The 72,089-nt window shown below is 45.4% G+C and overlaps 1 long non-coding RNA gene and 5 pseudogenes across 2 annotated transcripts; 4 read left to right on the top strand and 2 right to left on the bottom strand.

The window, feature by feature from the left end:
• Positions 1-19,242: 19,242 nt before the first annotated feature.
• Positions 19,243-21,732, top strand: LOC110744120 (annotated as a pseudogene).
• A 2,340-nt stretch (positions 21,733-24,072) lies between these two features.
• Positions 24,073-25,202, bottom strand: LOC116269457 (annotated as a pseudogene). Its single transcript, XR_004176986.1, has one exon. The product of XR_004176986.1 is annotated as an ADP/ATP translocase 2 pseudogene (transcript).
• Positions 25,203-33,314: 8,112 nt separating this feature from the next.
• LOC108580514 lies at positions 33,315-34,311 on the bottom strand (annotated as a pseudogene).
• A 5,989-nt stretch (positions 34,312-40,300) lies between these two features.
• LOC110740466 lies at positions 40,301-62,234 on the top strand (annotated as a pseudogene).
• Positions 62,235-62,920: 686 nt separating this feature from the next.
• Positions 62,921-66,977, top strand: LOC116269389 (annotated as a pseudogene).
• A 1,891-nt stretch (positions 66,978-68,868) lies between these two features.
• LOC103887502 lies at positions 68,869-70,457 on the top strand. Its single transcript, XR_651628.4, has 2 exons — positions 68,869-69,142; positions 70,318-70,457. It is a non-coding gene; the product is annotated as an uncharacterized LOC103887502 (long non-coding RNA).
• The last annotated feature ends 1,632 nt before the right edge of the window (positions 70,458-72,089 follow it).

Raw genomic sequence — 72,089 nt, 5'->3', positions numbered from 1 at the left:
TGTGGCTCTGCCTCTTTTCAGCTGGCACGCCAGGATTTTGGAGGAGGAGGTGGGAGCCGCTCTGTACCCAGTGTTCTACAGAACATGCTGGGTGGCATTTTCCCATAAGATGGTTCCATTCAATCCTCTCAGCCTCGTTGGTTGTTGAACTTACGCTGTGAGCAGGTGAGGCAGGAGTGCAGGGGTGGTGGCTCATTTCAAGTGCACAGCTAGGTGGCAGGGAGGTTGAATGGAGGTCTGTCCTCTCAAAGTCTGTGCTTTGCTTGTGCTCACTGGCTCTGATGTCTGTCACCTCTTCCTTATCCTGGGTGCTTTGGCACTTGCGGTGGACTGGGCTGTCTCCCTATATTGCCAAGGCAGGTTTGTGAATGCTTTTTCAAGGGTGGGATTATCCCAGGGGAGTCTAGGGCATGCAGGGTCTGGACATACGCTACCAGGCTCTAGCTGGGTCTGCTTTCTGACCAGAATGGACTGCACTGGGCATAGGGTGAGGATTTTTTCGGTCAGCTTCCCAGAGAACTCAGACCCGCACCTGTCAATAAGGCTGGAGGCTCCGTCAGCCAGCCTCACTCACCTGTGATTTTCTGTACCTTCCTTCTGTCTTTCTTTTTCTTTCTTGGGAATGAGGAGTCCCTCTCTGTAATGGCTGTCAGTGCAGTGGCTGGATCTCAGTTCACGTCACGAGCTCATGGGTTCATCTCTCTCCTGCCTCAGCCTCAGTGCTTCGTTCTCAGAAGCGCCAGCCTCAGCTAGTTTTTTGTATTTTTGGTAGGGCGGGACTGCAGGTTAGCCACTCAATCTCCTGACCTCGTGATCCAAGCCCATCTGATCCCAAAGTGCTGAGATTACAGGCAGGCATGCTCCGCCTCTTTCTCTCACCATAACCTTCAGCACCTCTCCTCTCCCTCTCCCTCTCCCTCTCCTTCCTTCCTTCCTTCCTGGAAAATGTCTGGGAAGAAGCTCTTCGTGACCAACGGTGGGGAGGTTGGCACTCCAGGCTGAAGATCTGTGAGCCAGGATGCAGTGGCTGCCTAGGGTAGGAGACCAGGTAAATAGGATGACCAAAGACAATTGTATTTCTGAGGGATCACAGATGGGGTATTACAAAGGCCAATGATTCATATGCGTGATGGGCGGAGACAGGCCTCTGCAGCATGGAAGAAGGATGAGTCCACCCACGACCAATACATAGCTAGCTCAGAGGGACTGTGGGTTATCCTAGGGACGGGCTCTGGAATGACATCTCGTGCATGTCCTGCTTCCTGGCCATCTGTGAGTTTCCCACCTGAAAAGGCACGTTCCTCAGCCTCCTCCTTGGCTCCCAGCTGAAATCTCTGCTGTCCCCTCCAGGTAATATGTTAATCCCTGCTCTCAAGGTGACAATTATTAGGAGATAGAGGTTGCGGGGTAGTAGGCCGTGAGGCGAAGGATTTCAAGCGTGGGATTAGTGCTTAATTTTGAAGGGCTTCAGTGCTAGTTAGCCCCTGCTTTGGGGTGTGAGGTTGCCTATAGACAGAGACCCTCCACAAGACATCACATCTGTTGGTGTTTTGCTCTTGGACTTTCCAACCTCAGATCTGTGAAGTACATATCTATTGTTTATAAACGCTGGTTTTCCAGTATTTTACTGTGGCAGCCTGAGGGATTAAGGCAGCACAGAACCAAAAACTACACAATAATATAAAATCTCACCAACAGTACGGTAACATGGTCATTGAAATTTTATAATAATATTTATATCCACAATTCAAACTGTTTTTACCCATTTTCTATTCGTTATTTTGTTTGTTTTGACTTTCTGCTTTCAGTTTTGAGGGTTCATTATACATACTAGATACGAGTCCTTCATTGGTGTGAATGTGAAAATATTTTCTCTTTCAGTCTGTAGCTTGTATATTCGCTCTTGACGGGGATGCTTTCACTGAGCAAAATTTTCCATTTTGGTGAAGTCCAGTTTATCAATCTTCTTTTAATATATTGTGTTTTGGTACATCAGAGTATATATGGACTTTTGCCTAGTCCAAGTTATAAACATTTCTGTTTTTTAATTTTATAGTTTATATTTAAATTTCGATATATGTTTTTGTTAATTTTTGTATAAGATGTGAACCTTGGATTGACGTCCCCCTCTCTCCTTGTCTTCCTCCCTCTGTTTCTCCCTCTATCCCTCCTTCACCTCTTTCTTTCTCTCTTTCTTTCCTTTCTTCCCTCCTTCCTTCCTTCCTTCCTTCCTTCCTTCCTTCCTTCCTTCCTTCTTCCTTCCTTCCTTCCTTCCTTCCTTCCTCCCTCCCTCCCTCCCTCCTCTCCCTCCTCCCTCTCTCTCTCTTTCTTTCTTTCTTTCTTTCTTTCTTTCTTTCTTTCTTTCTTTCTTTCTTTTCTTTTCTTTCTTTCTTTTCTTTCTTCCTTTCTTCTTTCCTTCCTTTTTCTTTCTTTTTGTTTCTCTTCCTTTTTTTGGCAGAGTCTCACTCTGTTGCCCACACCCAGGTTGGAGTGCAGTGATGCAGTCTTAGCTCATTGCAACCTCTGCCTCCTGGGTTGAAGTCATTCTCATGCCTCAGCCTCCCAAGTAGCTGGGATTACAGGCACGCACCACCATGCCCGGCTAATTTTTGTATTTTGTAGTAGAGACAGGGTTTTCTTGGCCAGGCTAGCCTCAAACTTCTCTCCTCAAGTGATTTACCCACCTTGGCTTCCCAAAGTGCTAACATTACAGGCACTAGCCACCACACCGGGCCCCCTTCCTTCTTTCCTCCCTTCCTCCTTCCCTCCCTCCCTCCCTCCCTTCCTTCCCTCCCTCCCTCCCTTCCTTCCTTTCTTTTTATTCCTATGGATGTCCAATCACTTTAGCACCATTTGTTGAAAAGGTTGTCTTCCCTCCATTGCGTTGCTTTTGCTGTTTTGTTAAAAATGTTGGACATATTTTTGTGGGTCTGTTTCTGGGTTCTCCATTCTGTCATAGTGATATAAGTGTCCATCTTGCAGCCAATATCACACAGTCTTTTTTTTTCCCATCTCTCTAATAAAAGATTACTGGAACCGTCTCTCAGTGAGGTGGAGAACTTGATTTCAGGGAAACTGGTGTTCTATTCAGAGTACAAGGAAATATGTTACAGTTCTTAGCACCCTTCCTTTGTTTAATCTATACTCCTCAATCTTTGTCCAGTGTACCTTCACACAGGGGATATGGAGGTTGAGGAGAGTTTGTTTTTTTCACTGAACATGGGACAGTTTTTGGTCTTTTTGTATTCTTTTGTATAATTTTGATACATTTTTGTGGTTGTATGATATCTGTAATGTATTTTTATTTGGTTTTTAACATTATTTTAATTGACAAAAATTGTATGTAGTTATCTTGTTTGACATGTTGTTTTGAAATATATCTACATTGTGGAATGGCTAAACAGAGTTAACTGCTACAGGTATTACCCACATACCCATCAGTCTTTTCTGGTGAGCATACTTACAATCTAGTCTCTTAGCAATTTTCAGGAATACAATACATTCTTATTCTTGTAGTCACCATGTTGTACAATACAACACACTCTGGATTGCTGTAGCTCTATAATAAATCTTAAAACTGGGTGGATTAATTCTCCTTACTTTATTAATCATTTTGAAGATTGCTTTAGTTATTGTAGTTCTCTTGCCTTTCCATATACTTTTTAGAATAATCTTGTCAATACCTACAATCATGTTTGGATTTTGATAGCAATTGTATTGAACTTGTATAACAACTTGAGGAAATTAACATATTTACTGTGTTTGTTTACAATCCATGAATACATTATGTCTCTCCATTTATTTCAGTCTTTGATTTCCTGCATCAGCACTTCCTAGTTTTCAGCATACATGCCCCTGTTTTGTTGTTACGCCTAGATACTTCATTTTTAAAGTGATTGTAAATGGTATCTTATTTTTATTTTGTTGTTCATGTGTTCATCACTACTAAATAGAAATACAAGTCATATTATTTTATTTGTTATTTATTTATTTATTTTTAAAAGACTTTACTTTTTAAAACAAGTACAGGTTCATGACAAAATTAAGTGAGAAGTGCAGAGATTTCCCATATATCCTCTGCCCTACATGTGCATAACCTCCCTCATTATGAACATCCCCCACCAGATTAGTACATTTGGTACAACTGATGGACTTGCATGAACACATCATTATCACTCAGCTTCCATAGTTTACATTAGTGTTCACTCTTGGTGTTGTACATTTCTATGTGTTTGACCATCATATAATGACCAGTGTCCACCATTATAGTATCACATGGAAGAGTTTCACTGCACTAAAAATCTTCTGTGCTCTGCCTCTTCCCCGCTCACTCTCCTGTAATGCCTGGCAATCACAGATCTTTTTTATTATCTTCACAGTTTTGCCTTTTCCTGACTGTCACAGTTGGAATCATACAGTGTGTAGTCTGTTCAGATTGGCTTCCTTCACTTGATAATAGGCATTTAAGTTTTCCTCCATTTATTTTTATGGCTGAATAGCTGATATCTCCTTAGCACTGAATAACCTCCTCTTGTCTGGATGTACTATGGTTTATTTATCCATATACCTACTGAAGGACATCTTGGTTGCTTCCAAGTTTTGGGAAGTATGAATAAAGCTGCTATAAAAATTTGTGTGCAGGTTTTTAGGTGGGCATAAGCTTTCAGCTCCTTTGGATAAATACCAAGGAGTGTGATTGCTGGATCATATGTCAGGAATGTGTTTAGTTTTATGAGAAACTACCAAATCATCTTCCAAAGTGGCTGTGCCACATTACATTCCCATGATCAATGAATGAGTTTCTGTTGCTCTACATCCTTGGCAGCATTTGGTATTGTCAATGTTCCAAATTTTGGCAATTCTAATAAGTATGTAGGGGTATCTCATTATTTCAGTTTGCGTTTTCTTGATGACATATGATATGGAGCATCTTTTCATATGCTTATATACCATCTGTATATCATCTTTGGTAAGTTGTCTGTCAAGGACTTTGGTCCATATTTTAATCAAGTCATGTTCTTATTGTTGAGTTGTAAGAGTTATTTGTATACAACATTTCTTTGTCAGATATGTATTTTGCAAATATATTTTCTCCAAGTCTCGGTTTTGTTTTCTCATTCTCTTGAAATATATTTTGCAAAGCAGACATGTTTTCATTGTAATAAAGTCCAGCTTATCTATTCTTTCTTTCACAGATCATGCCTCAGGGTTGCTTCTTAAAAGTGACTGCCAAATCCAAGGTCATTTAGATCTTCTCTGTTATCTTCTAGGAGTTTTCCAGTTTTGTGTTTTACATTTAGGTCTATGATTCATTTTGAGTTCATTTTTGTGAAAGGTGTAAGTTCTGTGTCTAGACTGACTCTTTCTTTTTGGCATGTAGATGTGCAGTTGTTGTAGCAATATTTGTTGAAAAGACTATTGTTCTTTCTTCTGTTGCCTTTGCTTCTTTCTCAAAGGTCAGTTTACTATATTAATGCAGTTCTATTTCTAGGCTCTTTATCCTATTCTATTGATCTTTTTGTCACCAATACACTATCTCGATTACTGTACCTGTGTAGCAAGTGTTGAAGTCAGGTAGTGTCAGTCCTCCAACTTTACTCTTCTTCAATATTGTGTTGGCTATTCTGTGTCTTTTGCCTCTCCACATACACTTTAGAATCAGCTTATCGACACCTAAAAAATAATTTTCTGTAATTTAACTTGAAATTTTATTAAATCTATAAGTCAATCTGGAAATAATCGGCATCTTAACAATATTAAGTCTTTCTAGAACACGGAATAGCTCTCCATTTATTGAGTTCTTCTTTGATTCCTTTTATCAGAGTTTTGTGGTTTTCCTTATGTAGGTCTTATACATATTTTGTTAGATGTATGCCTTAGTATTTTATTTTGGAGGTAGTAATGTAAATGGTATTGTGTTTTTAATTTCAAATTTTACTTGTTCATTGCTGGCATATAGAAAAGTGATTGATTTTTTTGCATTAAATTTGTATCCTGTAACCCTGCCATAACTGTTCAGTAATTCTAGGTTGTCTTAGATTTTTTACACAACTCGTTATGTTATGTGTGAACAAAGACATTGTTTTTTCTTCCATCCCAATGTATATACCTCTTATTTCCATTTTTTGTCTTATTGCATTAGCTAAGACTTTCAGTAACATGTTGAAAGCTACTTGTAAGTAGGGACAAACTTGCCTTTTTCATAATCTTAGTGGTAAAACTTTGGGTTTCTCACTATTAACTATTAGCTGAAGGTTTTTTAATAGACTTTTTTATTAGTAGTAAACCCTATTCATAGTTTACTGAGAGTTTTGGGTTTTGTCAAATACTTGCTCTGTATCTACTGATATGATCATGTGATTTTCCTTCTTTCACATGTTGATGTGATGGGTTGCATTAATTGATTTTCCAATTTTGAAACAGCCTTACAGGCCTGAGACCAATATTAATGGAAGGTGGCTATATCGGTGGGAAACACTGAGCCTTCTGACCTCAAGCCTTTCTTGTTGCTTTCATCCTGTCTGGCCCCTGGAGGCTGTGTGCTACTGGATAAACAAGTATGCCACTCTGATGCTCTTTCCCTTATATAGAATTCTTAAGATTTACTCACTGTCTTTTGTTTTCAACAAAAGTAAAAGATTTGAACAAAAGTTTGATTATGATATATCTAGGTGTGGATTTCTTTGAGTTTATCCTACTTGAAATTTGTTGAGTTTCTTGGATGTATAGATTAATGACTGATTACAGTTTAAAATATGGACAAGGGTTGGTGAGAGTATACAGCAACTGGAAATGTCAAATACTGCTGATAGAAGTAGAAATTGTTGGAGTTTGAAAAATGGTTTGACAGAATATACTTTATTTTATTTTATTTTTTCTTTTTTTTAAATTATACTTTAAGTTCTAGAGTACACGTGCACAACATGCAGGTTTGTTACATATGTATACATGTGCCGTGTTGGTTTGCTGCACCGATTAACTCATCATTTACATTAGGTATTTCTCCTAATGCTATCCCTCCCCCATCAACCCACCCCACGACAGGCCCTAGTGTGTGATGTTCCCCGCCCTGTGTCCATGTGTTCTCATTGTTCAGTTCCCACCTATGAGTGAGAACAGGCGGTGTTCGGTTTTCTGTCCTTGCAATAGTTTGCTCAGAATGATGGTTTCCAGCTTCATCCATGTCACTACAAAGGACATGAACTCATCCTTATTTATGGCTGCATAGTATTCCATGGTGTATATGTGCCACATTTTCTTAATGTAGTCTATCATTGGTGGACATTTGGGTTGGTTCCAAGTCTTCGCTATTGTGAATAGCGCCGCAATAAACATACGTGTGCACAAGTCTTTATAGTAGCATGATTTATAATCTTTTGGGTATACACCCAGTAATGGGATTGCTGGATCAAATGGTATTTCTAGTTCTAGATCCCTGAGGAATCGCCACACTGTCTTCCACAATGGTTGAACTAGTTTACACTCCCACCAACAGTGTAAAAGCATTCCTATTTCTCCACATCCTCTCCAGTACCTATTGTTTCCTGACTTTTTAATGATCGCCATTCAAACTGGTGTGAGATGGTATCTCATTGTGGTTTTGATTTTCATTTCTCTGATGACCACTGATGATAGGCATTTTTTATGTGTCTGTTGGCTGCATAAATGTCTTCTTTTGAAAAGTGTCTGTTCGTATCCTTTGCCCACTTTTTGATGGGGTTGTTTGATTTTTTTTTTCTTGTAAACTTGTTTAAGTTCTTTGTTGATTCTGGATACTAGCCCTTTGTCAGATGGGTAGATTGCAAAAATTTTATCCCATTCTGGAGGTTGCCTGTTCGCTCTGATGATAGTTTCTTTTGCCATGCAGAAGCTTTTTAGTTTAATTAGATCCCATTTGTCTATTTTGGTTTTTGTTGCCATTGCTTTTGGTGTTTTAGTCATGAAGTCTTTGTCCATGCCTATGTCCTGAATGGTATTGCCTAGGATTTCTTCTAGGGTTGTTATAGTGTTAAATCTTACATTAAGTCTTTAATCCATCTTGAGTTAATTTTTGTATATGGTGTAAGGAAGGGATCCAGTTTCAGCTTTCTACATATGGCTAGCCAGTTTTCCCAGCACCATGTATTAAATAGGGAATCCTTTCTCCATTGCTTGTTTTTGTCAGGTTTGTCAAAGATCAGATGGTTGTAGATGTGTGTGTTATTTCTGAGGTCGTTGTTCTGCTCCATTGGTCTATATCCCTGTTTTGGTACCAGTACCATGCTGTTTTGGTTACTGTAGCCTTCTTGTGTAGTTTGAAGTCAGGTAGCCTGATGCCTCCAGCTTTGTTCTTTTTGCTTAGGATTGTCTTGGCAATGCAGGCTCTTTTTTGATTCCATATGAACTTAAAGTAGTTTTCTCCAATTCCGTGAAGAAAGTCATTGGTAACTTGATGGGGATGGCATTGAATCTATAAATTACCTTGGGTAGTATGGACATTTTCACAATATAAATTCTTCCTATCCATGAGCATGGAATATTCTTCCATTTGTTTGTGTCCTCTTTTATTTCATTGAGTAGTGGTTTGTAGTTCTCCTTGAAAAGGTCCTTCACATCCCTTGTTAGTTGGATTTCTAGGTATTTTATTCTCTTTGTAGTAATTGTGAATGGGAATTCACTCATGATTTGGCTCTCTGTTTGTCTGTTATTGATGTCTAAGAATGGTTATGATTTTTGCACATCGATTTTGTATCCCGAGACTTCGCTGAAGGTGCTTAGCAGCTTAAGGAGATTTTGGGCTGAGACGATGGGGTTTTCTAAATATACAATCATGTCATGTGCAAACAGGGACGATTTGACTTCCTCTTTTCCTAATTGAATACCCTTTATTTCTTTCTCTTGCCTGATTGCCCTGGCCAGAACTTCCAACACTATGTTGAATAGGAGTGGTGAGAGAGGGCATCCCTGTCTTGTGCCAGTTTTCAAAGGGAATGCTTCCAGTTTTTGCCCATTCAGTATGATATTGGCTGTGGGTTTGTCATAAACAGCTCTTATTATTTTGAGACACATTCCATCAATACCTAGTTTATTGAGAGTTTTTAACTTGAAGGCTGTTGAATTTTATCAAAGGCCTTTTTTGCATCTATTGAGACAATCATGTGGTTTTTGTCATTAGTTCTGTTTATGTGATGGATTATGTTTATTGATTTGTGTATGTTAAGCCAGTCTTGCATCCCAGGGATGAAGTCGATTTGATCATGATGGATAAGCTTTTTTATGTGCTGCTGGATTTGGTTTGCCAGTATTTTAATGAGGATTTTCACATTGGTGTTCATCACGGATATTGGTCTAAAATTCTCTTTTTTTTTTTGTTGTGTCTCACCACCAGGCTTTGGTATCAGGATGATGCTGGCCTCATAAAATGAGTTAGGGAGGATTCCCTCTTTTTCTATTGATTGGATAGTTTCAGAAGGAACGGTACCAGCTCCTCTTTGTACTTCTGGTAGAATTCGGCTGTGAATCTGTCTGGTCTTGGGCTTTTTTTGGTTGGTAGGCTATTAATTATTGCCTCAATTTCAGAACTTGTTACTGGTCTATTCAGGGATTCAACTTCTTCCTGGTTTAGTCTTGGAAAGGGTGTGTGTGTCCAGGAATTTATCCATTTCTTCTAGATTTTCTAGCTTATTTGCGTAGAGGTGTTTATAGTATTTTCAGATGGTAGTTTGTATTTCTGTGGGATCGGTGGTGATATCTCCTTTATCATTTTTTTATTGCATCTATTTGATTCTTCTCTCTTTTCTTCTTTATTAGTCTTGCTAGTGGTCTATCTATTTTGTTGATCTTTTCAAAAAACAGCTCCTGGATTCATTGATTTTTTTGAAGGGTTTTTGTGTCTCTATCTCCTTCAGTTCTGCTCTGATCTTAGTTTCTTGCCTTCTACTTTAGCTTTTGAATTTGTTTGCTTTGCTTCTCCAGTTCTTTTAATTGTGATGTTAAGTGTCAATTTAGATCTTTCCTGCTTTCTATATGGGCATTTAGTGTAAATTTCCTCACACACTGCTTTAAATGTGTCCCAGAGATTCCTGGTTGATTGTCTTTGTTCTCATTGGTTTCAAAGAACATCTTCTGCCCTCATTTCGTTGTTGCAGTAATTTCAGGAGCAGGTTGTTCAGTTTCCATGTAGTTGTCGCGGTTTTGAGTAGGTTATTAATCCTGGAGTTCTAATTTGATTGCACTGTGGTCTGAGAGACAGTTTGTTGTGATTTCTGTTCTTTTACATTTGCTGAGGAGTGCTTTACTTCCAACTATGTGATCAATTTTGGAATAAGTGTGATGTGGTGCTGAGAACAATGTATATGCTGTTGATTTGGGGTGGAGAGTTCTGTAGATGTCTATTAGGTCTACTTGGTGTAGAGCTGAGTTCAAGTCCTGGATATCCTTGTGAACCTTCTGTCTCATTGATCTGTCTGACATTGACAGTGGAGTGTTAAAGGCTCCCATTATCATTTTTGGGAGTCTAAGTCTCTTTTTAGGTCTTTCAGCGCTTCCTTTATGAATCTGGGTGCTCCTTTATTGGGTGCATATATATTTAGGATAGTTAGCTCTTCTTGTTGAATTGATCCCTTTACCATTATGTAATGGCCTTCTTTGTCTCTTTTGATCTTTGTTGGTTTAAAGTCTGTTTTATCAGAGACTAGGTTTGCAACCCTTGCTTTTTTTTTTTTTTTTTTTTTGCTTTCCATTGGTTTGGTAGATCTTCCTCCATCCCTTTGTTTTGAGTCTTGTGCATCTCTGCACATGAGATGGGTCTCCTGAATACAGCACACAGATGTGTCTTAACTCTTTACCCAAATTGACAGTCTGTGTCTTTTAATTGGGGCAGTTAACCTATTTACATTTAAGATTAATATTGTTATTTGTGAATTTGATCCTGTCATTATGATGTTAGCTGGCTATTTTGCCTGTTAGTTGATGCAGTTTCTTCCTAGCATTGATGGTCTTTACAATTTGGCATGTTTTTGCAGTGGCTGGTACTGGTTGTTCTTTTCCATTTTTAGTGCTTCCTTCAGAAGCTCTTGTGAGGCAGCCTGGTGGTGACAAAATCTCTCAGCATTTACTTGTCTGTAAAGGATTTTATTTCTCCTTCACTTATGAAGTTTGGCTGGATATGAAATTCTGGGTTGGAAATTCTTTTCTTTAAGAATGTTGAATATTGGCCCCCACTCTCTTCTGGCTTGTAGGGTTTCTGCTGAGCAATCCACTGTTAGTCTGATGGGCTTCCCTTTATGGTAAACCGACCTTTCTCTCTGGCTGCCCTTAACATTTTTTCCTTCATTTCAACCTTGGTGAATCCGACAATTATGTGTCTTGGGGTTGCTCTTCTCAAGGAGTATCTTTGTGGTGTTCTCTGTATTTCCTGAATTTGACTGTTGGCCTGCCTTGTTAGGTTAGGGAAGTTCTCGCGGATAATATCGTGAAGAGTGTTTTCTAACTTGGTTCCATTCTCCTTGTCACTTTCTGGTATACTAATCAAATGTATATTTGGTCTTTTCACATAGTCCCATATTTCTTGGAGGCTTTGTTCATTTCTTTTCACTCTTTTTTCTCTAATCTTGTCTTCTCACTTCATTTCATTAATTTGATCTTCAATCACTGATACCCGTTCTTCCACTTGATCAAATCAACTACTGAAGCTTGTGCATGAGTCATGTAGTTCTCGTGCCATCGTTTTCAGCTCCATCAGGTCATTTAAGGTCTTCTCTATACTGTTTATTCTAGTTAGCCATTCGTCTACTCTTTTTTCAAGATTTTAGCTTCCTTGTGATGGGTTCGAACATCCTCCTTTAGCTCAGAGAAGTTTGCTATTACCGACTTTCTGAAGCCTACTTCTGTCAACTTGTTAAAGTCATTCTTTGTCATGCTTTGTTCCATTGCTGGCGAGGAGCTGAGATCCTTTGGAGGAGAAGGGGTGCTCTGATTTTTAGAATTTTCAGCTTTTCTGCTCTGGTTTCTCCCCATCTTTGTGGTTTTATCTACCTTTGGTCTTTGATGATGGTGACCTACAGATGGCGTTTTGGTGTGGATGTCCTTTTTGTTGATGTTGATGCTATTCCTTTCTGTTTGTTAGTTTTCCTTCTAACAGTCAGGTCCCTCAGCTGCAGGTCTGTTGGAATTTGCTGGAGGTCCACTCCAGACCCTGTTTGCCTGGGTTTCACCAGTGGCGGCTGCAGAACAGCAAATATTGCAGAACGGCAAATATTGCTGCCTGATCTTTCCTCTGGAAGCTTCATCTCAGAGGGGCACCCGGCTGTATGAGGTGTTGGTTGGCCCCTACTTGGAGGTGTCTCCAAGTTAGGCTACATGGTCGTCAGGGACCCACTTGAGGAAGTGGTCTGTCCATTCTCAGAGCTCAAATACCATGCTGGGAGAACCACTGCTCTCTTCAGAGCTGTCAGACAGGGACGTTTAAGTTTGCAGAAGTTTCTGCTGCCTTTTGTTCAGCTGTGTCCTGCACCCAGACAGAGGCAGGTGGTCCTCCTTGAACTGCGGTGGGCTCCACCCAGTTCAAGCTTCCTGGCTGCTTTCTTTACCTACTCAAGCCTCAGCAATGGCAGACACCCTCCTGCAGCCAGGCCTGCCTCCTCACAGTTCAATCTGGGACTAGCAGTGAGCAAGGCTCCATGGGTGTGGGACCCGCTGAGCCAGGCGTGGGATATAATCTCCTGGTGTGTCACTTGCTAAGACCATTGGAAAAGCACAGTGTTTAGGAGGCAGTTTCTCGATTTTCCCAGTACAGTCTGTCACAGCTTCCCTTGGCTAAGAAAGGGAAATCCCCCAACCCCTTGCACTTCCCGGGTGAGGCAATGCCCCGCTCTGCTTTGGCTCGCCCTCCATGGACTGCACTCACTTTCCAACCAGTCCCAATGAGATGAACCAGGTACTCAGTTGGAAATGCAGAAATCACCCATATTCTGTGTCAGTTACGCTGGGAGCTGCAGACTGGAGCTGTTCCTATTCAGCCATTTTGGAACCCCATCCAGAATATACTTTAATACTTTAATATTTTAACATATGAAAACCTCATAACCTGACAGATTTATGTACAAGAATGTTCACACCAGCATTACACATACTAAGTTGAAACTGGAAATAATCACTGTCTGTCAACACGACAGTAAGGAATCAGTTGTCATATATTCAATCAGTAGAAGATTGGTCAGCAATGAACACACTGTTGCTATGTGCAACAACATAGATCAATCTCACACATACAATGGCAATCCAAAGTAGCCAGACCCCAAAATTCCCTAGTGTATGAGTATGTCCTTTATATAAATTTCAAGAACAGGGAAACTAATCAATGGCAACAGTGGTTAGAATAATGAGTTCCTATAGGGAGGAGAGAGGGCATAGAAACTGACCACACAAGACCACACCACTCTGTGGTGCTGGCAAAGTTTTCTTTTTGACTGGTTGGTAGTTTTATTGGTTTTAATTTATGACAACTCACTGTGATGTAAACTTCTCTCTTATCCTTTTTGTTTATTATGGTGCACAAGTTTTTCCAAAAAGTTAAAAAGATAGTGAAGAATACATTACCAAAATTAAAAACAAGTAACCCCCAAGAAAAGAGTATAGTTATAATTAGGTCTATATGTGTTCATCTGAAAAGATGCCTGAGGGATGTAAGGGAAATTACCAATTGCAGAATTTGAATAGATGTCTGGATGTCTGAGGTATGTAACACTAGTTGTAGAAAAGTATCTGCAGTATGATCTTATTTGTGCAAAGTAAGAGAGAGAGAGAATTTCTGAGCCTATTTCTTTGGAGCCAAACCCAAAATTAGTCAAAAGAAACTTTAAAAATCAGAGCAGAAATAAACAAAAAACAGACTAGAGACCAATAAAATAAAAAGTTGGTGAGGTTTTGGTTTGTTTGTTTGTTTGTTTTTGTATTTTTCTAGGGAAAGCATCTTGCTCTGTCACCCAGGATGGAGTGCAGTGCCTCTGTCGTGGCTCACTGCAGCCTCCAGCTCGTGAGCTCCAGAGATCCTCATTCTTCTGAGCAGCTGGGAATACAAGCATGTGCCACCACACCCAGTTAAGGTATTTTTTTCTTTCCTTTTTAAAAGATGTAGTATATTTTTGTTGCCCAGGATGGTCTCAAACTCCTGGCCTCAACTGATCCTCCTGCCTTGGCCTCAGTGCTAGGATTACAGGCATGAGCCATTATACCTGGCTGAAACATTGGTATTGTGAACAAAACAAAATTGACAAACCATTAGCTAGACTAACTAAAAAAATAAGAGAGAAGACTGAGATAAGTAAAAATGAGAAACAAAAAAAGGAGACTTACAATTGATGCCACAAACAATCATTAAACATTATTATTAACAACTTATGTCAACAAATGGGAAAATCTAGGGGAAATGGATGAATTCCTGGACACATGCAACCTACCAAGACTGAACCAGGAAGAAATAGAAAGCCTGAACATACCGATCACTAGTAACAATATTGAATCAAAAATAAAAAGTTTACCATCAAAGAAAAGTCCATGATTGGATGCCTTCACTGCTAAATTCTGCCAAAGTTTTAAAGAACGAAAAAGACCAATTCTTTTCAAGCTATTCCAAAAAATTGAAGAGGGGGAAATTCTTCCAATCACATTTTATGGGGCTAGCATTATCCTGATATCCTGACAGCAAAACCAGACATAAACACAACAACAACAAGAACAGTACAGGCTAACATCTCTGATGAACAGAGAAACAAAAATCCTCAACAAATACTAGCAAACAGAATCCAGCAGCACATCCAAAATATAATCACCATGATCAAATGGGATTCATCTCAGGGATGCAAGGATGGTTCAACATATATAAATCAATAAGTGTGATACATTACATCAGTGGAACGAAGAAGAAAACATATGATCATCTCAATAGATGCAAAAAAAAATTTGACAAAATTTAACATCCCTTCATCATAAAAATGCTCAACAAATTAGGTGTACAAATCAAGTACCTCAACACAGTAAAGGTCATATACAAAAAATCCACAGCCACCATCATATTGAATGGAGAAAATTAGAAAGCTTTTCCGCTAATAATTTGAGCATGACAAGGATGCCCAGTTTCACCAGTCTTTTTTTTTTTGAGATGGAGTCTCTCTCTGTATCCCAGGCATGATGTGTTTCTCTGGGGTTTGGAAGACTCAAAATGCTCAGGGTAGAGAGGTGAGAGAGCTGTGTTGATGAAAATTAAAATATGTCATTTCTAGGTAATAGAAAGATTTACTGTGTTATTCTTTTAAAGAATGCAGTGACATTTATTAGATGTGCCAATGTAATATAGATATGTGTGTAAATATACAGCACACAATATATGTGTGTGTGTATATATATATATAAAATACATACACACATATTTGCTTAGTTTGCTGGCTGCATCAAGGAAGAGAAGTGTCAACTTCCATTCCCTTAATGTGGCTGAGCTGCCCCTTAGATTCTGACAGTAGAAGTGATTTTGAAATATATCCATAATTAGTAAATCAATTTATGCATCTCTTTGTCTCCAGGTACAGGTAGAATAAGCACATCCCTCTGACTCTGGGAAGGTTCTAGCAGAGGACTGAGCTGGAAAGAGGATTTCTGGGTAATTTTGGCAATCCACACAATGCCTGTCAGCCTCAGTTGACTGAGGCATGGAATGGGGATTTACTCTCTGTATGCCTTATGGAGTGCTGCGATGACTCAAAATGACGGGAAAGCTCCAGCAGCGACAGGCAGCTTCTTCCCAATGCTAGCACGCAGTGCAGCTGGAGAAAGGGGAAGCAAAGGGTCCCTTGAGCAGAGGCCTCGAATCTGCAGAGACGCCTGTGGGCTGTCCTTAGGGCGGCGCATGGCTCCCACTCTGCGCCCCTCAGTCTTACTTTGCCCACTTGGGAAAGCCTCATCTTCCTTGTTTCAGTCACACTGGGTGAGGAGGGAGTCCTGCCACAGGGAGTGGGACTCAGAGTGCAGTGAGACTGTGGACTCTAAGGTGGCTTTGCGTGGGCACCCAGGGCCTGGCAGTGTGAAGAGGATGTCCCCGCAGAGGGAGGTGGCCCAGCATGGGGGATGAAGCCCGAGGAGAGTGAGAAGCGCACTGAAGGAGAGCGGACCGGCGGGGGCTGTGGGGCCTGAACAGGAGCAGGAGGCTGTGGACGCGGCTGAGTGGCCTGGCATGGGCACTCGGAACTCAGCAGGGACTGGAGCAATTCTTAGGGCTAAGAGTGACAAGCTTGTGCTTCTTAACGACATTCTTTAGGGTTGCTGGTGCCATGTGCTGGTAAACTGTAGCTGTTTCTACATCAAACACGCATAGGGCCCCACTGCAGCCCGCAGGCGAGTGCTCGGCACCCCCTGGCGGCCGGTGGTAGCCCTTACGTGCGAATCCACATTGCTACAAAGAATCAATGGGCGACAAAGACAGCGTGATGAGGAATGGGATCTTTACAATAGTCCCAAAGTGTGTCCTCACAACATAGTCACTGATTAAAACCAGAAAAATAATGTAGTCATGGTAGCGAAGCGTGACACCCACCACTTTATTCAATGATCAACGTGAACATCATTATTCTCGGGGCAAACTAAAGTCCCATGCCCCTGGCAGAGTGGGAGAGGAGCGCAGCGGGTGTCTGTGGTATTTCTGCCGAAGTTACAGAACCTGAATCTAATCGTGAGACAATACTTCAGGAAAAAACAAAGTGAAGGGCATTCTGCACAGTCAGTCTCCTGTGATCTTCACACGGTGTTCAGGTCATGAAGGTGAAGGGAAGACAGAGGGACTTTGTGGGTTTCAGGACACTGGAGAAGCGTGACAACCGAATAAGGCACATGACTCAGAAACGGATCCTTTGCTATAGAGGACACTACTGGGGCGTTGGGTACATTTTGCATAGGGCCTGAAGGCTATGTGGAGTTATTGTATCAGTGTTAATTTCTTGATTATGGTTATAAGGTGAAAACGCCTTTGCATGAAAAACACACTAAAGTATTGGGGTGTTGGCGTTTCATGTTGACAACCTACTCTCAAAGGTTCAGGAAAAAAAGTCGTACTATACTGGCAATTTTTCTGTAATTTTGATGTTGTTTCAGAATAATAAAATGAAAAATGAAACTGACCAAGTCCACCTGGTTAATAAATGACAGCTGTGGTTCAAAACTCAGGTGTGCCTTTCCCCTAAAGCCATGCCCTGCCCTGCCAACCACAAGGCCCTGCACATCCGAGTTGGCCTCTGTCCCTGCTCATCACCTACAAAACAGCCCTGCCCCCCCACAGCCGAGTTGCTGGAGCTGCGCCCCACCTGCCCCTGCCCTGCACAGGCCTGACTCCCCCATCCCACACCTGGCCCAGCACTTACCACATAGTGTGGCAGGCAACACTGGGGCAGCTGAAAGACCCTGTGCTACAAATTGCACTGGCCAGCTTCCTGCTCCTGGGAGCGGGGTCCATGGCTGAGCTTCTGCTCCCCGGAAGAGCTCCAGACTCCTCAAGGGTGTGAGATTTTTCAAACCAATTCCAAATAAGCCAGGGGAGGTTTTCCTGTCTTGGTTTCCATCATCACCACCTCCACAGTTGGAGATTCCCTCCTAATCCAGATGCTTGAACCAGGACTAGGACTTCATATATCACTGGGACACTTAGCATAATCCCCATTGCAGGTTGCCAGACATCACCCAAAGTGATGTTCTACCAAAGACGGAAACAGCAGCTCTCCCATGACCTTCCAGGTGCTGCCCTGACTCCTCCAGCTGAACCTGCTAGGGCAGACGAAAGTGGAACATGCAGCATATTTCCCTGCCACTCTGTCCATGTGCCCACCAACTCGGCTGCAGGCTCCAGGGACACCAGCTGGGGGGGCCTGCCTGGGGCTCAGAGCTGAGCAAGGTTACAGGGCAGATAGGTTGGCCTGGATCAACCTGACCACCCTCAACTGGAGTGGTGACTTCTTCACTGTCTGACACTAAACCAGGAACCAAGTGGATCTCTCTGAGTGCAGGGTGGGTGACCTTAACCAGTGGAGGCATTTCTCTTCTTACAGACCTCGTATTTTTCTTTACTAGGTTCTGTGCTCCTCTCAAGGGTCCTAAGTGTTCCTCCAACCTGAGTGTTCTGCAGGGAAACATGCTGTGTAAACACCATGCCTATTTCCTGCTTGGAGCACAGGTTTTGTAGTAGAGCTCTCAGGGGTGTGGAAGAAGCCTGGCAGCCCACACCCTATAAATGCTGTTGTCCACCTGTATGCTCTGACTTGGAGGCAGAGACCCAAGCAGCTGGAGGCTCTGTGTGTGGGTGAGTTTAGCCCCATCTTCTGGGTGTTCTCCAGCATGAGGATCGCAGACAGAGAGGACCAGCCCAGCAGCCATAGGCCTGACCAAGGCCCAGGCTGGGAAGGAGGGCGACTCCCTATTTTCCACTGAGCGGTGTTTCACAGCACAGTCAACATGGATGACCTGCGAAGGCCCTCATGCTTTGATATCTTCCTTGGCCAGGTCCATCTCTACCAGGGGCTCAGCAGGGCCTAAGCCGGGGAGTGGGAGAACAGACCCCAAGGAGAAGGAAGACCTAATTACTGACTGTGAGAGGGTCATCACCCCCCTGATCATCACCTTGAGGGGCCTAGGCTGTGTTCATCTTTTTTTCATTCTCAGGTCGTTGATTTCTTAGAGCCTGAAAAGAAGGTAACTGAGCGTATGAGGGACAGATGGAGTGAGTCAGTGAGTGAGTGACCTCATCCTTGCTCCTAATAGACTGGGAGGGACAGGGCAGCTTTTCTGCAGAGCACGGAAGTCAGAGAGGTGAAGCCAGTTTCCCAGAGTAACAGTGAGGCACTGACAGAAAGGAGACTACAGTGGAGTCCAGGTCCCCGGGCTCCCCAGAGCTCTTTACTCTTCCTCCTCCACAGCAGCCTGGAGACCCCACACCTCCAGCCGGAGGCCTGAAGCGGGAGACCACGCCAGCTGCCAGATGATGCTGGGAATTTTCCGCAGGTGCCCGAGGTCTTCCCGGCACTCTGGTCTCACCTGCCCTGCCTCTCGAGCTCGCCCAGCTTCCTGAGTCCTGACAGAGCACAGTCGCGGGGGATGTTGGCAGAGGCAGCAGATGTTTCACAGCCATCCCTCCTGCAGGAGCAGCAGCTGGGCGGGCCATGGCTGTGCCCTCTGGCCCCTCACTCTCACCTTGATGGCAGCCTCTGAAAGAGCTCGCGTGCAGTGAAGGGCGTTTGTGTTGGAAACCCTGTTATCCCGGCACTCCTGGATCCCATGGCCTGCCAGGCAGGGATGGGAGAGATGGTGTCAAAGGAGACCCTGGCCCTCCAGGTACTGTGCTGGAGACCCCATCCTCTGCTGAGGGACACAGACCCCTTTTCAGAAGGCCCGTCTGTCTAGGTCCCTAGGCTGTGGGCCATAGTGAGCTGGGTGGGACCTGGTAGGCTCCTGGGGCCCTTAGGATGGTGCATCCGGGAGAGTCTGTCCTCATAGTGCCCATGGAGTGATAACTGGGACAGCCCCAGTGATAATGAGGGTCGAATCTCACTAGCTGCAACCAGTTGTGGGTGACGGATCCCACACATCCATGTCCTGTTTCTCTGCAGGCCCCATGGGTCCGCCTGGAGGTATACCATGTGCTCCTGGGAATGATGGGCTGCCTGGTGCCCCTGGTATCCCTGGACAGCGTGGAGAGAAGGGGGAGCCTGGAGAGAGAGGCCCTCCAGGTGAGCAGGGTGGGGCAGGTGGGCAGTGGGAACACGGGCACAGCAACCCTGAAGTCCGTTACACAGGGCTGATGGGGATCAGACAAACCCTGCAGCTTCCCCAAGGGCATTTGGCTCAACCTAAGTAAGAGAATGTGAACTTGAGGGAGAAAGCCAAAGTGTCTGGGGAGTGTGGTCACAATTCAGGGAAGGGCAAGTGTGGGAAGTCCTCCATGCCTCGTGACCGCCGATGGGGAGGCACGGAGTCAGGTGTGGGATGAGGGACAGCGCTGGGAGGTGAGGGAGGCGCGTCCTGGGACGCAGCGCTGGGGACAGTCTGAAGGGTGAATGCGGACCAGACATCCAGGGAGATGGTGTGATCAGGAGCCCACAGGCAGACGGGAATTTGAAGCTCAGAGCGGTAAGCAAGGCCATCAGGGCAGCGCAGAGAGCATCATGCTTGCCCTTGGTGGAGGGTGCGGGAGAGGGACTTGCCCCACAGAGGCGGGCAGACAGAGCCACTTGAGGGACAGAGCAGGAAAGAGGACAAGGGGTGGGGGTCTCAGCAGGGGCAAGGCTTCGCTAAAGAATAGGGGACCAGGGGTGTGGAGACACACTGGAGTCTTGTGGACCCTCTGAGCCTGGGGCCCGGGCGATGCCTAGCAGCAATGAAAGGGCAGAGTTCCAGGATTGCAGATGGCAAAATGCCTGCGTGGCAGCAAGTGGGGGTCTTCACTGGCCTGCCCCTCCTTCTGTGTGGGGCGCTCTCCGCAGGGCTTCCACCTCATCTAGATGAGGAGCTCCAAGTCACACTCCATGACTTCAGACATCAAATCCTGCAGACAAGGGGAGGTAAGGGGACCCCCTGGGCCTCACAGGGTAGGAGTTTCCCACAAATTCCCCTCATTCTCAGCAGCAGCTTCTAGAACATAGAGATGACAAACAGGCTCGCACATGTCAGGTCTTGGGGAAAGGAATGATGCTTGCTTTTCTGATGTCTTTGAATGGCCCAGAGGAGACAGAACCCGACACACTTCACTCCGCATTTCACAGGAAAGCAAGTTCTCCACCCATCTTACTTTCCACTGAATCCCAGGAAATGGCACCATTTCTGGCAATAAGTAATTGTTACTTAGATGAATGAATAAATGGAGGAGAGTCTAAAAATGAATTTAGAAAACTGCAATTGGAAGAGGAACAGAAGACACAGAGAGAGGCAGATGGAGAGGCTGGGGAAAGTCCGGTGGCGGAGAGCCCAGGTGAGGGAGGTGGCTTAGAGACAAAGCAGTCAGTGGCCTGACCCAGTCTCCTCTGCTCCCAGCCCTCAGTCTACAGGAGTCCATACTGGCAGTAGGAGAGAAGGTCTTCTCCACCAATGGGCAGTCTGCCACTTTTGATGCCATTCAGGAGGCATCGCCCGGAAACAGGAGCCACATTGCTGTCGAGGAATCCAGAGGAAAGCGAAGCCATTGCAAGCTTGAAGAAGTACAACAAGTATTATGCCTATATGGGCCTGACTGAGGTCCAAGCCCTGGAACTTCCTTCTCCAGATGATGAGACCCTGTAAGCTACACCAGCTGGTACCCAGGGGCCTTGGGTGAGGGGAACAGAGCAGTGTGGAGATACACAGATAGGCGGTGGAATGGCCAGGAACTGCCTGTACAACCGACTGACCATCTGCTTGAGTTCTGAGCATTATGCCACCGGGACAGGAGGATCCTGTCACGGCCGCCGGTTTCCATCCCAGGATACTTGTTCTGTGAGATGCTGGAACTCCCTTTCAGCAGAATTCCTTGCTTGTGGCTGTGGGGCTGAGAGCATCCTTAACCATTTCATTCCCCTGATGGGCCCTGACTCTTCCTCCAAATCACTGGCCAGCCTTGACACGCCCCTTGCAAACCCTCCCAGCACTGCACCCCAGGCAGCCACTCCTAGCCTTGGCCTTCAACATGAGATGGAGCCCTCCTTATTCCCCATCTGGTCCAGTTCCTTCACTTACAGGTGGCAGCAGTGAGGTTTTGGGTAGAAGGACCTCCGTCATACAGAGTGCCTGCCTCCTGGTCCTTCTGCTCTCTCTGGCCCACACTGCCCAGTGCCATCAGGGTGTGCAGTCCTGGCCAAGCATAATGGCAGAAAGAGGTGGACTTCAGGGAAACCCTATGTGGAGCTAAGGCCGCAGTGGAGATTCTCTGGCACTCTGAGGTCTCCAGGGCAGGCCTGGTCAGGTTCTCCAGGTGGTCAGAGGGCCCAGTGGTGCCCCAGAAGAGTGGTGTCCAAGCCAACCCCATGACTGACATGTACGATTTACTCCTTTGAGTCTTTGGATGCCAACTCAGCCCCCTGACCTGAAGACAGCCGGCCTAGGCCTCTAGAGTAGAGCCCCCCAGTGCAGACGTGATCCAAGTAACGTTCTGCTGATGAACGACTTTGCACTCCACTTCAGACCTCGGTGGGCATTCACACCACCCCCTCCCCCAACACCACCGGCTCCACTTTCCCCTTCCATTAATCCATTCACCCAGATAATCATTAAAATTAGCGTGTGCCAGGTCTTAGGATGTGTCTTGGGGTGGGCAGGGTACCCAGTGACTCTTGGGGATATTTATTCTCCCTGAGTCTATGTCTTCATCTATGAAATGGGGATAAAATACTTGTTGCTGTCACAATTATTACCATCTCTCCAGCTAGCAAAATTACTACCAGAGCTGTTACTAAACACAGAGGCTATTGACCGAGCACATACCACGTGCCACACACCTTGACAAGCAATTCTAATACAGCTTATTATGTACTATTCAATCTTCACGCAATGTCACGGGACCAGTATTGTTTACCCATTTTCTATAAGGACACTGAAGCTTGGAGGTTAAATGTTTTGAGTATTATTATTCCAGAGGCAAGTGGCAGAGGCTGGATCAAACCCACCTTCTGCACCTGAAACATGCTTCCAGCCGCACTCTGAGAGCTGAATAGAGAATGATTTGAGCGCCAATGGAAATTGTGAATGTGTTCACATGAGTTTCCATAGCTTTGGTTCCAAGAAACATCACATTTCTGTATTTTTGTAAATCAAATGAACTCTGGTTCTGAGCCCCCACTTACCTCAAGATTGGAAAATTCAATCTCAGGATGTGCTTTCTTTGTTTGATGGGAGGGGCGACCTGCTCTCCTCCCTGAGATGGTGCAGGGGGATGGGGAGCTACAGACACCATTTGGAAGAACACATGGGCATCATGAATCCACATGGTCCATTTGTGGGTGGGGATACCATGCCTTCCATCCTCCATGCAGCCATCTGAATGATTTCTGCAGCCCAGCAGTGATGGTGGCACTCAGGGCTCAGTCCCAGGCCTCAGTGAGCCATCCTAGTCTCATGTTGGCTTGGAATGGGACCACTCTCCCATGACCCAGGGCTGTGCAGGAATGAGACAACATCCCCAATTGCTTGAGGAGGCAGCCACATGTGTGTCCCACCTCCAGAAAGGCTCCTACTCCTCCCACCCTCACACCTGAGAACGCTCTCTTTCATGGATTTACTGCTTTTCTTGGGCAGAGAGAAGCTCTGGGTCAAAACCCACAAAATCAGATGAGAAATAGGGGAACAATTTATGATTGTTTTCTGAATGATAATTTTTAATCTGGTCACCATTCCACATGTGCTTGGGACCCAGCACAGTAATTATTGAGCCTTCCCCTAAATTAAGAGAAAACCAAGGAGAAGCATGTACAAATGTTCCTCGACTTATGAGGTGGTTAGGTCCTGATAAACACATTGCAAAATGATGTCTTAAATGGAAAATGCGTTTAATACATCTAACCTACCAAACATCATAGCTGAGCCTAGACTACTTTAACCATGTCCAGAACCCTATGTTAGCCTGCAGTTGGGCGAAATTATCTAACACAAGCTCTATTTTATAATAGGGTGCTGACTATCTCATGGAATTTATTGACTACCATACAGGAAGTGAATGAATGGTTGTATGTGTACTTGAAGTGTGGCTTCTCCTGAATTCACATCGCTTTTGGACCAATGTAAAGTCCGTAAATTATAAGTCAAACCACCATAAATCCAGGACCATGTGTATTCCCAACTTTATAAGTAAATACGCCAAGTCAATGAAAATGGATGTCTTCTCATTTCTTGTTAGGATTATTTTTACTTTCTTTATGCTTTTATTTGCTATTGTTACTATTTTATCATATTTTAAATTAATTATTGCTGGTTTATGAGAAAAACTCTTCGTTTACTTTTTTTTAATTTTAGATATTTTTATTTCTCCAAATTTGTTATTTATCAGGAGTGACTGAAATAAAAAATACAATTGAGTCCCATCATCATCATGGAAATAGCTTTAAGAGAAAACTGGTCAGATGAATATTATTGCTTCCCATTTTCAACCAGTAAATAGTTGCCACTGAGAAATTGACAGCCAGGAGTCTGTCAAGAATGCTCAAGATATGTTATATAATACAACATGCCTGTTCACAGGGGGAAAAATCCTAGGAAATAACTTATGTGTACTTCTTGATTTCATCATACAAGACAAGCACAAAAGCACCACATGCCCCTGAGAACATTGGACCATGCACCTTTGAAAAAAGCTTTGCCTCCTTCATCACGAGCTATCTTCCTCCAGCAGTCAAGCGTGCCTGTGTACATGATGTCAGTTCCTTTGTGCCCTGACTGCATCATCATGCGGCGGCAAACAGTATCAAATGGATAGGAAGTCAACCCAGCAACAGCAGTGACAGTCTGTGTGATCATCCAGCTGATGACGATGTGAGTGTTCTTGGGATCCGGAAGCATTCCCTTTGCAGTGTCATAGATACCGAAGTAGGCGGCTCGGTAGATGATAATACCCTGCACAGACACGTTAAAGCCTTGGTACAGGCCCTTAATCCCATCAGATTTGTAGATCTTAACCAGGCAGTCACCGAGGCCTCGGAATTCCCTTTCAGCTCCAGCTTTACCCACATCAGCTGCTAGACGGGTACAGGCAAAATCAAGAGAGTACACAAAACACAGGGATGTGGCCCCTGCGGCACCACCTGATGCCAGATTCCCTGCAAAGTAGCGCCAAAACTGGGTCCTCTTGTCCACACCACCTAGGAAGAACTGCTTGTATTTATCTTTGAAGGTGAAGTTAAGAGCCTGGGTGGGGAAGTATCTGATGACATTGGCCAGGTTACCGCGCCAGAAGGACAGAACTCCCTGCTCCTTGGGAATACGGACCACGCAGTCTATAATGCCTTTGTATTGCTTATCTGCAGTGATCTGCTTGCTGGCATGCTGCACCTGCAGCAGCAGCTTGACCCGCTCAATGGGCGCTACCGCCGTCTTGGAGATGGCTGCGGCCACTCCACCTGCCAGGAAGTCCTTGGCGAAGGACACAGCGGCATCTGTCATGTTGAAAGGAAAGAGGAGGCAGGCTGCTGCGGGACGGGACTGGGCCGGGAACCGGCTTTGACTCCCGCGCTGCGGGCTCGTTTACTTTTTATTCATCTTATACCCAACCATCTTTTTGGACTCTCATTTTTTCCCCTAATATTAATACTTCTAAGATAATTGATTCTTTTTTTTGTTTGTTTTTATTTTTGAGACAGAGTCTGTCTTTGTTGCCCAGGCTGGAGTGCAGTGGCACAATCTTGGCTCACTGCAACATCTGCTTCTCGGGTTCAAGTGATTCTCCTGCCTCAGCCTCCCAAGTAGCTGGGATTACAGGCGTGTACCACCACGCCTGGCTAATTTTTGTATTTTTAGTGGTGACAGGGTTTCACCATGTTGGCCTGGCTTGTCTTAAACTCCTGACCTTAAATGATCCTCCTGCCTCGGCCTCCCCAAGTGTGGGGATTACAGGCATAAGTCACCTTGCCCAGCCAATGATTCTTTTATATTTTATAGATAAATAGTTACATTTACGAAGGATGGAAATTTGATCTGTCCTTTTATGACATTTATATTTTTTCCATCTCATTTCTTAGCTCCACCACAGGAGCTCAGCTAAGGGGGGAGTAGAAGGGACTGAGCGGGGCACCCTTCCCTCCTCCCATCTTGGACCTGGGATGCGAACGCACACTGACCACCTCTGGTTCACTCTCTCTCTTCTGCCATGAAGCCTACAATGAACCATGGTGAAGCAGGAGGGTTATGGAGGGCTCCAGGGACAAAGCCTTTGTGAACACAGTAAGGTTTTCTTTTTGTTTTTCATGAGAGACACAGGAAACTGTAAAGGAATACTTGAATTTGGGCCTGACCTTGTCATATTTTTCTCATAGAAAGATCATTCTGGCTGATACACCAAAGATGTGCCTGAGATCTGCAGGAGTAGATGCTGGGGGACTTCCCTGAACAGCTGTAATTATGTAATAGTCCAGGTAAGATTTTTTTTTTCTTAGTTAGAAGCCTACAGAACCAAAGAAAGAGTCATGGACAATAGCTATTAGTTATTCCTCAATTATCTGCCCCGGTGATGGCTTAGTAATGGTAGGGTTGCTGGGTTTAGAAAATAAAAATATAGGCCAGGCATCGTGGCTCACGCCTGTAACCCCAGCACTTTGGGAGGCCGAGGCAGGTGGATCATGAGGTCAGGAGTTTGAGACCAGCCTGGCCAACAGAGTGAAACTTGTCTCTACTAAAAATACAAAAAAATTAGCGGTGCATGGTAGCAGATGCCTGTAATCCCAGCTACTTGGGAGGCGGAGGCAAGGAGAATCACTTGAACCTGGGAGACAGCAGATGCAATAAGCCGTGATGGCACCACTGCACTCCAGCCCAGGCGACAGAGCGAGATTCTGTCTCCAAAAAAAAAAAAAAGAAAAGAAAAATATAGGACATCCAGTTAATTTGAATATCAGATACATAGGTAATTTATTCAGTGTGTCGTATGCAATATTTGGGACACACTTATTCCAAAAATTTATTCAATGTTTATATGAAGTTCACATTCTACAGATTCCAAAATGCTTTGCATTTTACCTGGCAACCCTACCTGTAGGGGCCTGGACAAGCAGAGACTTTGGGTGAGGCAGGAGACACTTCCTGTCGTTAGTGGCATGTGACGATGTGACTTGGGACCATACCATCAGACTTGTACCCCAGTGCCTTTTGGCTCAGGAATGAATGTGAAGTCTTTCCTGAGCTCTGTACATGGTGAGCAGGGCCACTGAAGCATGGTGTGTATGAGCACAGATAAGGCTGGTATTTCCAGCACACTCTGGCTCTCCCCTCGGCAGGACATCCAGGAGCCTGGGGTAGGAATCCTCTGGGTTTGCCTCATTTCCACCCGCTGCAGCTGCCCAGCATCCACCTAGCCTAGCGTGAGTCTTCTCCTGGAGGCTTCCAGAGGTGTTTCCATGAATAAATAGGGAGGACGGCAAGGCATGACAAAGGGACCGGAGCAAAGGAAAGGACCAAATGTGGCTGGCATGCCTCCGACAAGCCTTCTGGAGTGTGAGTATCTGTCAAAGCAGAAATGAAGACTTGGGAAGAGGAGCTTCTTATGGTGTCTAACTGTCTCTTTCTCTGGGGCAGTGGGCTCCAGACACTTTTAGAACCACACGTACAAAGCCCCCCAGGGCTTAGGCTCTCCAGGCAAAGCTGTGCTCGAGCAGGGGCATAGGACAGGCAGGCAGCAGGGGCAGGAAGGGCTAGCAGCTCTTCCCTGGCTAACAGGTGGGGTTCTGCCTCCAGCTGCCTCCCCAGAACAGAAGCCAGATGAGCTGCTCCGAAGTCACCTTGGGGAGTTAGGGAACGCATCTGCCACATACACTGTGTTGGGAGAGAACTTTCAGCTGACTGCAAGCTTCCCAGGCTGCTCCCAGTGGAAAGTCTGACTCCTGGGCTGGGAGGTTCCTTCTCTGCCAACACCCTGCTCTGAGCCTGCAGACAGGCAGTGAACAGTGCGGTTGGCATCTCCCTGCAGCTCCAGCTGAGCCTTTGGGGTCATATCTCAAGGGGCTATTAAGGGAAATCATCACCTCAGGAACGGTATCTCTTTTTTTTTGCTATAGTCACAATTTAAGGAATTGTGTGAAACAGTCAAGTGGGGGCAGACATTAGATTTCAAGGGATCTCAACCACTCCAAAATATGGCCTGAGCCTGTGCCACCCAACCTCCTCGACCCTATAGACTTCATTCCTTCATTCATTCACTTGTTCCAACTTTGGCCAGTATTTCCCAAGTACCTACCTTGTGCCAGCCTGAAGGCGGGAAGCACACAGTGAGGAGGGGACAGAACCCCCCTGCTAGCCAGGGAAGAGCTGCTAGCCCTTCCTGCCCCTGCTGCCTGCCTGTTCTGTGCCCCTGCCTGACCATCATGGTCTCATATGGTCTTTCATTGACTGAAAAGTCCTCATGCACCACTTGACTGTAGTTAAGATGGCTGACTCTTTCCACTCTGATTTCCCCTCCATCTCATTGCTCCTCACACCCCTCATGTTGGAGTGCTCATAGACATTTTTAGGCTCTGGCTAGGGATGAGACAGCTCTATGTAGTTTACGGTCACTTCTATGTGTGGTTGCATTACTGCTAGTCTTCCAGCACAGGAATGGCTTCCAGGAATATTGTTCTGATTCAGCCAGCAGGGTCAGAGATGATATCTAAATAATAAACATTTCCCCAGCACCTGTTTTCAGAAATACATCAGCAGTGGAGGAGAAACAAGTATGGATCCAGAAACTAGTCTATGGAAAACTCTCTCCCCTATCATATGTATAGAGTTGTAAGCTTGTAAGGCTGTTCACATCCATGCCTATTTAAAATGGAAGTTCTCTCCTGCAGAGAATATACTCAATAGTGCAATATATACACTTATAACACAGACATATAAATACGTCTCTTTTGAACAATTTCGGTAAATGTATTTTGCTAGAGCTCCTGTGTAGTAAGGCAGAACTAGAGGAGTACTGCAAATAGAAGCAAGCTTTTGTGTGAAATGAGATGTCTTATGCATCTCACTGTATCTGATTACATCTTAGCTTGTCTGATGTATTTTATCCCAGTGAAGTCCACAAGTTCTAGATGTGCACACTAAGAAAGATTACATTTTATAACTCGATATGAAATATTAACATCTACAAAGACAACATAAAACTCAATCTACTGTTACAACAAGACCGTCCATGACAGGTTGGGAAAGAGTTAAGTAGCAGCCACACCCCAAAGACCAGCTGTGAGAGCACTCAGAGGGACCTGATGGTGCCTCTGCCTGTTCTGCACTCTCCTTGAAAGCAACATGGAGCACAAGCTCATCCAGTGATTTCCAGCCCTCCCTCACAGCAAGTTAAGCCAGCAGATTTCTTGCAGAAAATCTCATGAGCAAAGATGAGTTCACTGTCAAAAAATACAATTTGAGAAGCACCACCACGAAAGGGAGACTTCCACCTGAGGAAACATAATAACCATAGCTACTATTTACTGAGCATTTATATGTCAGGCACTATTGCAAACATAAAGTGGAACTATTTTATGTTTGCAATAGACACATGAATACCTTATAAGAGTCCTACCTTATAAGAGTTTAAGGTGGGACTATTTTTATTGTCATTTTACAAATGAAGAAACTAAAGTGTCAAGTGATTAAGTAACTTCGTCCAAAGTCACATAGCTTAACATGAGAAGCCACAGACTAACCTCAGCTGTCTGGCTCCAGATCTGAAGATTAAGCAGAACAAACAGACAACCAGTAATGTGCTTTGAAGTAAGTATGATGAGAATAATTTCTTATTCTCAAATAATAAAGGATGGAAAAGAATCAATTGGGGATGTTAGAGATGAACAATGTGTTCATTTTGTATTACTGATCACGGGAATAAAAACCAAAAAATATATTCATAGTTTAAACAAAACCACCTGAGTGGATGAGCTATGTAGTGCAATGTATGCAGCTGAAGAGCTAATTAGTGAACTAAAAGATTGGAATCCTCCCTGAAAACAGCAGACTGGGATAAATAAATAGAAAGTAGAAAAGAAAAGATAATAGACATGGAAGATAGTTCCAGAAGTGCCAATATCCACCCACTGATGCTACCAAAAGAGAGACTGCTAGAGAAATGGATGTCCAATGAAACACGGTTGGTTTGCAACACAAGTTTATTTCCTCTCCCTCCCCAAATCCTAATAAAATGGCAGTAGAGGAAGAGCACAGGTAAAAATCCTTCAAGGACAATAGGAACAAGAGAGGAGAAAACAGCAACCAAGAATTTCGACATGTATTTTGGAGATAATATACAAAGGAGTGGTAATTTGGCAGAATGGTGCATGTTCTGACTTGGGTGCCCCAGAGGGAGAAAATAAGAAAAATCCAAAAGATTCTCCCTACTCCATCCCCAGACTCTCAGAAAGGATCCACACTTGAAGAGGTGAGGTACAGTGTGAGCCTGTAAATAGGAAAACAGGGGCATAAGTGGAAACCCTAGGCCACTTTCTCTACTCTCTTCAGCCAGGGGTCCCCTCCACCCAGGGGAGAAAGGAGAGTTATTTGTCATATAAATTGAACTGAAGAAACTGTAGAATAGGAGGTCTGAGCCACACAGATTTGAGAGGAGGAGGTAAGGTATCGGAGGAACCTGCCCCCAATATTTCAACATAGGTTCTTTCTATTTTCCATAAGTGTCAGCCAGCTGAGAAATAAAGAGAAAGAGTACAAAGATTGGAATTTTACAGCTGGGCTGGGGGGGGTGACATCACATATTGGTAGGACCGTGATGCCCACCTGAGCTGCAAAACCAGCAGGTTTTTATTAAGGATTTCAAAAGGGAAGGGTGTGTAAGAACAGGGAGTAGGTCACAAAGATCACATGTGTCAAAGGGCAAAAAGGAGAACACAGATCACGTGCTTCTGAGGAAACAGGACCAGGGCAAAATCAGAAACTCTTGATAAGGGTCTATATTCAGCAGTGCATGTATTGTCTTGATAAACATCTTAACAGAAAATGGGGTTTGAGAGCAGAGAACCAGTCTGACCAAGAATTTACCAGGCTGGAGTTTCCCAATCCTGGTAAGCCTGAGGGTACTGCAGGAGACCAGGGCATATCTCAGTCCTTATCTCAACTGCATAGGACAGACATTCCCAGAGCAGCCATTTATAGACCTCCCCCCAGGAATGCAATTATTTTCCCAGACTATTAATATCAATATTCCTTGCTAGGAAAATAATTTAGCGATATCTTCCCTACTTGCACGTCTGTTTACAGGCTCTCTGCAAGAAGAAAAATATGGCTCTTTTTGCCCAACCCCGCAGGCAATCAGACCTTATGGTTGTCTTCCCTTGTTCCCTAAAATTGCTGTTATTCTGTTCTTTTTCAAGGTTTCATATTGTTCAAACACACGTTTTACAATCAATTTGTGCTGTTAACACAATAGTGGTCCTGAGGTGACGTACATCCTCAGCTTACGAAGATAACAGGATTAAGAGATTAAAGTAAGACAGGCCTAAGAAATTATAAGAGTATTATTTGGGAACTGATAAATGTCCATGAAATCTTCACAATTTATGTTCCTCTGTCGCGGTTCCAGCCAGTCCCTCTGTTCAGGATCCCTGACTTCCCACAACAGTAAGGTCAAGTTTAAACACAAGGATTAAGCCACCATCTACATATTGAATGATGGGACCCCAGTCACCAGAGAGTGAGCAACCTAATTTATAATCTACAGGCCAGGGTCCAGAGGATTCATTTGTGGAGAAAAGGAACGTCCCAGACAAAGGGCCTCCAGTGGCTGATGTGTGCTGGTTTCCTCAATGAAGAGCTGACCTGATGCTCAGACACTCTGTGGCGAGCTCCATCAGTCAGCAAGCCCTGCTCCCCCGCAGAGATTGCAGTCAGTGTTTTGTGCTTCACCCCCAAATGTGAATACACAGCTAGGGGTCACCACCTGGGAGGAAGGCCACCAGCAAGGGTGATCAACCTTCCTGGCTTGCCAGGGACTGAGGCATTTCACAGGACATGGGACAGTCAGTACTACTATGGTTTGAGTTTGTTCCCACCAAAACTCATGTTGAACTTTGATCCCCAATGTGGCAGTGTCGGGAGGTGTGCCTGGTGGGAGGTGTTTGGGTCATGGGGGCAGATCCCTCATGAATGACTTGTTGAGCTCCAGCTCTCTCATGAGACTGGATTTTGTTCTCATGGGAATGTTTCTGCAGGAGTGGGTTGTTGTAAAGCCAGGATGCCCCTCGGGTTTTGTCTCTTCCCACATGTCCACTCACCATTGAACTTTTCCACCATGTTATGACATAGAACAAAAAGCCCCCACCAGAATCTGAGCAGATGTTGACACCATACTTTTTGAACTTCCCAGCCTGCAGAACTGTGAGCCAAATAAACCTCTTTTCTTTATAAATTCTCCAGCCTCAGGTATTCTTCTATAGCAACACTTACTGGATTAAGACAAGTACTAAAATAAGAGAAATTTCTGCCAAACCAGAATGAGTTAGTCGTCCTATTCTAGCATGTGCAAGCAATGTCCATTTGCATGGCTTTGCTTAATAATTTGCAAGCCTGACCTATATTCATAGCTCACAGGCTGGGAACACAGTCATCTGCTATAATTTATATGATCTTGTGACAATACCTGCCAAAAATCATATTAAATGGTTTGTGACTTTTGTTGATCCTCTTCCAGCCTTTGACACAATATATAAGCAAAAATATGAACTCTCCTGCTTGTAATTTCCAGTTGGGTAAAACAAAGATGTGTCCTGTATTCTTTTATTTTTAACTTGAAACCACACTGAGATAGCCCATTAGTTTGCTTTCCTACTGACCCACACAACTGTTAGGCACAGTGCAGGCCACTGACCAGCATCAGCTCCAAAGGATCAGTGTCTGCACCGTGCAGGTTGTTGCATATGGTAGGGCCCTGCCACCCTGCTCTGGAATGGAGCACAGAAGGCCAAGCATTCTCTTGGATGCAAATAACCTCATGTGGGTATCATGGACTAGGAGTAGTTTTAGTAGACAATGAATACTGCTATCTAATGACCTCTAGAAACAAGGGCTACCAAATCTGGATCTGAAATAATCATTTTAATGGAAATCCTCCAACTTTAGGGAGATTAATAGGAAATAATAATAAACAATAAATCATCTTATTTAGTTACTTTGGGTGTACAATTCACAACCAGTTTTAACAGGGCTTATTGCTCAAAATTAGATGTGCTGCAGGTGTGTGTGTGTGTACACGCATATGTATATGTGTAGCCAAACAGGATATATGGTTATGTGCCTGCTTTACATTTTTTCCAAGCTAATTTTTATTGCCATTGCATTTTATGATGTGGAATTGTGGGGAATCAGTTACCCATTCATTGCCTTGTTAGGGAACTCTCACATTTCCCCCTGAAGAGAATCTTGGCTCTGCCTGCAGGGACTCCCTTGATGCACTTTGGAGGGGATGTGGGTTGTCCTCTTCAGAAACATTTTCTTTCTTTCTTTCTTTCTTTCCTTCTTTCCTTCTTTCTTTCCTTCCTTCCTTCCTTCCTTCCTTCCTTCCTTCCTTCCTTCCTTCCTTCCTTTCTTCTTTCTTTCTTTCTTTCTTTCTTTCTTTCTTTCTTTCTTTCTTTCTTTCTTTCTTTCTTTCTTTCTTTCTTTCCTTCTTTCTTTCTTTTCTTTCCATGTGTGAGTCAAAGATTTATTTCCTCATTTCTTGCATTTGAAGTACTCTTCGATGACATCCTCAGCCTGAGACTCCTTCCATAGTCCTTAACTACTACACAACTGCAGCCAACCACTTTACAGGCTTTCCCCTCTCTGTCAATTGTACAGGGGCCTTCCCATTCCCCTAGTTTCTTGTTGTCGTCACCCTTGATTAGGTTGATTTGGTGTTCAGCACAAAGGGCCTCCATTGACTTGACATACATAGGCTTATCACAGTTGGATACAAGCTCACAAATGTGGGCTTGGCGCTTGTCTAAGGCTTTGGCACTTTGCGAATTCCACATGCTAGGCCATCATGGATGAGGGCGGTCTTCAGCACCTCTTGTAAAGCAGTATTAACGTCCATGACACCTCCAGCAGCAATGTCCACCTGGGCCATGATAGTGGGTTATAGGTGAAGCCCAATCTCAAGCTTCCTCCTCCACACGACTTGGCAGTGGCAGGGAAAGAGAGGAATGTTCTGTCTGGTGCATGAGTTTTCATAATAGGATCTATTCCAAGCCCCAGCTCAGTTTGTTATTAAGGTATATGGCTCATCTCTTAACTGGCAATGGAAAGTTCCAGCATTTCAAGTAGAATCTCAACCTCAGAGCCACACTATACTTTTCAAAAGCTTGGCTAAGAGAAATGCTACTTGTGGATAAGTGCCTGCAGAGTGCATGTATTCAATCCTCTAGACAAATATTCTTAAATCTATTCCCAATTTAGCCAGAGTCATGGACTTGTGAGCTTGACTGCTTCCCACTGACTCCTTGAAGAATGACTTTTAATGCTTTGTGCTTTGGTTGAGGGGCATGATACACATTATGCAAAGTATGGTTTTGAACACTGATTCCTATCTGTTGCAGGGATATTGTTGAGGATGTGGCTTCTCTATGAAGCCTCTCTATGAAGACCTAAAGGAGAATATGCTCTTTGGTCCTCAGTATGTGGAATAGTTGTGCTTTTTCTTAGCAACCTGCAAATATTCTGGATCTCATAATGTGTCGTATATCCCTCTCCCCATCAGCAGCTAGGGTCTTAGAGCCAAATGAGTGAACAACCATGAGCCCACACAAGGGGACTAATCACTCGGGTTGGCACAGTTGGTTTGGTGGAATCAGAGCCTGGGGTATAGGCAAGATGCTGTAGTGGCTCAATCTGCCATGGGCAGATCCAGATGTTGAGTGTCAGGGAACCCCCTCCCTAGGGGAGGGTTGGTGATGACCATGGATCCTCCAAACCAGCCTAATGCAGGTGCCTGTAGGCCATTACTGCCCCTGAGGGTTAGGGTTGGGGTTAGGGTTAGGTATGTTAGGATGATGACATGGCACACCTCGTCCTATACCTATACCCTTCTCCTCACCAGCTCTGTATCCTTTATTAACACACATGAATGACATTGTTTGGAGCAGCAGCAACTGCATGTGAGTCAAATGCCATGTGCTTTCCATTGTTTCACCCATCACAGTCCCCAGGGGTGGGTACATTCACACCCCAAAGTTCACTTCTATTATGTGAGCCAGGGAAGCAGTATACTAGACATTAGCAGTGTGGGCTCTGGAATCAGGGGGCTAGTTTCAAATCCTGCCTCCACCTCTCACTAATTGAGAGGCCTTGGATGAGACATTTAGTCTGTTTATCTAGAAAACAGAAACAAAACACTGCTTACAAACACAGCTGTGACAGGAAACACATTACATAACCACTGTGAACCATTTAGCACAGAGCTTGACCCAGTAATAAATGCTACGAAGAAATATATTGTGGTAGTGAAGACTTTGGTTTTTGGAATTGGATACACCTGGGTTCAAATTCCAGCTCTTCCAGGGTCAACTGTGAAAACTTGGGCAAGTTTCCAACTTCATTAATCCTCACCTTTTTCCAACTGCGAAATGGGGCAAATAGTGCATACAAAACTCATGGCCCACTGCTTGAGATGAAGTGTGTGCTCCATAAGTGATAGCTTTAGCTACTTGTTATTTTACTGCTATACCAGAGAGAATGCAGCTCAAGCTAAACAGGCAAGATGGAACATCTAAGGCGATTCTGCAGAGCTGCCTACCCTATGCGGCAACCCTATGCGACCTCCATCTCCAACACATGGTAGCAACAGTTACTTAGATGGATTGTGTTCTATGTACTAGGCAATGAGCTGAGAGTTTTATATTTTTGTTTTACCTGGGACTAGGTATGGCGGATCTTAATATTTTGGGGGCCACAAGTACTGTATCAGCCTGGTTCCAATCAAGAGAGAAACCACAAGTGGTTTATGCAATGGAAGTTTAATATAAAGAATTATTCAGCTATGATAAATGAGCAACTATATGATGTAAAGAGAACCTTATAGGGCTACTCTCCCTACAAGTGGGGAAGAGTATCCAAGAAGGACAATCTTGGAATGGGGCCCCCTCCCCAGGGTGGAGATCAGATATTGTTGGAGAAGGTATCATTGCATCCCCCTACATGGCAGAGAGATTTGCTGGGTTGCATGGTCTAAAGCTGGTTGCAATTATTGGACAAGCAGGAAACAAACTTCCACAGCCCATGTCCATACTGCTGGGTTGAGTGCATGAGCATGTAGAATGATTGGGTCTCCAGTATGGACAGAAGGCATGGATTGCATGGTGCCTGTGTTGGGAGGATACGAAGTGGGTGATCACCATACCAGGCCAAGACTAGTTGCCTGGGACCTTCTGGGCACATGGCTGGAGCAGAGCACCACTGGATCTCCTCACAGCAGCCAGACCCAGGAAGAGAAGCTCCTTTCACCTGCACTGTTCTCTCAGCACCCTCCACTGAGAAAGCATCACGTTAAGCTCACCGTAGAGAAGAAATGCTCATGGAAATCCTGTCCATTGTCACAGAGCAGCTATTAGTGGGTAAATATGGAGTTGAGAAGTCATAAGTTGTAACTGGCATAGATATTATGGGGCATTTGAAGAACGCTGTGAACACATATGCATGGGTCCATATATTCATGCGTGTGCACGTATGTGTAATTATTCACACAATTCATGGTGGATACTACTTCTGGGGTGTTCACAGACCCCAGGTAGAGAGTGCCTGGAGGGAAAATTATCCAAGGCAGGCCCATTCATAGTTCCAGGGCAGCCACAAGAAAGCCTCCGTTAAGCAGCAGAAGTCTCCGGGGCAGGTGGGGCTAGGCAGCATGAAAGAATTGGCCGCAAGAGTTCCCAACCCTGTCCCAATTATACAGGGTGACTTTTCTTTCTCTTCCTTCTCCATTCCCTTCCATATTGCTTATGCACCCAAAGGGAGACTTGAAGACTCTCTAGCAGGGCAAGGCCATTTTCTTTCGGCATTTTTCTCTCCCCAAAATCCAGCCGATTATCAGCTTAGACACACAGTAGGCTATGTGCTATGAACAACAGGCATCCTGGATTATTTTACAAACTCATGGATAGTCATTTTGAAACCGCCATCACCTTTGCAAAATTAGGACTGAGACAGTGAAAGAAAGCTAACTTAACCAACTCCATCTTGCTTCTAACCTCCAAGCTGTCTTTGTTCATTGCTGGGCATAGGCTGAACTAACTTTGGGAGAAACTTAGTTTGTAGTTATAGTTTAAACAAAGATAGTAACAGCCCTTTCCCAAAGCAGACCTCCTTCTTGTCTGGGGACTAGACTAACATTAGGCACAGGATTAGAAATTATGGTTTAGGAGTCACGCAGCTGGAGGCTGCAAGATTCTGACCCTCCCTAAACTGCTCCTGAGTTCAGTGTTTGAGACATTTTGCAGACCCTGCACTTGATGGATCAGCTGGCACCACCCAGATGGAGAAACTGGCTCGTCTGATCTTGCGGCCCCCATCCAGGAGCTGACTCAGCGCAAGAAGACAGCTTCGACTCCCTATGATTTCATCCCTGACCAATCAACACCCCTGGCTCACTAGCTTCCCTCCACCAAGTTATGCTTAAAAATTCGGCTCCCTGAATTCTCGAGGAGACTGATTTGAGTAATAATAAGACTCTAGTCTCCCCCACAGCCGGCTCTGCGTGAATTACTCTTTTTCTACTGTAATCCCCTGTCTTGATCAATCGGCTCTGTCGAGGCAGCGGGCAAGGTAAACCCCTTGGGCGGTTACAATCTTCCTCCTTCAGCGAAACTCCAAGTTCCTTGTTGATAGTGGCAAACACCAGTTGCCGTATTTTCTACTGTTCCTGGCACAGAAAGTCCCTGTTCATGGTCCTGCTGGATGTAAGGGCCCAGGTGCTAAAAAGTTACCTCCCACCTCACCCCAACCTCATCAGTGGGGCTGGATACTGGCAGTGGGCAGAGGAATAAAATTTATATATATATTTATTTATTTATTTATATATTTGTTTGTTTGTTTGTTTTTGAGACGGAGTTTTGCTCTTGTCGCCCAGGCTGACGTACGATGGCACTATCTGAGCTCACTGCAACTTCCACCTCCTGGGTTCAAGCAATTCTCCTGCCTCAGCCTCCTGAGTAGCTGGGATTATGGGCGCCTGCCACCACACCCAGCTATTTTTTATATTTTTAGTACAGATGAGGTTTCATCATGTAGGTCAGGCTGGTCTCGAACTCCTGACCTCAGGTGATCCACCTGCCTTGGCCTCCAAAAGTGCTGGGATTACAGGCATAAGCCACCATGCCTGGTCCTTTTTTTTTTTTTAATATGTCATGCATTTATTTTATTTTTATTTTATTTTATTTTATTTTATTTTGAGACAGAGTCTCACCCAGGCTGGAGTGAAGTGGAGTGATCTTGGCTCACTGAAACCTCCGCCTCCCAGAGTCAAGCAATTCTCCTGCCTCAGGCTCCCGAGTAGCTAGGATCACAGGCCACACCCTGCTAATTTTTGTATTTTTAGTAGAGATGGGGTTTCACCATGTTGGCCAGGCTGGTCTCAAACTCCCAACCTCAGGTGACCCACCTGCCTCAGCCTCCCAAAGTGCTGGGATTACAGGCTTGAGTCACTGCACCTGGGGAAATGTATTTCATTAGATGTTCAAAAAATGTACGACGCATGAGTGGGACTTTCTGCCTCCATCCCACATCTGCCAGAGCAAGGAGAGAGCCCAGCAGCTGGGGGTATTCTGGGTAAGACTCCCTCTCCCTCGGCCACATTGTCATTGTCACAGTGAAGAAGACCCCTGGAACTCCAACTGTTCCTGGCAATCCTTCCTTCTTCCCCCACCACAGACAACCCCCACCATCATTATTTTCCCTGAAAGCATCAGGACCCATCTCCTTAGGGCCTTTATCTCCATATACATCAGTCACTCCAAGAAGCTCAGGCCCCTGAATCATCCCTTCCCTTATCTCCTAGGCCTGAGTCCACATATAGCTCTATGTGACTCTCTCCACCACTCCCCAGTCTGCATTTTTCCCCTTAGCACATACACCACCTGACATATCACACATTTGACTGGCTTGTTAGTCTCCCCCGATTGAGGGTGCGGTGTTCTGTCTCTCTTGTTTGACCACTATCCCCCCAGGATCTACAAGGTGTCTGGCATGTAGCAGGGACTTAATAAACCTGTGTTGAGGAATGAATGAACAAACAAAAGCATCTTTAGTGTCCTCCATTCTCTGGACCTCAGGCTCCACTGCGGTCTAGTTAGTCTTGATCTTTAGGTCTAAACAAGGCCCAAACCACAGGTCTTCGTCCATACTGGCTTATCCCACCTATCTAGCAGTTTCCCAGGCTGGGCTTTGGAGACAGGTGGGCTTGGATTTGAATCCTGGCACTGCCATTATGAGGCTTTTAATACCTCTGTGCCCCATTTTTCTTATGTGTAAAACCAGAAGGATGCCTAACTCCTGAGAATGTGGTAAGTGAATTAAATGGAAAGTATGTGTAAAGAGCTCAGCACAACTCCTGGCACACAGTAAATGCACAATAAATTGTGGCCACCAGGGAGGCAATAGGGCAGGGTGAGGAGGAGCAACAGGTTTCCTCTGGTGCCATCTCCTACGAGTTGGTAGAAGAAGCCTGGCGCACTGTGCACAGTAGATTCTGGTCAGGCCCTGAGCTCAAGGGAAAAGAATCCCATGATTGATTACTGATGTCTGTCATGGGCATGGGGGCCGGGCGACAGGGGAAGGTGAAAGAGAGTAGCAGCCCCAAGCCATACATTTGCCATCCTGATCTAGAATTGCTCCTTTTCTTGTGCATATCTTGACTGTTTTTAAGGGTGAGAGCTCCCCTGTTTTCAACAGTTCTTTTCTGACTCCGTAATTTCTCACCCACCCCAGCCCTGAAAATGGTATAGTCTGCTCCTCTGAGCCCCAACACTCTTTTCTCTGCTGTTCCTTTATTACTTACCATGTAGCAGTTTGGTTTTTAAAAAACTTTCTGACCTCCTTTCCACACATATAGTTGGAACATGCCTTCAGGGTAGATTTCACCTTAGAAAACTAACACAGGAAAGTGCACGGGTTGCAAGTCAGAAAATCTGAACTTGTTGTGAATTTGAGCTCATCACCTTGCCTGTTTCCCCAGGCAAGGTGTTTCCCCAGCTAAAAAGCAGAGCCCTAAGACGCATTTGCAGCCCATGGTATCCCAGGGCTGTGGTGGGAATCAGCATTTCACTGGGCTCTATGGAGAGGAAAAGCTTTCATGTTCGGCCGGGCACGGTCGCTCACGCCTGTAATCCCAGCACTCTGGGAGGCCAAGGTGGGCGGATCACCTGAGGTCGGGAGCTCGAGACCAGCCTGGCCAACATGGTGAAACCTCATCTCTACTAAAAATACAAAAAATTAGCCAGGCATGGTGGCTGGCGCTTGTAATCTCAGCTACGCAGGGAGCTGAGGCAGAAGAATCTCTTGAACTCACGAGGCAGAGGTTGCAGTGAGCTGAGACTGCGCCACTCTACTCCAGCCTAGGTGACAGATTGAGACTCCATCTCAAAAAAAAAAAAAAAAGTGTTCATATTCCCATTGGGTGTCCATGTACCCGCTCCTGCCACCGGGTCTTAAACCCGAGCTTCTGCAGATGCTCAAGATGCTTTTTCAGCAAGGTGGGTGGTAGGATGAGGCTTCCAATGGGAGCAGCGGGCATTTGGCAGGCACTGACAACAAGCAGAGTTTGGAGAATGGAAAAGAAAAACCAACTTTTCTCGCCTTAAACTGGCAATTGCAAAGTTGAGAGCTGGGAAAGCTAAATGCTGCCATCTGCCAGTCATTTTCTATGCTAGCAGCATCGAAGTAGCCATAGTTTTATAAAGCTCTTGTTTAAACTCAGTAAAGACCCAGAGGGAGGGGGTGGCATTTACTGAGCACCTCCTGTTTATAAGTAACTGTCTTCAAGTGTGCTATGGCTACAGACATAAATTAGCCCTGGATGTTGCTGATAAACAGAGCACAGATTCCAGAGAGCCAAGGCTGCCTCTCAGTGACTGCATGCCTTAAGCTCATCCTTCAACCTCTCTGAACTTCAGTTTTCTCAACAGATAGATGGACCAGGGTGATCTCTAAGGATCCAGAGGAAGGGCCTTAGAAGATGAAGAGGATGTTGACAGATGGGTACTGAGAAGGAAAAGAGGAGGGCATCCTATGCAAACAAAGAGGAGGGTGTCAAGGGAAGCCTTGACACGTGTCTCCTTACCTCATCCCCTTGTTTGTGAAGCCGAGGGGTGAGTTCCTGATTTTTAAGCGCTTGTCCACCTCTGACTTCTGGTCAAGGGAAGGGATAGAGGAGTTGGAAAGAGAAACAAACACCTGTGTTATAGGATCTACCAAATTTAGGAAATAGAACCATGTAATTACTTTCAAAATATTCTATAATTTACCTACACATTATTGTATATTTTATTTACAACATTCTACTGTTGATGGACATTTAAATTATTTCCCATTGTCTCCAGGTTTGTTTGTTTTTCTGGCTTGGACATCTATGTGCATGCATTTCTTCTTCTTTTTCTTGTTTTTGTTTTTGTTTTTGAGACAGGATCTTACTGTGTCACCCAGGCAGGGGTGCAGTGGCACAGTCACAGCTCCTTGCAGGCTAGGACTTCTAGGTTCAATTGCTCCTCCCCGCTCAGCCTCTTGAGCAGCTGAGACTACAGGCACACACCACTATGTCTGACTAATTTTTGTATCTTTTTGTAGAGGTGAGATTTTGCCATGTTGCCCAGGCTGGTTTCGAACTCCTGGGATCAAGCAATCCTCCCGCCTCAGACTCCTAAAGTTCTGAGATTACAGCCATGAGCCACTATAACCAGCCATACATGCATTTCTGTCAATTACATACCCAGGGATGAAACTCTTGGATTGTAGAGGGTGTACATTTCCAACTTTATAGATCATCACAATTTGTTATCCAAAGATGTTGCACTAATTTAAACTCATGTCAAAAGTATGTGAGTTCCTATTGTCTAGTTAGGCATGAGCAGGACAGGAGAGGGCTCAACCCCCACCCTCCCACCAGTAATGTCACCAACCATCAGGTGATTGTTAAACTGTCTCTAATAATGGGTCACAGCCTGCACCAGGGAAAGGCAGTCTCCTAATAGAAAAAACTTGAAACTGGTGATCAGCAGCTTCCCAGTAAGATCTCAGGAGTTGGGAGAGTGGGCTCAAGCATGCACACTAAGAGGCAAAACGGTGGAGTTTAACTTCTGGGGACATTCACCTGGTAGGGGAAGAATGCCTCAAGTGAGCATGCGCACAACTCCAGTAAACACACTGCATGCTCACCGCCCAACTGCTAGCAGACCACTGCACATGTGGACAGCCCACCCCGAGGGAAGAATCAGGGGAGAAGGGATGTAAAACCCTGGAACTGTGTCAACAGATACAGATAAACAGATAAAACCCCAAGTCAAAGGTCAAACAGTGCACCTGATCTCTCAAGTCGCCCCCGGCCCTCTTCCAAGTGTACTTCTTCTTGTTCCCGCTCTGAAGTTTGTTGCTGTTGTTGTTTTGAGAGAAAGTCTTGCTCTGTCACCCATGCTGGAGTGCAGCGGCACGATCTCAGCTCACTGAAAACTCTGCCTCCCGTGTTCAAGTGATTCTCCTGCCTCAGTCTCAAGAGTAACTGGTATTACAGGCACCCGTCACCACACCCAGCTATTTTTTTAAAATTTATTTTTATTTTTATTTTTTATTTTTAGTTGAGACGGGGTTTCACCATGTTGGCCAGACTGGTCTCAAACTCCTGACCTCATGTGATCTGCTCTCCTCAGCCTCCCAAAGTGCTAGGATTATAGGTATATGCCACCGAGCCTGGCCTAGGTTTTTAAAAATCTTTCACTTCCGCTCTAAAACTTGCCTCGGTCTCTCATTCTGCCTTATTATGCCCTTGGTCAAATTATTTCTGCTGAGGAGGCGAGAATTGAGGTTGCTGCAGCCCCCTATGGATTCACCACCAGTAACACTATGATTCACTGGAAAGGCTTGAAATTGTCAGATTTTTAAAGGTTTGCTAATACCTTGGGGTAAAATGTGTCTTACTGAGTTTTCACTTATTTTTAATAGATGAAAAGGCATACAGATGTATTAATGTCTGGGGCAGGGGAGAGTCAGTGATTTCCCAACCTCCCAATGGGCTACAGAAGCTGACATACCCTTTTTCATAGGGTAAGGAGGAAATAGGGAATGTAGACAATTTCTTTGAGGGGCAGCAAGTGATGGTTAGGGACAGTGATCAACCCGGGAGACAGAAATTAACTTGTAAATGATTCTCTTTGGAATTGGAGCCTGAGAGGCAGGCACTGTGTTATGGAAAAGACCATCCATCCATGTGTGGTTGCATTCTTCACTCTTCTTTTGATTTCCCAGCTTCTAGGATGTCCCAGTGTCTTCCCTGTGGATCCCCCAGTACCTGCAGGTCACAGAGTAACACAGGCTGAGGCAGAGTCACCTGAGCTTCCCAGAGCAGGGAAGACCAAGCACTGGACACCCAATTTTTCCACAATTAAAAATACACATGGCCGGGTGTGGTGGCTCATGCCCGTAATCCCAACACTTTGGGAGGCCAAGATGGCTGGATCACCTGAGGTCAGGAGTTCGAGACCAGCCTTCCAATATAGTGAAACCCTGCTCTACTAAAAATACAAAAATTAGCTGGGTGTGGTAGCGCACACCTGTAATCTCGGCTACTTGGGAGGCTGAGGCAAGAGAGTTGTTTGAACCCAGGAAGCAGAGGTTGCAGAGAGTCGAGATCATGCCACTGCACTCTCCAGCCTGGGCCACAGAGCAAGATTCCATCTCAAAAATATAAATAAATACAATAAAGAAAAAATACACATCTTCATACATTTATTGATATTTTAAGTTTTTTTCTGTGAAAATATGTTTATTTCATTTGTCTCTTTTTCTATTGTTGTCTTTTTTCTTATTAATATGTAAGATTTAAAATATATATTCTTTGCCAGATGCAGTGGCTCATACCTGAAATCCCAGCACTTTGCAAGGCTGAGGCAAGAGGATTATTTGAACCCAAGAGTCCGAGACTAGCCTGGGCAACATAGTGGGACCCACGTCTCTACAAAAAATATAAAAATTAGCTGAGCATGGTGTCATGAGCCTGTAGTCCCAGCTACTTTGGGAGGCTGAGGTTGGAGGATCACCTGAGCCTAGGAGGTGAAAATCGCAATGAGCTATGATTGCATTACTGCAGTCCAGCATGGGTGACAGAGGCAGACATCCTCTCTAAATAAGTAAATTAAATGTGTATTGTAGAAGCAACTCCCTCATCAATTATGTGTTTTGTAAATCTTACATCCCATTCTGTAGCTTGCCCTTTTACTTTCTTATAGTGCTTTTCTTATAGAAGTTTTTAATTGTAATGTAACTGTGGTAGGCAGAATTCTTATGACCTCTCCCTTTTAAGATGCCCCCCTGAAGAGTGGACAGAACCTGTGAATATAGCAGGATGTCATTTCTGTGATCATGCTGCATATATGGCAAAAGAAATTTTGCAGGTGTAACTAGGATTACTAATTGGTTGCATACGAGTTAATCAAGAGGGAGATTATCTAGGTGGGCCCAAACTCATCACATGATTCCTTCAATCTGGGGCCTAGGGACCAGAGACAGAAAACTTCAGAGGGTTTCAAATTGCAGGAAAACTTGGCAAGCAAATCTGGTTGGCAGTTTTTGTTGTTGTTGTGTGTTTGTTTGTTTGTTTGTTTGTTTTTGAGACAGGATCTCACTCTGTGGCCCACGCTGGAGTGCACTGGTGCAATCTCCACTCACTGCAACCTCTGCCTCCCAGGTTCAAGTGATTCTCATGCCTCAGCCTCCTGAGTAGCTGGGACTATAGGCGTGTACCACCACTCCCAGCTAATTTTTGTATTTTTTTTTGTAGAGACAGGGTTTCACCATGTTGGCTAGGCTGGTCTCGAACTCCTGATCTCAAGTGATCCGTGTGCCTTGGCCTCCCAAAGTGCTGGGATTACAGACTGTGAGTGAGTCACTGTGCCTGGCCAAGGCTGACTTTGAAGATGGAGGAGGCTACGTGCAGATGCCCTCCATGAACTAAGAGCAGGTCCTGCCTGATAGCCGACAAGGACCCAGACAAGGACCCAGAGACCTCCATCCTACAACTTTAGGGAGATGAACCTGCCATGAGCATGTGAGCATGAAAGAGGACTCAGGGCTCCAGGTGAGAACACAACCCTGCCGGCACCTTGATTGAAGCTGGCAAGACCCCAAGCGGAAAGCCCAGCCACACCACGCCTGGGCCTCTGGCCTACAGATCCACAAGCTAACAGATGGCTTTAAGTTGCTAAATTTGAGGATTGGTTGTGTAGCACTAGCAAACAAACACAATAGTTATATTCATCAGCATTTTTCTGTATTTATTTCACTTTCTGAGCTTAAAAAAATCATTCTTGGAAGGCCAGGCACAGTGGCTCATGCATGTAATCCCAGCACTTTGGGAGGCTGAGAGGGGTGGATCACTTGAGGTCAGGAGTTCAAGACCAGCCTGGCCAACATGGTGAAACATCGTCTCCACTAAAAATACAAAAATTGGCCAGGTGTGGCAGTGTGCGCCTGTAAACCCAGCTACTTGAGAGGCGTAGGCAGGAGAATCACTTGAATGCAGGAGGCAGAGGTTGCAGTGAGCTGAGATCGCACCACTGCACCCCAGCCTGGGTGACAGAGGGAGACTCTGTCTCAAAAAAAAAAAAAAATTCTCGTGATTGATATTCAAAATCGAATTTTTTCTATGGTATGAGGAGAGCTCTGATTTCCCTTTTCCCCCATAAGGATAACAGTTTTTCCTGTACTACTTATTGAAGAGCCCATCATTTCCTCACAGGTCTTGCTGGAAGTCCTGTTTTGTCTCTGCTAGGATTTTATCATGTAGTTGTGTTATTGCCCATGAGTTTTTGGTTTTGTTACCTAGTTGCTCCGATGGTATGTGATGATGAGGGGAGATTTAAAAGCGACACCATCGCCATTGCTGCCATTTTCTAGAACCCTACACTTTTATTTTTGAAGTATATTTCAGTAGGTAGAATTCTATGTCGTCAGATTTTTTTCATTTCGATATGAAAAATGTCATTCCATGGGGTTCTGGCTTCTGTAGCTTCTGATGAAAAGTCCTTCTCCCACTTATTGTTGTTTCTTTGAAAGTAATATGTCTTTTTTTTCTCTGGCTGCTTTTGAATGTTTCCTTTTATCTTTTTTTTTTTTTTTTTTAGCAATTTAATCAGTATTTTTTTTTCTATTTGCCTGCTTAGGATTTGTAGAGATTCCTGTCTGTGAATTAATGTCTTTTATTTGTTTTGAGATTTGTGGGGGACCATTTTCTCTCTTTTAAAATTTACTTTTATATTTATTTATTTATTTATTTATTTTTTAAAGACGGAGTCTTGCTCTGTCACCCAGGTTGGAGTGCAGTGGCGTGATCTCGGCTCACTGCAAGCTCCACCTTCCAGGTTCACGCCATTCTCCTGCCTCAGCCTCCTGAGTAGCTGGGACTATAGGCACTCGCAACCACGCCTGGCTAATTTTTTGTATTTTTACTACAGACGGGGTTTCACTGTGTTATCCAGGATGGTCTCCATCTCCTGACCTCATGATCTACCCGCCTCGGCCTCCCAAAGTATTGGGATAACAGGCATGAGCCACCGTGCCAGCCTATTTATTTATGTTTTTTGAGACAGAGTCTCATTCTGTCGTCCAGACTGGAGTGCAGTGGTGCGATCTTGGCTCACTGCAACCTTCACCTCCCAGGTTCAAGCGATTCTCTTGCCTCAGCCTCCAGAGTAGCTGGGACTACAGGCGCCCACCACCATGCCTGGATAATTTTTGTATTTTTAGTAGAGGTGCATTCTACCTCCTGTTATGGCGGAGATACAGACTGGTCTCAGTCTGGTCCAGTCTGGTCTCAAACTCCTGACCTTAAGTGATCTGCCCACCTCAGCCTCCCAAAGTGCTGGGATTACAGGGGTGGGCCACTGCACCCAACCCCATTTTCTCTTTAAATAGAGGTACTGTTCCACTTCCTTTCCTGGTTCTGGCACTCTAATTCCTCACAAGTTAGACCTGTCTGATATGTTCCATGTCTCTTGTTAACTTTCCTGGGTTTCCCATCTTTTTCTCTCTCTCTAACCTTCAATTTCAGTGTTTTCTACTAACCTAACTTCCACTTCTCTAATCCTCTCTTCTGTTTTGTCTAATTTGCTGTTAAATCCATCTATTGGGTTTTTAATTTCCGTTATTTTTCTCAATTCTATATATCTTTTTAATCCTTAAAAAATAAAGTCCAGGTATTTGGTGAAATTCTCTATATTTTCTTGTTATTTTACTTTATTTTATTTTATTTTATTTTATTTTATTTTATTTTTTTGAGACAGAATTTCACTCTTGTAGCCCAGGATGGAGTGCAATGGTACGATCTCAGCTCATGCAACCTCTGCCTCCTGGGCTCAAGCAATTCTCCCTCCTCAGTCTCCCAAGTAGCTGGGACTACAGGTGTGAACCACCACACCCAGTCAATTTTTGTATTTTTGGTAGAGATGGGGTTTTACCATGTTAGCCAAGCTGGTCTCGAACTTCTGACTTCCAGTGATCTGCCTGCTTCAGCCTCCCAAAGTGCTGGGATTACAGGTGTGAGCCACTGCACTGGACCAATATTGACTCTTTAAGCTGTGAAGTAGGTTGACACTCACCGTAAGTCTCTGCCCTCGTTCTGCAGGTGGTGAAGGTGTTTATTGTCCTGACCCCACAGTTTCTGTCCCGTGACAAGGACCAGCTGACCAAGGTGCTGCAGCAGCATGTAAAGTCAGTGACAGTCTCATGCAAGTCCCCAAGGAAGGCGAGTGAGGGCAGATGGAAGGGGTCTGGTGCCCCTGAACAGCTCCCAGTGCTCCTGCCCCATGTCTCATAGGGTGGCCATGCAGGAGGAAGCTTAGGCAGTCACAGTACTGGCTTTTTCTTCTGCAGAAGAAGGAATTTGGTTTAGGGATGGGATGGCACAGTTGATTTATTTGGACGGAAATCGCTATCTTGTGTCAGAAACCCAAAAGGAATCATTGCTGGCATATTAACCTAAAGACAAAAATCAGTCAAGTGCCCAAGGATATTTTTTAAAAGGTTATTTATAATCCTGTAAAAATTAAAAAAGAAATCCAAGTCAGCAGCTTCCAAACTTTTTCTAACATGATTCATAGGAAGAAATATGTTTTGTTTTGCAACTCAAAATATATATACATACATATAACAAACAAAAATTAATAGAATGGTATTTATCTTTATAAATGCAATACATTCTGATATGATTATTTTAATTCAATGCCTTGTGCAACCTACAAAAACTCAAACAATAGAGAAATAAATAAACTTTTCATAAAATTGAATATAATCCTGCAATTTAAAATAATGACTTAGTTCTTTTATATTTAACATACATCTCAACACATATTAAGAGAAAAAAATACTATGAAAAAGTATACATGGCATTATCCTGTCTGTTTGAAAATAAAGTGCAAAGAGATACATACACCAAAAAGTTAGCACTTCCTTCTTTGTAATACTTTGCTACATTGTCTGAGTACTGACAGTGAATACACATTATGAAGCTACATGGCTAACACAATTGATTGAGTACTCACTGTGTGTGCCAGGCCCTGGGCTCAATGCTTTACATGCATTTTTACTTCATTAAATTCTCTCCTCAACCTGAGATAGCATAGCAAACCATTTTACAAAAACAAAACTGAGGCTCAGAGACTCAAAGTCAAATGCCCGAGGTTGCAGTCAATAAGAGGAAGAGCTGAAACTGAAACTTACATGTGTCTGACAACCAGTCATGTTTGGAGGATAGGCTAGTCTGCTTTACGGAGCATGAAATAGATGGTGCATGCCTGCTACGATGGGCTAGATATCACTGTAAGTAACAAACAGCCCGAGACAATGGAAATTTACAACACTGAAGGTTCTTATCCTGCTCATGCTGCACGTCCAAGATGGCTCTGCCGGGCCTTGTGCTTCACATTCCCTCATCCACCAACAGGATAAAGGAGCAACCTCCATGTGGAACTTGTCAACTGCTCTAAGAGATGGAGGAGAGGGTGGCCAGTGTCAATGGTTCCCAATTCTTCTGTCTTGAGGTGACACACTTCACTTCCACTCACAGCTCCTGAGTCACAGCACATGGCTACATCCACCTTCAGGGGGCCAAGGGGAGAACCTGACACACTCAGTGGCTTCCATTAAGGCCACCATATGGTGTCAGCCTGTGTGGGAGACTGTAGAGGGGCAGAGGAGGAGGGTGGGGAATTGGTAGGATATGACAACAGGACTAAATCACTGTAGTTTCCCTTATACTTAACCAGGTAGGTTGTCCGGGTAACTGAAAGCGTCACTGGAAAGATTAAAACAAAGTGAACCCGAGGAAAAGGAGCTTGGTCAGATGTAATCAGCAGTGAACTTGGAACCCACTGTGCACCTTGGGCAAATCCTGTAGCCTTCAGTCTCCCCACTGAGGCGAGTTGATGATAGGACATTGAGAGGTTGATTTGGAAAAGTATCAAGGTGCCACATTTTCAATGTTTTCTTTTCTTTTTCTTTTCTTTCTTTTTTGTTTTGAGACAAGTTTCGATAGTACTAGCCTAGGTGCAGTGGCACAATCTTGGCTCACTGCAGCCTCGCCTCCGGTTTCAAGCCCTTCTCATCAGCCCCTCTTGGTAGCTGGGACTACAGGTGTCCATCACCAAGCCCAGCTAATTGTTGTATTTTTAGTAGAAATAGAGTTTCACCATGTTGGCCTGGCTGGTCTTGAACTCCTGGCCTCAGGTGATCCCCGCCTCAGCCTTCCAAAATGCTGGGATTTCAGGAGTGAGCCACCGCATCCGGCCTGTTTTTGTTCTTTTAAATTGTATTCAGTTATTCTGCTTCCTCCAAGTCCTCTCTGTGTCTTTAGAATTTCCCAGGTGAGTACTCAGATTGGAGTTGCAGGTAATAAAATACTAATTTCGACAATACCCTGTGTGGAGCATTTATTCTGGGAATGAACCTGTGTTAAATGCCCTCCCCCTGTAATTCTCCCTAATCCACAACCTGAAATATCTTGGGACCAGACTCTCCCTCCTGGCACCAGCTTCTCCCAGGGTAGCCCTAAGCACCATTCAATGGCGGGACACACGGGGTCAGGAGGTCGCGCCCCATGTGGCTCCAGGCACCTGCCTGTGCCCTGGAGCGAGGTCCCAGAAGGCCGGGGCAGCCAGATGTCCAGGGTGGTCAGCCTTGGCTTGGGGACTATACTTGCCTGCCAGACCACCTCTGCCTCCCCCACCCAATGGTCCCGTGTCCCCCAATAATGCCCATGTGCACATGTGCCCCAACCTAAACCTGGCATGTGTGAGTGAGGGCCCCAGCCTCTGGGCACCTCTTCTAAGCCCTGCCGGGCCTAGACCCTGCCCACAGGAGTACATCCCACTGCAGGCACCTACACATCAGAACTTCTCAGTGGCCAGGGCTCTGTCCTGAAGGCCCTTCCCTGAGGGACCCCACTCATTCACCCACTCCCAAGGCCCAGGTTCCTCCAGCCCAGAATCACACGCCCACCACGAACAATCTTCTTCTTTCAACATGTAACCCTCTCTGCCAGAGTCGCTATATACACCCCTGGTCTGATCCTTTTCTTGACCTGACTCTTCATGCCATCCTTCCTTGGGACCTAAGGGGACCACCGGGGGCCACCAGAGGCGCTCAGAAAAGCAGGGAGGCGAGAAGGCCAGCCTGGGGATGAGAGAAGCACATGCAACCACTTCCCCATCCCGCACTCTGGAGGTCAGCATTGCAGAGGCCTCTCTGTGACTGCCAACTTCCGAGGTGCACAAACCCAGGAACTCACAGGGAAATAAACAGATACTATAAGAACAGAGACACAGAGGCACAGAACCGCCCCAGCTTCACCTGGGCACTCAGGAGTATGGCCTATGGACAGGCACACACACACACTGACACCAGGAGGACACAGATACACACACAGGACCATGAGACACAGCCCCACAGGGCTGACTCTACACACAATGGACACCCACGTGTGTGCAGCACACATGAACCACCACACACACTGGCACAGACCTACAGGCAGAGAATCAGACATAGAACACAGACACTACAAGAAACATAAACACACAAATACACAATCAGGGACACCCAAAGGAGAAACAAATTCACATGCACACACCTCAACACATATACAAAGATACAGAAGTCAGACATACACCGGCACTCCCACGGGGGCACACATGCCAGAGACACACACATTACACAATCAGAAAGATAAACATAGATTTGCACAGCCAACACACACTCATTCAGGAAGAAAGGACACCCAAATGCCCACAAAAGATAGAGAAAAACACAGAGCCATCCAGAGACAGCTACTTTGCAAGGAGACCCATAATCCACCAGACACAAGCACTCAGGCGCACAGGCAGCTTACATGCAGGTTACACACACCCAAACATGCACACACTCCCAGACCCCAGCCCACAGTACAACCAGAGGTGGCACTCCGGAGGGCACTCCTGGGGCCAGTGGAGAGAACAGACCCAGGCATGACCTGGCCCTTCTGAGCTCTCTTGGAAGAAGGTATTTTCCAGGTTTCAAACCCAGGGCTGGGTATGTGCCCCTTCCAGGGCCTACAGAAGGGCTGTGCCTGGGCCCTGAGATGCCAGAGAGAGGCCAGGGTTGGGTGACTCTGGGAACAGGGGCACAAGGTTGGGCCGGGGACCCTGTCTGGGTATGCTTAGAGTGGGGGTGTTGCATGGTGCTTAGTAGATCTAGAGGTCAAGAGAGAAAGACAGATGCACCCCCAGGACCATGCCCTGTGCCTGAGTGGGCTGGTGCTCTTTGCCTCACAATAATGCTATGAGGAACATTCTATATCACCATCATCACCGCAATGACTGATGCTCACTCACAGGTGGAGGCACTGGGCTGGGAACACAGCCACCTGGTTGGGTCTCATCTGAGCAGGGCTGACCAGGGCAACGCTGGGTCCTGGGCAAAGCATCTCTGTGGCCCCATTTTCCTGGGGAGTCTCCAGCCCCAGCTTCCCCTTCTCTTAATGTTCCCTCCAAGAATCAAGTTCCCCCAGATCTGTTTCTCTGCCTGGATTCCCCTCCCCCCCCAACCACTCTGAACCTAGATCCCCATCTGTGCAAGGGGACAGTGATGGTACTTCAGGATCTCAGGAGATGACACCTGCGAAGTGCTGTGCTTAGCACAGTGGTGACAAGAGGGGCTGTGGTTATCATCATCACTGCCTTTAGTGGCCAAGGACCTGCCAGGGTGCCAGTTCTGGGAAGAAAGATGCCCCTGGGAGGTTACAATGCTCAGGTACACAGCTGCTCAACCACTTCCTGCTGTCTTCTGACAGTCTTTGCACACAGGCATTAGCTCTCCAGTTGTACAGAAGGAATCCAGCCCAGGGTTGCTCAGCTGGTCACCAGCAAAGCTGGTCTCACAACCAAGGTGCCTCGTCCTGCCAAGGGCTCCTGGTCAAGCCTCCAAGGGACCAAAACGGGCCCACCTACAAGGGAGGTTGACTCTGGCTTTGAGGAGGTGTTTCCTGGGCTACATGAGTGACTTCTTGTCGGAGGGCCCAAACCGTTCGCTTCTCCTTCCCTTCCCTTCCCTCTCTCTGCTTGGGCTATAATCAAGGTGACCCCGCAACACTTCATGGGCATTACGAGTCTCCCCTTCACTTTTGGGCTAATCTGACTTCAACTTCCCTTACTTGGTCTTTCCTTTTACAACCGAGACAACTCAAATCCGGGGCTCTTTATGCAGATGACAGCACACAAATAGAATTTAACTCCATTGTTTTGTTGTCCCTGTTTTTGTTTTGTTTTGCTTGTTTCTTAGGGTTTCTTTTTATTTATGGTAAAGGCATTGGCTTTCCATTTACAACAGTGTTAGAATATATCCTGTTTACAATAACTTCATGTCATCATAAATGGTGAAGGGATTTAGAGCAGTGGTTTTAGGCTGCCAGAGGCCTGAGTGAGTTTGGTCGCACTCTGTGTGATCAGGCAGAAGAAGGCCTTTGGGACATTTGAGGACAAGGCCAGGAAAGCTGATGGCCAGTTGGGGTGTCTCTCCTGGTCACCAGGCCCCTGGGTCCTGCCCACCTGCTTGACACTCCCCACCCATCACTCCTGGTGCTGCCAAGCCCTCTGGGTATTATGGCCAAATCCCCCAGGAGAGAAGCTGATGACAGAAGCTGATGAAGCTGATTGACATCCCCGGGAGGTCAATCATGAGAGTCAGCTTGGTTTTCTTCCCCTCATTAGGGTTCAAAATTTAAAGTCCACGCTCACAGGCAGTAAGATGGCATAGATAAGTGACATCATTACCCCATTTCAGATGTTAAAATGTCTAGGTGGATTAGGGATGATTTAAGACCACACAACCTTGTGCCACAAAGTAGAATTCCCAGGCCAGATGGAGACATTTTATTGCCATATTATCATCTTATCATTGAGGGCAAAGGCAGTCTTGTTTCATTTTGGATTATTTCTTATATTCGTATCTTATTTATAAGGGCACTTTGAATTTCCAAGCATGTGAGAATTTGTGGTTAGCTTTTTATCATTGACTTCTAGCCTGGTTGTATGATCAGAAATATGCTATGTGATTTGATTTCTCTGAAATAGGTTGAGATTTGCTTGATCAACTAAATAAGTAGGGTTAAATTTTGTAAATGTACCGTGTGTGCTTAAAGTGAATGTATCTCCAACACTTATTCCCAACATACAAGGATGATGGATGGATGGCTACCTGGATGTGATGGAAATGGCTTACTATTGGGACCTTCTACATCCTACTGGTTTTTCTTGCTTAGTACATGCATTGCTGAGAGGGGGCTGTGGAGCCTCCCACGCTGCTTGTCTATGAGGTTCTTCCTGCCTTCCTGCCATCATTCATTTATCATCTTTTGCAGCCAGGATTGACCATGAGGAACTCTGAGAGCTCAAGAAGGAAGGAGCGGCCCAGAAGCAGGGACAGGAAGCTGGGTTGGGGAAGACCAGAAATCAGAAGGTCTGCAAAGGTTCCAGAGAGGACCTGTCCTTGGGATGATGCGGTTGTGGGGGCTCCAGGTGGGGAAGAGAGGCGTTGGAAGAACACGCCGACACACCTGAAATGTCACTGTGAGGCACCACACACGTGCAAGGCAGAAGTTGGTGGAGAGAGGAATATAAGCCTGGGAGAAGGGATATAAAGCGGAAACCAGAGCCTGGTCTCCCTCCAGCTGCTCCTCACGCAACTCTTCTGCCCGCTTCCTCCTGCTGCTCCGCTGATCGACTTTCCCCCTGACCTGTAGCTGAGCCTCCCACCAACGCTTGAGGATTTAGTTTGAACCGGATTCTTTCCCAGACACCTTTCTCCTCCTCCTCCTTCCCTTTCCTCCCCTCCTCTCCCCTCCCACTCCCTAGCCAGTCGCCCCCTCCTTTCTCCCTTTCCCTCCCACTTACAACCCTAAGCCGCCCCACCTCTGTCCTGGCCGCCTCAGGGCGCCCTGAGAGTGAGTGACTGCTCTTTTGGCTTCTCCTGCTGGGGTTTCCCAACCACCAATCCAGCCATGTGAGTAGACGCTGGTCCCGCAGGGTATCTTCCTTTCATTGGACTGTGTCACAAGGCGTGAAATTACACAGCTCACCCATGTAATCCCAACATTTTGAGGGGGGCCGAGAGGGGCAGATCACTTGAGTCTGGGAGTCTGGAACCAGCCTGGGCATCAGAAACTCCGTCTCTAGCAGAATTTAAAAAAAAAAAAATTCGGAGGACCTGGTGGCTGCCTGTAGTCCCAGCTAGTGGAGAGGCGGAGGTGGGAGGATCGCTTGGGCCCAGGAGGTGGAGATTGCAGTGGGCCAAGACCGCCCTACTGCACTCCAGCCTGGGTGACAGTGAGACCTTTGTCTCAAACAAAACAAAACAAAAAGTGAAATGTAATTTGAGTTTTATGTCTCATCTGGTTTGGCGACTTTTAGGAACTACGAGTCATCGTGTCTTCTGCTCTTGGGAGCTGCCTCCGGGAGTCTGTGTCCAATCAGGTGGCAGGAGCCCAAAGAAGCCCCCAGATGAGAGAGAATGAGGCTGCACCCTGCTGGGATGATTGCAATGCAGGAGTCGCACTAGGAGTGACAAGACAGGATGTGAATGAGGACTGTATTGTCCTTTGTTTTGTAAAATGTGTCTTGTGTAGACCTTTGATTTACCCAAACCGAAAGTCTTAAAGTGCTTATGATTGTCCAAATACAAAGAAATAGCAGGTTTCTACTTTGAAAGTTTTTCACCTAGCATTATAAAACCTCTCCACTACACTCAGGAGAGAGGCTTTCTGAGGAGGCGAGAATACTTGTTCTGACTGGCATGCACCAGATTCTTAGCGGGGATGGAAGTCCTAGTGATGGTGGCAACCATGGTAGAATCACCCACATGAATGCCTTCCGATAAAAGAATGCTATTTGTTTCTTTTGAGGCTATGAAGGAAAATGTGTTTAGAATCTTGGTTGGATTTTTTTTTCCCATTTACCTGGCTGCATTTCACTTGAATCAGGTTCGGCTGCTTATTTCGCTGCCTCCACGCTGAAGGCCTGGATACATTTTCCTCATTGCACATTTTCTACTTTCACCCTTGCTCATGGACTGTGTCCAGAACCCTAAGCTCTTAGTGGCCCCATTGGACCCTAATCTGGGTGGAGCCCACTACTGATAACCTCTGTAGATAGTTTGTCAGGTGTGACCAAGAGAAGTGCCCAAGAAAGGGATGAATTCCTGGTCAATGACAAGATGGCCTTTATCATTCTTGTGCATTTGATCCATCTTTAATGCCAGAGCTCTCCAATTCGGTCTGGAGGCTCCTCCGGGGACAGTGCATCCCTCAGGGAGCCCAGGCTGTACTCACCTCCACTGTGTGAGGCTGGGAGATAAAGTGCACAAGTCAAAGGCTGCTTTCTAGAGAGGTTTTATTTGCACAAAACTGAGTCTTGGTGTGTGGATTGGTCTGAATTACATTTTGAATTTATTTTCTCCCCGACTCTCTAGTGCTTGTGAAATAGTATGTGTGCCTTTTGTGGTGGTAGCCATACATTCCAAGAACATTTTATATTGCTTTCCATGCTTCAAGGTTGCTACTGAGTGCTTTAGGTGCAATGCTCTAAAATATGAAGGTGAACTTTTGTGATTGGTTATTTGGTGTTTCTTTTTTCTTTTTTTAGACGGAGTTTTGCTCTGTCGCCGCCAGGCTGGAGTGTAGTGGTGCGATCTCCGCTCACTGCAACTTCCGCCTCCCAGGTTCAAGTGATTCTCCTGCCTCAGCCTCCCTAGTAGCTAGGAATACAGGCACACACCATCATGCCCAGCTAATTTTTGTATTTTTAGTAGAGACGGGATTTCACCATGTTGGCCAGGATGGTCTCGATCACTTGACCTGGTGATCTGCCCGCCTCAGCCTCCCAAAGTGCTAGGATTACAGGCATGAGCCACCACGCCCGGCCTGTGTTGTGTTTTTAACTAAATTCAATTCTCACTTTGTTATGCAAATTCTTTTTAGCTTTGAAAATCTGACATGACGTGCACTGTGTCAGCAGCGAAGTGAACACTGATTTTCAAAAGTTAATGTTTTTAGAAACTTGGGCTAAACAACCATCTGTGATTATTTTTGTTGCAATATAACTTAGGTATAATTATTATAGCAGCTGTCCACTCTCAGTTTTGTGTAGATATAAGCATGTCTTCATGTCGTATTTTCATCTATAACTTTAAGACTTTTTTCTTATATTTTTCTCATTCTTCCATCATACAATGTGGACACATTTTTTGATATATTACAAATAATGTAACACAAATTTCAAAATATTTATTTATTTATTTACTTATTGTTTTGAGATGGAGTTTCCCCTTGTTGCGCAGGCTGGAGTGCAGTGGTATGGTCTTGGCTCACTGCAACCTGTGCTTCCTGGGTTCAGGCGATTCTTCTGCCTCAGCTTCCCAATTAGCTGAGATTACAGGCACCTGCCACCATACCCAGATAATTTTTGTATGTTTTAATAGAGATGGGTTTTCTCCATGTTGGCCAGGCTGGTCACAAACTGTTGATCTCAGGTGATCCACCCACCTCAGCCTCCCCAAGTGCTTAGATTACAGGCATGAGCCACCGTACCCACCCTCCACCTTGGTTATTTTTAAGCACTAAAATTTGCAACTTATTTCTGAATGAAGTCATCTCTTAATTGTATTTTTTTTTACTTATGTTCTTTAAATTGCAAAGATTCATGTAATTCAAAAGAGAAGTGGGATCCAGAGAGATTCTTTTATCATGTGATACATGATAAATACATTCAACGTTATATTTCAGTTTTAAAAATAAGTAAATGACTTTAAAGAAAAGATAGGTACTTTATACCTAGCTTGTCCAACCCATGGGTGACAGAGTGCATTCAATCCATTCATGAGCTTTCAATGCAGCCCAACACAAATTACTAAGCTTTCTTAAAACATTCTGAGATTTTTTTTGTGATTTTTGTTTTTAGCTCATCAGCAATTGCTAAATGTATTTTATGTGTGGCACAAGACAATCCTCCTTCTTTTAATATAGCCCAGGGAAGCCAAAAGATTGGACATCCCTGCTTCAGACCAAGAAAAAAGGCACTCCACATTTGCATGCCTAAATACCTACCAGCCATGCAAGGAATATGAGACTGGAAACTTCCAATCTTTCCTGAAGCAGTGGAATCGCCTGGGGGTATCTGAGGGGTGTGGTTAACTCTTGGAGGAGGTTGAGGGTTTCTAAGGATGATTCTTTGTAACTGAAATATTATAAATGTCATTGAGCCTTCTCATGATGTCAACTATTATTATTCCATGCCATCAATTTTCTGCCTGGGCATTTTCTTCCTGGGCCTGACTTTTTTGGAATTCCTTGGATGCTTATTATTATTGTTGTGTCCCTGGGAATTTCTACACTTGCCATTTTCTTCTGGAAAACTAGCCTCGGTGTGAGTACACTAACTTCCCCTAGAGGTGGGCTTGTAATCATAAATAAGAAATTATTTAAAACAATTTGTGGTTCTGGACTTCATTACGAATATTGGGTTTTATCCAAAAAATCAGGAAAATGATTTATCAGCATAAGAATTATGAAAAATCTGCCATTTAAATTATGGCAGATTTAAAAAAAAATTTTAATTAAACCTATTTAATTAAAAAATTAAATAGGTTTGTGCTTGTTTAATAGAATGTCAAACAGAGCTTTTGGTCAAAAATACTTTTTTTAACCCCTCTGCTCTTTACCAAAAGCTGGAGTATAAAGTTTCAGAACTTAAATAGGAAATTCTTTCTAAACTTTTCTGCTTTATAGTTCTATTGTGCGGGTGGAAGGAAAGCTTCCACTCTCCTCTCTAACGGTTCACTGCAGCAGAGTACTAACAACAGACAGCTTAACAGGAGAAGGAAAACATGAAACCTCATTAACAGGCATAAACATGGAGCCAGCCAAAAAATGAGACGGCAAGAAGGGCCAGATGATTGATGCTTAAAGAGCACCCTCTTCTCGGAGAAAAGGGAGATGGAGATGTAGGCAGGGCTGCAAATGATTTTTAGGGGAAATGAAAGAGCCCAAGGAACAAACAGTTGGCCTGAGACAAGTTCCTCTGAGATCATGAGAAGAAGTGACAAACTGCAGGAAAATTGAAAGGAGCAGAACTGCACTGCCTCTCATGATGCAGAAAGCCAGAGAATCTCTTGGAACCCTCTGAAGAAGAATCAATGAAAGGTGTGTCTGGGCAGGAGGTAATGGAGTGGTCATTTTGAATATGGCATCCTTCAAAGTCCATGTTCAGTGCAGCCACTGCAGAGGGATCAGTACGTAATCAAGTCTGTACTGGGTAAGAATGTGGCTGCTAAATTGTGCCATAATTTGGCTTTTGAGCATTTTTGTCCATTGAGTAAATCGAGCTCTACGTTTTCTCTTGCTGTTCATGACAGTAAAAGCGTGGGTGTCTAGGGGCTTAAGCATCTTCTGTACAATGATCCAAGAAAAAAGTGCTAATACCACAATGCTTTTTTATCCTCAAGGCAAGAGGAAGTATGTTTTATTTTTACAATCCAGATAATTACACATCATTTGGCACTGCCCTTCAAGATATGTAGAAAACAGAAAATATATGAGTTATGAAGATAACTAGGCACATTGAACAGTCTCTACCCAACTTAGTCCTGAAGAGAGAATTTTTGATATGAACTGGGGGAAGTTTTATAATGTCCCACTTTTTAAATATTCCATTAAGAAAAGTTCAGTTGAGCTGTTTGACTTGAACCACTCTGCACCTTCTCATCTTTCTCCTGGTTATCTACTCCTCTGTCTCATTATCTCACAAGCAGGGACATCGTGGGTGCCATGAAACGTTCATGCCTCACAGTGTTTCTTTGCTTCTCATTTCTTCATGTGTTTGACATGTCTCCTAGCTCCAAACTGGGCCAGCTGCTTTCCCCATAAAATCTAGCAGTAGCTGTGGGGCGCACGCGGTCGCTGCTCTTTCATCTTTGTAGATCACTCTTTGCTTCTATCGAACTCCTAGTACATGTTCTTTTTTTTCTATCCTATATGAAGAAATCAGAAAAAACATTCTATAAAGAACTTTAAAGATGTTATTTCATTGAATACATCAGGAATTTCAGAGGTATATGACGCACATCTGCAACAGGATTTGCATTGCATATTAGCCAAGAAGAGAACAAATATTTCATGTCTTAGAAGATTCAACTCATACGCCGTCTATATGGAATTCTTTGTGGGAATTGAGGCATTACTGAGAATGTTTTGCGTTAGGTTCCAACCCGCCTCAGTGAAGCTGGTGTCAGGGAGGGAAAGTGGACTCTGAGCAGAGCAGGGACAGAAAAAAGATGCTCCGCAGAAGATCAGGAAGGAGCAGGGGGTGAAAAGTTACAAATTCTAGAACTAAGAGAACTGATCTTTTCAAACTGTGATTTAACCTGTGGTAAAATATGTATTACATGATAATTGTCATCTTAACCTTGTTGAAATGTACAGTGCAGTTGTGTGAAGTATATTCACACATCTGTGTTCAATTATTGTTTCCTGGATGTCTTTTCTCAAGTCTGTCTTAAAGTCATGAAATATAAATGACAGATCCACGGATTGACAGGGGAAAGCCTGGAGGTCCAACAGCCGTAGCCAGGAAGGTATGCTATCTGTCAGAGTCCCCATAGTGTGGAAATGAGTTTGCCCTGTTAAGGGAAAGAACAGCTTCCGGCCCTCAGGTTTCTCCCCTTCTCCTCTCTACACGCTAACCAAGAGCTCAGGTCCACTTGTATGCACACAATAAAAGGATTTTATCATTTCCAGGAATTAAAATAGGCCTAAAAGGTTTCTCTATGTCATGGAGATCTATGGAAGCTAAAGTGGTAGCTGATATCCAAAAGATGATGAAGATGGTCAACAGTCATTGTGAAATCTCTGGGCAAAGAAAGGCCGAGGAAGAGTAAGATGTTCACTGACACAAATACTGTTGTATGAACCATGTGCCAACCAAAGTAGACAACTGCAATGGCCTTGAGAATATTTTCCACAATATTTGTGGCAAATTCATTGGGTGCAAAATTGAGTTTGTCCTTCCTACTTGATTAATCTGCATATTTCCTTTCCCTTCCTACATTCTTGATTATAATGTTTTAGGGCGAGGAGGAGGTCCAGGTACTGGCATTGTTAAATTCAATGCTTGCATCACCTCTGGATTCATTTTCACAGCCTTTTGGCTTTTGGTCATATGACATTGCATTTTTCCTGCCACATGACTAGTCTTTTTTGCTGAATGTCAGACACTGGTTAAAAAATATTTAGCAATGAATTGAGGCCTACTAGCATGTTATCTTGCTGCAGAAAAGATGGGCATCTATTTCTGGGGGTGGTCAGGGGTCCTAGCACACCTACACACCCTCTATACCGGCAGCAATTGAGGTTATCAGTGCAGGTTCAGTCCCTGCAAAGGTCAGGGTATTTCCTGTCCACCTCTATTCCTGGTTTGTGACTCTTCTGGGTCCCATCCAAAACCAGTGGACTTCAGTAGGGATCACCTTCACTGACAGAGCCTCAGTCTGCTTGTTTTCCATCCAATCCTCCACATGGTGCAAAAGCTGCTCTGCTTCTTTGCATCTCAGTTAGTCCCTTCTGGAATTCAGTGATGAAACTCAGGGAAATGAGCCCCAAACGTGAGGTTGACCTTCGTCCTAGGTTTCCTTCTTCTCCATCTTGGCCTCATGTCTCTTTACTGCCATGTTAGCAATTTGATGCTTTCAGTCATGGGTTTTAGATTCTGCTCCACGTCCCCATTGTTCTCATGGGAGATCAGAAGCTTCACACGCACTCATGTCTGCTCCGGAATAGAATGCTTCCTTAGCTTCCCTCCAGACTCAGGTATTGTGTTTCCAGTTCCCAAGTGCACAGCAGGAGTAGTGATGTCCTCACTGGCTTCTCATTTGCATTAAACTGTGAGCCCCTTTAGGGTGGGTACAGGATCCTGCTCCCATTGCATCCTCTGCACCTCACAACACATCCTTGCTTCAGGCCTCTCCAGACAGCATGTGCTGAAGGGTGCCCTGGGTGCTCAGAAACAGGTGCATGAACTTTCTCTTTGAAGTGTTTTTGCCCCCGTTTCCTAGAGTTCTTGGCAGTTTACACTCCTTCATATGAAATCAAGTATCAAGTGAGATTTTTAGAATCAGACCATGAATCAAGTAGTGTGAGGGCAACACAGCAAATCTACCTTTTCAGCCATTTCCTTTTTCTGCCCTCACTCTCTGTGAACCAAACCTTGTTAAAGTCACTCAGCACCAGAGGATGGTTTGCAGTTGTCACCTATTTTCAGGACACCCTGACTAAAGAGCCATTCGATCATTTCCAATTCAGTAGATGCACCCAGCACTCAGATTGGCCTTTTCTCTCAACCAGGATCTTTAAAGTCCATGAGAAGAGTTCCAGTCCTGAATCATGGACATGTGCAGCAGTGAACCGCAGGGCTAAGGACAGCATGTCCTGGACGGGTCTCTCTGAGGCTGATTGTCTGGGTTCTGGCATCAGCTTCTGATGGAGAATCAGGTCTCCCTATGGGAGGAGTCAGACGAGGAGCGATCCCCTGCTCTGTCCAGTTGTGATGAGTTGGTGAGGTCTGGTTTTCCACACTGAACTAAAATGAGCTTTCGCTACGCCAGGCACAAGACTGACCCTAGAAGCACACATAGCGCATCTCACAGAAGCTTTTAATAGTTCATATTTACTAAAGAGTAGGAATACAGAGCGGTGAAGATGAGCTGGAAACAACAGGTGACTTGCCAGCAGGCCAGAGTGTGCTTTTCCTTTGTCCCTCCATGGAAGGTGTTAATTCTCCCTCCAGTTGTGACAATCACTTGGTTCTGATTTATGGAAGGTTGTCAGGGGACGGCCTTTGAATCCACACGGCCTTCAGATGCGGGAAGGAAGAAGAATCCCACAGGCCATGAGGATCATGTAGTGCCTTCAACTAGGAAACGAGAAATGAAAGCTGAGTGAGCAGAAGGAAGGCAGCTGTCCAGAGGTGGAAGAAACCAGGAAGTGGCTCTAGAAAAATACCCTCTACAGAGTGAGTTCAGAAACCCACACCAGCCTCTTTGGGAAAGCCCTGCTGGTAACATTTTAAACCTTTGTACAATGTTTAGACCCAGTTAACACAGAAATGGAACAAATGGTCAGAAGAGATCAGAGAGAAATTCACGAGAGAACACAAAAGTACCTTAAGATTTACCAGTGATCAAAACATGTGAAGTAGCTAAATATCTCCTGACTGCAATGCCGGCCAGACTGTGTGGAAACTCGGTTCATACCAGCCGTTCTAGGGGTGGTGTGAGTTGTCATCATCCTTAGGAAAGCGTGTTGTTGTAGGATCAACGCATCCTTCAAAAGGACTGTGCCTGTTTGTAAGTTCAGCTGTGTCTGCCCTGTGAAATATGGCAAGGATATTAATTCCAGGAGAACGGAACTTCATGATAAAAGATGCCCAATGAAGGATGAATTAGGGACATACTGAAAATGGGTAAGGAAATTGTCAACTCACAACCCAGCAGGCATTAAGTAAAAGAGGAGGAAGCATTACAGCAACAGTTTTGATCATACTGTACTTTTATAACCATGTGAAATACATTTTCTATGTACAGATAGATTGTGTAAGGGGTCAGTTGTGAGGACATCAGGAACATGGCAGATTATTTAAAATCATACTGAAGATGATGCTTTGTCTGATGAAAGTGATTCTAAATCATAGGAAAACGATTCAAGACAGACAAGAGGTGCCGCGGTGGGTAGAGGACTCCTACAGATGCGAGGTAAGGAGCCTTCCTCCCCACAGTTGCAGGATCCTTAAGCGCTCATGAAGATGATGCCACAGCCCCTAGACTCTCTCAACACACACTTTCTCAGGTGTTGACTTTTCCAGATCACCCCTTCTGCTGCAAGAAAGGTCCTCAACAACTGGGTAAGTTTTTTTTTTTTTTCCCCCTCCTTGCTTTTGGGCCAAGTCAGGACATGGATGTATTTTTCTCCCCACAGCTCTGTGCCCAAGCCTTGCAGAGGGAGACGGCAGAGAGGAAGGCTGCCTGCAAGCAGCACAGGTAGGTAACTGTGATGGACAAATTTTAAGGATGTTTTTGTTTTAAGATGAAGCTTTGACTGTCTAGTAAAGAAAATGGTGTTTTCATTCTTCTACAAGTCACCTCTTTCTCCGTCTTCAAGACAGGAAATGATGGAAAAGCAGGGAGTGCCAGAGAGACACATGAGTCAGGAGGCAGCCCAGGGACGGCTGGGGCTAGAGAACCCTTGCTGGAGAGGGAGGAGCTCGCTGTGAAGGCAGCCACTTAACTTCTGCTGCACAATCCACACACCCTGCTTCTCCTTTCGGGGGTGAGGGCTTGGGCTGGGTAATTTTTACGTTTCCTGGAAACAGTTCCAAGCACTTACTAAAGAGAACAGTAATCCCACTGGGTGGCAGGACCCTGTTTTTCTCAGGTGCCACAGCTGAATGACTCGTGGCTGGTCCCCTGTGGATGGTGGAGCTCAGGCCCCTCCACTGACTGTGGACATCGTTCCACCCTGACGTCTTGGTTACTTTTAACTGAGGGGATGAGCCTAGAAGGCAAATGGACCAGGTCCTCTTCCAACCTTGAGTCAGTGGGACGGCCTTATTTTTTTTTTATGAGAAAAGTAACACCAATAACATTTTAGAATGGGAGTTATAAGTGTTGATGGGAGCAGAAATTTTCTGGCTATGTCTTCATGGATCAATATTTCTTCTTTTCTTAAAGAAGCATTTATTTACACTTTTTGGAGCTTCCTTCATTCTTTTTGTTTGTTTAAATTGTTTATTGTGAACTATAAAACTTCATTAGTAAATTAAATTTCTATGTCATCTTACTTCTCTAGCATTTGAAGTGTAATCCTAAAACTTTCCAGTTAATTTCTATAGCTCTTACCTTTTCTCATGACTGTTAGTCTCTTTATGTCCATTTCTGTTCATAAATATTGATAATACCTGGTCTGATATGGAGGTTAGATTAATTTTGAACGCCCCTATGGCTTGAAGAAAAGGAGAGAGTGCTGTTTCTGTTCAGGGTTCATTGATATTCTTCCCATCCACGGCTGTTCCTATTTTAATTTTGAGTCCGTGCTCACATGATGAGTGACTTCCTCTGACATGCGCAGTGAACTTTTGATGCAGCGCTCATTCCAGCTGCTTAGAGCCCGGCCTGGCCACAGTCAGTGGAGAATTAAGAAAACCCCTGGATGAGGGCTCTGTGGTGTCTTCCTCAAGGATGAGGCCCAGAAGGTGGCAAAGAGAGTGAGGTGGCAGCGAAGGGTGTGGAAGGTTTCTCATTTGGCACAGGGCATGGAAGCCCAATTAGGGCCCGTTCCCTTCTCTGGCCCTTAGCAGATTCAGGACCTCATTCGGTTCCATGAGGAACAGCCACTCTGTCCCACCTGAAAACACAGAGAAGACAAAGGCAAATGCTGGGGTAGTTTTCCCTCTAGTTCAGGACACTTTTGTCTTTTCCTACAGCGCCCTCTCCTGGCCTGTCCTCTGCTCTGTGGATTTTTTGAAAGCAAAATCTTCCCGGCTTTCAGGCTTCTCCATTTCCAGCTGATCATCTTTGGTGGCACCTCCAGAAGCCATAAAGGCTTAGGGCCGAGGGCTGCAGGGCTGTCACTCTTCTGTTTCCAGAAATAATGAGAGGATGCTGTTGAGCTCCACTGCGGTCGGTCTTATGGCCCAGTAGACCTTGCCGATCCCTTTTACTCACGATGGTGTGGAGTCCCCTTCCCAAAATATGTGGGGTTTCTTTTTGTTGCTGTGACTTTCTTTTCTGCTATAAGGTAGGTAATTAACCTTCAGAATATCCGCCGTAATCCCAGAAGTGAAAACTCATCGATCCAACATTAATATGTGCTTTGTGCAATTTTGAATGTTCTTTGGCAAAGTCAATTCCATAGTTCATCACAGTCCCGTCTGTTCTTAACTGTGTTGAGCAAAAACATCCCCACCCTCACCCAGTGTTGCCCTTGATCTAATATTCTAAGTGTCAGAGGTTCCATATTTTAATAGAAAATGTGCTCCGGCTGTGAGGTGGTGGAGAGTGGACGTCACTCATTGCCTACAGGCACAATTCCCAATGAAGGCCTTAACTGATGCTCAGCCAAGCTGGTTCTCATGTGGCTTCTGTGTCTCCGACAGCTGCTGAATCCTCTGATCACACATCATGGGACTTACACACTTGAAATCAAACACAGTTTTAAACTGCTTCTGTTGTTGAGAATTCCCACCTATTTTTCCATGGACAAAATTATCCTTTTTATGTCATAGTGCAATTTTAAAATTTGGTATTACCTAGAAGTTAAAGAAATATGATAGCAATTCTAAAATTTTTGTCATAGTGCAATTTAAAATTTGGTATTACCTAGAAGTTAAAGAAACACGATAGTCAAAAGCTAAACTGGATATCTGTATGTAGATTATTCTATCAGAAAACCCTCTCCCAGTTCCCCTGTAGCTCTTCAGGAATCCCCATCTCCCCAGAGCTCTTTGTGCCCATGGATGGCACCTCCAAAGTGCGGAAGACCCTTTGTCAAGAAGGGAAGCTGGAATGGACTTCCACTCTGCTTCTGCCAGCTGTGTGATGCTGGGTGAAATTTCTCCTTCCTCTGGGGTTTCTATTTTCTTAGATTTGCAGCAGGGTGGGTCACACTGACCTTGCAGATTTCTGAGAATCAGAGACAGCACATGAAAAGCCTGGAGGCCATTCTTAAGAGTAGCCGCGACTCATGTGTGGACAATGGGCTTTTCATACTTCCCTTTCTGTCTGTTTATCTGATGCAAGGAACATGCTCTGGTGATGGTGGTGAGGGAGGAATGAGGATAGACATAGACACCCCTGTGTCAGGAAACATGCTTCTTTGTTACTGCTATGACTTTGTCTCTCTCCCAGGGACAGGGCCCCCAGCCTGCCTACATTTGCAGGCAGACACAGAGGGTGTGTGGGGATAGCAGTTTGTCCCCATGACTTTTTCACTCCTGCCATTGGCAGGACTCAGTTGAAGGGAGTTGTTGTTGTTGTTGTTGTTGGTTTTTGAGTGGGGGAGCATTGATGCTGCCATTTTGAAACCTGGAGGAGGGAAAGGTACAAGGGACTATCACCTGAAGCTTGTGTTGGTTTTGGGGTTTTTGTCCATCATATTCATATATTTCAAAACATTTTCTCCTCCTGATTTGCAGGTAAATGTGGCTGCAGGCAAGCCTCATCCTTTCTCAGAATGGCCCTACTTGCCTGATCTCATGGCTGGCCCTTCAGGATCACTGATGGGCTGCCAGCCGCCTCCTCCACCTGGGTGTCATCTGGGAACTCAACCACTCCCTCCATCTGGAGGTTTTCTGGGACCTCAACAAACTTCTCCACTGGAGTGTCCTCTGGGAACTCAACCACCCCCTACACTAGAGAGTCCCCTGAAAACTCAACCACCTCCTCCACTCAATTGTTCTCTGGGGCCTCTTCCAGCTCCTGCAGCTGACAGTCCTCCAGGACCTCATCCACCTGTAGCTGTCAGTCCTCCGGGACCTCATCCACCCTCCTGCATGCCAAGCCAGTCCCTCCAGGACCTCATCCACCTGCAGCTGTCAGTCCTCCAGGACCTCATCCACCTCCTGCAGCTGTCAGTCCTCCAGGACCTCATACACCTGCAGCTGTCAGTCCTCTGGGACCTCATCCACCTCCTGCAGCTGTTAGTCCTCTGGGACCTTATCCACCTCCTGCAGCTGTCAGTCCTCCAGGACCTCATCCACCTTCTGCAGCTGTCAGTCCTCTGGGACCTCATCCACCGGCAGCCAAGTCAGTCCCCTCCAGGGACTCCCATCCACTCTTCCTGCAGTGCTGTTTCATCCTCCACTCCATCCACCTCCTGTAGCTGCTGTCCCTTCCTGACATCATCTACCTGCAGCTGTCAGTCCTTTGGAACCTCATCCACCTCCTGCACCTGTCCGTCCTCCCGGACATCATCCACCTCCTGCAGCTGTCAGTCCTCCCAGACATCATCTACCTGCAGTTGTCGTCCTCTCCCGGTCTTATTCACTCTCCTCTGTAGCTGTCCTCCTGACATCATCCACCTGCACTCTGTTTGTCCTCCTGGACAATGTCCACCTGTGCTGTTGTCCTCCAGGACTCCTCATCCACTCTCTGCAGTTGTTGTCCTCCTAGGACTCTCATCTACCTGCAGCAGCCAACAGTCCCTCTGGGACCTCATCCACCTCCTATGGCTGTAGGTCTTCTGGGACCTCATCCACCTCCTGCAGCTGGTGGTCCTCTTGGACCTCATCCACCTCCTGCAGCTGTCGGTCCTCTGGGACCTCATCTACCTCCTGCAGCTGGTGGTCCTCTGGGACCTTATCCACCTTCTGCACCTGCTGGTCCCCTAGGACCTCATCCACCTCCTGCAGCCGTAGGTCCTCCAGGATCTCATCCACATCCTGCAGCTGTTGGTCCTCTGGGACCTCATCCACCTCCTGCAGCCATAGGTCTTCTGGGACCTAATTCACCTGCAAATTGTGTCTGCCCTCCAGGGCCTCATCTACCTCCTGCAGCTCTTGGTCCTCCCGGACCTTATCCATCTTCTGCATGTTTCTGTCCTCCAGGACCTCATCCATCTTTTATAGCTGCCTTTCCTCTGGGACATCATTCACCTTTTTGTTCTGTGAGGCCTCTGGGACCTCAGACTACATCTTCACTTAGTAACCTCTGGATCCTCAGCCACGCCTTCTACCTGGGTGGCATCTGGCCCCTCAACAACCACCTTCACATGAATCTCCTCCGCTACTTCAATGATCTCCACTCGTGGCCCCTGGGACTTCAGCCACCTCCTCCACCAGGGTCTCCTCTAGCACATCTGCCACCTTCTCCACTTGGCTGGCCTCTGCTGTCTGAACCGACTCCTCCAGGACCTCAACCAGCTCCTCTACCCATTGTGGCCTGTAAGACCTCGACCACCACCTCCACATGTACCATTTCGTGTGTTTATCTGAACAGTATGAACTGAGTTGCAAAATGGATTCATCTTTCCTTTCTTGAATGAATAGAAATGGCACAGATTGTACTGCAGGGCTTTGCAATACGAGGGTAGCACTGGCTGAGGATGTGGTCACTTTGCTCAAGTTTCTGAGACTACAAGTCAGTTGCATTATTTCCTCATTATGACCTTGGCAGCAAGTATCTTCTGTAGATGAGGAAAGAGTTGTTTTGTTTTGTTTTTTTTATTTCTGGGGGGGGACGGAGTCTCACTCTGCTCACTCCAGGCTGGAGTGCAGGGGTGCACCTGGCTCACTGCAACCTCCACTTCCAGGGCTCCTCGGGTGATCTCTTCCACCTCAGCCTCCAGAGTGCTGGGACTACCTGTGCAACACCATGCTTGGCTAATGTTTTTTTGTTTTACTTTTTGTAGAGACCATGTTTCACCACGTTGCTCAGGCTGGTCTCAAGCTCCTGGAGCCATGCCATCTGCCTACTTTGGCCTCCCAAAGTGCCGAGATTACAAGTGTGAGCCACTGCGCCCAGCCAGAGATTGTTTATAGAAGCTAGAAATACCAGTTTTACAGGCGTGTATGGAACCTGGGCCATATGGCCAGCTCTGTGAGGGATGAGACCCGTCCCTGACTGGCAGGGCATCCTGTGTCCTGCAGCAGAGAGACCCACACTGAAGGGCACAGAGCTTCTGACCACCCCAGTGGAAGCACAGGTGAAGGGACGCAGAGTGCAGAAGGAGGAGACAGAATCTCCTGGGAGTAAACAGGAGGCTGTGGAAGAGAAAGATGAAGCAGGGTGTCACATGGGGGTCTGTTGAACTCAGATGGAGCTGGAAGGCTGCTCCTAGCCAGGCAAGCAGTGTGAGCAGGAGCGTGGAGGCTGCGTGAGGGCCACACAGAGCCACCGTGGGAGCTCAGATAGCACAGTGTGTACAGGGAATTACCCCCACAGCACTTCCTTGTTGCCCTACAGACTTTAGTCCATTATCGGCAGAAAGATGATTCTTTCCCTGGGTGTGTGAAGGCTCTGGATCAGGGTAAATGAATGCCTAGAGGTCTAGGCATTGGTTCTGTCAGGGGAAAAATTTAGCTTGGTTCTGTGAGGGGAACCTGTGTCCCTGAGTTTTTATGGCCCAAGGAGACTAGCAATGAGGATGGGTCTGGTTCAGTGCAGCTGCGGCCTTGGCCTTCAGAATGAGGCTGACTCTGGCCGGAAACTCAAGGCCAATCCTGAGCTGCCCTGGCCTCCTCTGATCTCCAGCATCCTCTCCTTCCCACCCACGACTCTCAACTTTGCATCTCCCAACCTTGGCATGCAAAGTGCTTCCCCTTCCCTGTGTCTTTGCTGCCTAAGCCCAGACACCAACTCTCAGTAGGGCTCAGAGCCCCAGCTTTCTCAGAAATGAGCTGGGAATGATGTGATTGTGAGGCCATGGTGAGGGCAGGGAGACCAAGCTCATACGGAAAGCATCTTGCAAAACAGCTGGTAGGTGGTAGAGCCTCACCCCTCCCGCTGGTTAAATGAAAATATTCCCAGTCAGAAGATCAGCAAAAGATGTTCATTGAAGTTCATTTAATAAACCTTAGGGTGTAATAGCTCAGGCTCTGGGATTTCCAGTTTCTCTTTCAAAAGATAAGGGAAAGCCCCTGTCTCCAAGATTAGAATTCAGATCCTTACGAGATGAAGAGATTCTAAAAATGCATACACAGTTAAACTCTGAGATTTACATCTGCGATCTGTGGATAATTATTCTCCATGACATACAGACACAGATGCGGCCACACACAGACATATTCAGCAGGCGCACAGATATTTCAGAGAAGACAAAATGTACATTGGGCAAAAGAAGGTCACCTGGAAATAAACCGAAATCTTTTTACCTTAAAGGACAATTTTGAAATTTGAAGAGTCTCCTGGGCCACGATACCTTGGAAAAGTCTCCACCATATTTGATGCCCCATGCCCCGTGCTCCCTCCTCTCTCTCTCATTTCCATAGTGTTTCCCTTAATAAACATTTGCAGTCCTATCTTTCTGGGTGTCCGCTTCCTGGAGGACCAGTTCACACCCCAAGGTATACCAGGTGTGACTCCTCATACACTGTTCAAACTCAGGCAGATACTGCCTTGCTGGCCACAGAAGCAGGGTTACCCTTTGGGTTAGTGTTGACTGGGAAGGGCCCGAGGGGGCCTTCTGGGATGGGGGAATATCCTGTATCCAGCCATGGGTGGAGGTTGTGCTCATTCATTCTAGAAATAGTCACTGCCCGTGGTGCCTTGTGAGCAGATGGACAGGAATCCATCCCCATGAGGTGGCCAACTTCTCCTGACAGGGAATAGAAGGGGGCCCAGCAGCAGCTGTGGAGCCCATGAGGAGCCTCGCCGAGACTCAGGGTTTGTCAGAGCCCATTCCCCACTGAGCCAGCTGCCCCCGGGAGCACCAACTCCAGGCGGCTCTAAGGGAAGTTGAGCTGGGTGTAGACATTTCTCCGTAAGTCCTGTGCCCCCCACCATCTTCCTGTAATTTTTAAATTGTGTGATGGGCAGAGATTGGTGGTGAGAGGCTCACTGAGCAGGACTGGAGAGGAGTAGAGAATGCAGGGGTGAGAGGCGGGACAGGCAAAGAGAAGATGAGAGAAGGGATGAGAGAGGGAGGAGAACAGCAGAGAGAAGGAGAAAGACAAGGAGGATAGAAAGAGGGGTTGAAACAGTGAGAGAGAGAGAAGGGAGAGAGAAGGTGGGGGGTGAGGGGAGAGAGAGAGGGATGGAGATGGGAGGATGGAGTCATGGAGAGAAGTTGATTTGGGCCCAGGGGGAGAAGAGGAATGGAAGAGACAAAGACAGAAGGACCCACAGTGAGAACCAAGGGAGCTGGAGGGAGGGAGATGTCCAGAGAGCTGGCCAGTCATCCACACACCGAGGGAAAGGCAGAGAAAAAAAGAGAAGAGAGGAATGGAGACAGGAAGCAAGAGAGATGGAGAGGACGGAGACAGGGAGAGGGGGCTGGAGAGAATCACAGAGAAACAGCACAATAGAGGAAGGGAAAGAGTTGTTGAGGACAGGGTCACAGAAAGAGAAAGGAGGACAAAGAGGCAGGCAGAGAGAAGCAGAGAAAGAGAAAGCAGGGAACAAAGGGGTGAGCCTGCAGGAGGTGGAGGGGGGCAGATGGCCCAGGTGAGGGGACAGAAGTGGCAGGTAGTCCTGGGACTCAGGAGGCGGGAGGAATTCTTGCACTCCAAGGCCGTGACCTCCTTGGGGCCCAGTGCAATGAAAGCCCATCACATGGGGACACACAGGCCTCCCTTGTGGCTGGGTTGCTCTGTGGAGCCTCTGGGTCTGTCCCTGAAGGAGGGACTTCCAGGGGAAAGGGCTGCCTTGTCTCAGGTTTGCCTCCTCTGTGGGGTGGGGAACCCGGAGCAGCCTCCCTAGCTGCCCTGGTCCCTGCTGCATTTCCCATCCTGGCCTGCTAGGTGGCCATCAAGTCCCATACCTGGGAACCAGGCTGAGACCCCTTGTCCAGCCTCATGTGGTCTCACCTGGCTCCAGATTCCAGCCACAGGTCTGGCAAACAGTCCACACATGCTGGCCGTCACCAGATCCACGCATCCCTGCTGGATTCCTGCCTGTTCCCACAGGACAGCCCTCAACCAATGGAGACAGGA

This window comes from Papio anubis, chromosome 11, assembly GCF_008728515.1.
Source record: "Papio anubis isolate 15944 chromosome 11, Panubis1.0, whole genome shotgun sequence".
In the NCBI taxonomy this organism is placed as follows: domain Eukaryota; kingdom Metazoa; phylum Chordata; class Mammalia; order Primates; family Cercopithecidae; genus Papio; species Papio anubis.
This window is presented reverse-complemented; position numbering and strand designations above follow the sequence as displayed.